The sequence below is a fragment of the Oncorhynchus masou genome, chromosome 28, assembly GCF_036934945.1.
Source record: "Oncorhynchus masou masou isolate Uvic2021 chromosome 28, UVic_Omas_1.1, whole genome shotgun sequence".
NCBI classification, from domain to species: domain Eukaryota; kingdom Metazoa; phylum Chordata; class Actinopteri; order Salmoniformes; family Salmonidae; genus Oncorhynchus; species Oncorhynchus masou.
This window is the reverse complement of record NC_088239.1, coordinates 87,110,498-87,181,339: the sequence shown is the minus strand read 5'-3', so window position 1 is coordinate 87,181,339 and position 70,842 is coordinate 87,110,498. Positions and strand designations below refer to the sequence as shown.

Here is a 70,842-nt window from a genome sequence, read left to right as displayed (position 1 = left end):
CCTAACGAGCAATGGAGAGGTACCAGAATCACTGCCCAGCCATCTCGAGGTCATCGGGCCAGTCAATTTGGCATTCCTGCATGATTTTTATAGCATGACAAATTGGTGATGGTGAATGCCCAGTTAACCATATGGCAAATGCACAGTGACTTTGCAAAAGTGAGACAACATTTGCAATATGTTTTAACAGTGAGGTACCATCACCAAAAGCGACATTCTGAAATCAACCCAAACGAGCGATGGAGAGGTACCAGAATCACTGCCAAGCCATCCGAGTTCATCGGTTCAGTCAATTTGGCATTCCTGCATGATTTTTATAGCATGACAAATTGGTAATGGTGACTGCCCAGTTAACCATATGGCAAATGCACAGTGACTTTGCAAAAGTGAGACAACATTTGCAATATGTTTTAACAGTGAGGTACCATCACCAAAAGCGACATTCTGAAATCAACCCAAACGAGCGATGGAGAGGTACCAGAATCACTGCCAAGCCATCCCGAGTTCATCGGTTCAGTCAATTTGGCATTCCTGCATGATTGTTATGGCATGACAAATTGGTGATGGTGAATGCCCAGTTAACCATATGGCAAATGCACAGTGACTTTGAAAGAGTGAGAAAAATCACCAAATGGACATTCTGGAATCAACCCTAACGAGCGATGGAGAGGTACCAGAATCACTGCCAAGCCATCCCGAGTTCATCGGGCCAGTCAATTTGGCATTCCTGCATGATTTTTATAGCATGACAAATTGGTGATGGTGAATGCCCAGTTAACCATATGGCAAATGCACAGTGACTTTGCAAAAGTGAGAAAACATAAACAAATGGACATGATGAAATCAACACCACGAGTGATTGAAAGGAACAACAATCACTGCCCGGCCATCCCGAGTTCATCAGGCCAGTCAATTTTGCATTTCTGAAGGATTTTTGAGCATGTCAAATTTCTTATGACATTTGGCCCCCACAAAACATATGCCTTATGCACAAGTAAAAAAAAAAACAACATTATGATAATAAAATATGACTAAAGTATGTTGATACAGTTCTTATACGTGTGTAACTGACACAAAATTCGAAATTTTTCGAAAAACGGTCCAGAAAGCACTTTTTAGGGGTGTGTGAAGTTTATGAAATTTAATAATTTTTGACTTTTGACTTCTGACTTCCTATGAAATCATATTGCAGATGGACAAAACACATGCAATAATGCGCAAAATAAAAAAAACAAAAAACATTATGATAATAAAATATGACTAAAGTATGTTGATACAGTTCTTATCGTGTGTAACTGACACAAAATTCGAAAAAAAAAATCGAAAAACGGTCCAGAAAGCACTTTTTTAGGGGTGTGTGAAGTTTTTATGAAATTTTGCAATTATTGACTTTTGACTTCTGACTTCCTATGAAATCATATTGCAGATGGACAAAACACATGCAATAATGCGCAAGTAAAAAAAACAAAAAACATTATGATAATAAAATATGACTAAAGTATGTTGATACAGTTCTTATACGTGTGTAACTGACACAAAATTCGAAATTTTTTAAAAACGGTCCAGAAAGCACTTTTTAGGGGTGTGTGAAGTTTATTATGAAATTTTATAATTTTTGACTTTTGACTTCTGACTTCCTATGAAATCATATTGCAGAGGGACAAAACACATGCAATAATGCGCAAGTAAAAAAAATTTTGCTTTTGGATGTTGACTTGGAGTCCAATATCAATATGAAAAACCATGGTGGAGCGCAATCGCCACCTGTTGGATTTTGAAGTGTTACAACTGGCAATAGCCATATGGCAATTGATGTAAACTTTGCATGAATCAACGCCGCTTTGGGTGGTATTGGCCAATGTGTACATGGTTTGTCCTATGCCAATAATTTGCCATTCATTTTTGTCCACTACGGGGGTGAAGTCCCTTACAAACTGCACTGCCCTCTAGTGTTATAGAAGGTAACTACACCTGCACTGCCCTCTAGTGTTATATAAGGTAACTACACCCTGCACGACTCTCTAGTGTTATATAAGGTAACTACACCCTGCACGACCCTCTAGTGTTGAGGAAGGTAACTACACCCTACACTACCCTCTAGTGTTATAGAAGGTATCTATACCCTGCACTGCCCTCTAGTGTTATATAAGGTAACTACACCTGCACGACCCTCTAGTGTTAAGGAAGGTAACTACACCTTTCACTACCCTCTAGTGTTATAGAAGGTAACTACACCCTGCACTGTCCTCCAGTGTTATAGAAGGTAACTACACCCTGCACTGCCCTCCTGTGTTATAGAAGGTAACTATACCCTGCACTGCACTCTAGTGTTATAGAAGGTAACTATACCCTGCACTACCCTCCAGTGTTATAGAAGGTAACTACACCATGCACTGCCCTCTAGTGTTAGAGAAGGTAACTACAGCCTGCACTGCCCTCTAGTGTTAGAGAAGGTAACTACACCCTGCACTGCCCTCTAGTGTTAAGGTAGGTAACTACACCCTGCACTACCCTCCCGTGTTATAGAAGGTAACTACACCTACACTGCCCTCTAGTGTTATAGAAGGCAACTACACCCTGCACTACCCTCTAGTGTTAAGGTTGTTAACTACACCCTGCACTACCCTCTAGTGTTAGAGAAGGTAACTACACCCTGCACTGCCCTCCTGTGTTATAGAAGGTAACTATACCCTGCACTGCCCTCTAGTGTTATAGAAGGTAACTACACCCTGCACTGACCTCAAGTGTTACAGAAGGTAACTACACCCTGCACTGCCCTCCAGTGTTATAGAAGGTAACTACACCCTGCACTGCCCTCCTGTGTTAGAGAAGGTAACTACACTCTGCACTACCCTCTAGTGTTAGAGAAGGTAACTACACCCTGCACGTCCCTCTCGTGTTAAGGAAGGTAACTACACCATGCACTGCCCTCTAGTGTTAGAGAAGGTAACTACACCATGCACTGCCCTCCAGTGTTATAGATGGTAACTACACCCTGCACGACCCTCTCGTGTTAAGGAAGGTAACTACACCCTGCACTGCCCTCTAGTGTAATAGAAGGTAACTACACCATGCACTGCCCTCTAGTGTTAGAGAAGGTAACTACACCCTGCACTGCCCTGTAGTGTTATAGAAGGTAACTACACCCTGCACTGCACTGTAGTGTTATAGAAGGTACCTAAACCCTGCACTGCCCTCTAGTGTTATAGAAGGTAACTACACATTCACTGCCCTCCAGTGTTATAGAAGATAACTACACCCTGCACTGCCCTCTAGTGTTATAGAAGGTAACTACACCCTGCACTGCCCTGTAGTGTTATAGAAGGTACCTAAACCCTGCACTGCCCTCTAGTGTTAGAGAAGGTAACTACAAATGCATTGTCCTCTAGTGTTATAGAAGGTAACTACACCATGCACTGCCCTCCAGTGTTATAGAAGGTAACTACACCCTGCACTGCCCTCCTGTGTTATAGAAGGTAACTACACCCTGCACTGCCCTCTAGTGTTATAGATGGTAACTACACCATGCACTGCCCTCTAGTGTTAGAGAAGGTAACTATAAACTGCACTGCCCTCTAGTGTAATAGAAGGTAACTACACATTCACTGCCCTCCAGTGTTATAGAAGGTAACTACACCTTGCACTGCCCTCTAGTGTTATAGAAGGTAACTACACCCTGCACTGCCCTCTAGTGTTATAGAAGGTAACTACACCCTGCACTGCCCTCTAGTGTTAGGGAAGGTAACTACACCCTGCACTGCCCTCTAGTGTTATAGAACGTAACTACACCCTGCACTGCCCTCTAGTGTTATAGAAGGTAACTACACCCTGCACTGCCCTCTAGTGTTAGAGAAGGTAATTACACCCTGCACTGCCCTCTAGTGTTATAGAAGGTACCTAAACCCTGCACTGCCCTCTAGTGTTATAGAAGGTAACTACACCCTGCATTGCCCTCCTGTGTTATAGAAGGTAACTAAACCCTGCACGACCCTCTCGTGTTGAGGAAGGTAACTACACCCTGCACGACCCTCTCGTGTTAAGGAAGGTAACTACACCATGCACTGTACTCTAGTGTTAGAGAAGGTAACTACACCTGCACTGTCCTCTGGTGTTATAGAAGGTAACTACACCCTGCACTGCCCTCTGGTGTTATAGAAGGTAACTACACCCTGCACTGCCCTCCTGTGTTATAGAAGGTAACTACACCCTGCACTGCCCTCTAGTGTTATAGAAGGTAACAACACCATGCACTGCCCTCTAGTGTTATAGAAGGTAACAACACTATGCACTGCCCTCCTGTGTTATAGAAGGTAACTACACCCTGCACTGCCCTCTAGTGTTATAGAAGGTAACAACACCATGCACTGCCCTCTAGTGTTATAGAAGGTAACAACACTATGCACTGCCCTCTAGTGTTGTAGAAGGTAACTACACCATGCACTGCCCTCTAGTGTTATAGAAGGTAACAACACCATGCACTGCCCTCTAGTGTTAGAGAGGGTAACTACACCCTGCACTGCCCTCTAGTGTTAGAGAAGGTAACTACACCCTGCACTACCCTCTAATGTTATAGAAGGTAACTACACCCTGCACTGCCCTCTAGTGTTAGAGAAGGTAACTACACCCTGCACTACCCTCTAATGTTATAGAAGGTAACTACACCCTGCACTGCCCTATAGTGTTATAGAAGGTAACTACACCCTGCAATGCCCTCCTGTGTTATAGAAGGTAACTACACCTGCACTAACTGTCCTCTAGTGTTATAGAAGGTAACTACACCATGCACTGCCCTCCAGTGTTATAGAAGGTAACTACACCCTGCACTGCCCTCCTGTGTTATAGAAGGTAACGACACCCTGCAATGCCCTCCTGTGTTATAGAATGTAACTACACCCTGCACTGCCCTACTGTGTTATAGAATGTAACTACACCCTGCACTGCCCTACTGTGTTATAGAAGGTAACTACACCCTGCACAACCCTCTCGTGTTTAGGAAGGTAACTACACCCTGCACTGCCCTATAGTTTTAGAGAAGGTAACTACACCCTGCACTACCCTCTAGTGTTATAGAAGGTAACTTCACCATGCACTGCCCTCTAGTGTTAGAGAAGGTAACTACACCCTGCACTGCCCTCTAGTGTTAGAGAAGGTAACTACACCTGCACTGTACTCTAGTGTTATAGATGTAACTACACCTTGCACTGCCCTCTAGTGTTAGAGAAGGTAACTACACCTGCACTGTCCTCTGGTGTTATAGAATGTAACTACATCATGCACTGCCCTCCAGTGTTATAGAAGGTAACTACACCATGCACTGCCCTCTAGTGTTAGAGAAGGTAACTACACCTGCACTGTACTCTGGTGTTATAGAAGGTAACTACAACCTGCACTGCCCTCCAGTGTTATAGAAGGTAACTACACCTACACTGCCCTCTAGTGTTATAGAAGAAAACTACACCCTGCACTACCCTCTAGTGTTAAGGTAGGTAACTACAAACTGCACTACCCTCTAGTGTTATAGAATGTAACTACACCCTGCACTGCCCTCTTCTATCTCAGACTTTAATCACATAATCGGTACTATATATGAGGAAATTAGTCCAGCTGTTAAAGAACATGTTCTTCCTTCTCTCCCATGTTGTTATTCCCAGTACTGGACACCAGGCAACCATATTGGTACATGATTGGTAGTGTCTGAAGTCTTTATGAGAAGAATGTTACTGAGAGGACTGTTACTGAGAGGACTGTTACTGAGAGGACTGTTACTGAGGGGACTGTTACTGAGGGGACTGTTACTGAGGGGACTGTTACTGAGGGGACTGTTACTGAGGGGACTGTTACTGAGGGGACTGTTACTGAGGGGACTGTTACTGAGAGGACTGTTACTGAGGGGACTGTTACTGAGGGGACTGTTACTGAGAGGACTGTTACTGAGAGGACTGTTACTGAGAGGACTGTTACTGAGGGGACTGTTACTGAGGGGACTGTTACTGAGGGGACTGTTACTGACAGGAATGTTACTGAGAGGACTGTTACTGAGAGGACTGTTACTGAGGGGTATGTTACTGAGAGGACTGTTACTGAGGGGACTGTTACTGAGGGGACTGTTACTGACGGGACTGTTACTGAGAGGACTGTTACTGAGAGGACTGTTACTGAGAGGACTGTTACTGAGGGGACTGTTACTGAGAGGACTGTTACTGAGAGGACTGTTACTGAGGGGACTGTTACTGAGGGGACTGTTACTGAGGGGACTGTTACTGAGGGGACTGTTACTGAGGGGACTGTTACTGAGCGGACTGTTACTGAGAGGACTGTTACTGAGGGGACTGTTACTGAGAGGACTGTTACTGAGGGGACTGTTACTGAGGGGACTGTTACTGAGGGGACTGTTACTGAGGGGACTGTTACTGAGGGGACTGTTACTGGGAGGACTGTTACTGAGAGGACTGTTACTGAGGGGACTGTTACTGAGGGGACTGTTACTGACCGGACTGTTACTGAGAGGACTGTTACTGAGAGGACTGTTACTGAGAGGACTGTTACTGAGAGGACTGTTACTGAGAGGACTGTTACTGAGGGGACTGTTACTGAGAGGACTGTTACTGAGAGGACTGTTACTGACGGGACTGTTACTGAGAGGACTGTTACTGAGGGGACTGTTACTGAGAGGACTGTTACTGAGAGGACTGTTACTGAGAGGACTGTTACTGAGGGGACTGTTACTGAGAGGACTGTTACTGAGAGGACTGTTACTGAGAGGACTGTTACTGAGGGGACTGTTACTGACGGGACTGTTACTGAGAGGACTGTTACTGAGGGGACTGTTACTGAGAGGACTGTTACTGAGAGGACTGTTACTGAGAGGACTGTTACTGAGGGGACTGTTACTGAGAGGACTGTTACTGAGAGGACTGTTACTGAGGGGACTGTTACTGAGGGGACTGTTACTGAGGGGACTGTTACTGAGGGGACTGTTACTGAGGGGACTGTTACTGAGAGGACTGTTACTGAGGGGACTGTTACTGAGAGGACTGTTACTGAGAGGACTGTTACTGAGAGGACTGTTACTGAGAGGACTGTTACTGAGGGGACTGTTACTGAGAGGACTGTTACTGAGAGGACTGTTACTGAGAGGACTGTTACTGAGGGGACTGTTACTGAGAGGACTGTTACTGAGAGGACTGTTACTGAGAGGACTGTTACTGAGGGGACTGTTACTGAGGGGACTGTTACTGAGGGGACTGTTACTGAGAGGACTGTTACTGAGAGGACTGTTACTGAGAGGACTGTTACTGAGAGGACTGGTACTGAGGGGACTGTTACTGAGAGGACTGTTACTGAGGGGACTGTTACTGAGGGGACTGTTACTGATGGGACTGTTACTGAGAGGACTGTTACTGAGAGGACTGGTACTGAGAGGACTGTTACTGAGGGGACTGTTACTGAGAGGACTGTTACTGAGAGGACTGTTACTGAGAGGACTGTTACTGAGGGGACTGTTACTGAGAGGACTGTTACTGAGAGGACTGTTACTGAGGGGACTGTTACTGAGAGGACTGTTACTGAGAGGACTGTTACTGAGGGGACTGTTACTGAGGGGACTGTTACTGAGGGGACTGTTACTGAGAGGACTGTTACTGAGGGGACTGTTACTGAGAGGACTGTTACTGAGAGGACTGTTACTGAGAGGACTGTTACTGAGGGGACTGTTACTGAGAGGACTGGTACTGAGGGGACTGTTACTGAGAGGACTGTTACTGAGAGGACTGTTACTGAGAGGACTGTTACTGAGAGGACTGGTACTGTGAGGACTCTTACTGTCGATGGGGACTGTTACTGCCAGCGGGGACTGTTACTGCCAGCGGGGACTGTTACTGAGAGGACTGTTTACCCAGAGGGCCAGACACCACTCAACCACCTCAGATCACCTGTTTACCCAGAGGGCCAGACACCACTCAACCACCTCAGATCACCTGTTTACCAAGAGGGCCAGACACCACTCAACCACCTCAGATCACCTGTTTACCCAGAGGGCCAGACACCACTCAACCACCTCAGATCACCTGTTTACCAAGAGGGCCAGACACCACTCAACCACCTCAGATCACCTGTTTACCAAGAGGGCCAGGTGATCTGAGGTGGTTGAGTGGTTTCTGGACCTCTGGGTAAACAGGTGATCTGAGGTGGTTGAGTGGTGAAGTGTTGTTCCTGGAGGTAGAAGTGTGTTAATTCATACACACTCTACCTTGTGGTGTGCCACACACCACACACACACACACACACACATACAGCCACCTCCCTCTCTCACTGTCTGCCTCTACATGTTCTGTAATGATTAACTCCTTTGCTGCCTTCACGCTCTTCTCTTTCACTTCACAACGTCAACGTGCTTCTCATTTTGGACACGCAGGAACACACACAGGAACACACACAGGAAGAGACACAGGAAGAGATTCAGGAAGAGACACAGGGAGAGACACAGGGAGAGACACAGGGAGAGACACAGGGAGAGATTCAGGGAGAGACACAGGGAGAGACACAGGGAGAGACTCAGGAAGAGATTCAGGAAGAGACACAGGAAGAGACACAGGAAGAGACACAGGAAGAGATTCAGGGAGAGACACAGGAACACACAGGAAGACACACAGGAACACACACAGGAAGAGACACAGGAAGAGACACAGGAAGAGACACAGGAACACACACAGGAAGAGACACAGGAAGGCACACAGGAAGAGACACAGGAAGACACAGGAAGAGACACAGGAAGAGACACAGGAAGAGACACAGGAACACACGCCTGACGGGACACGGGGAATTATAACACCAGTATGGAGGGATGATGACCTGGCTAGCAGCTCAACCACACAGAATTCAGGCTGTAAGAAGGTGAGTTATTATTGTACTGTATATGTGTGCTTCGTAAACAAATAATGAATCGGCCAGAGTTCGTATTCCTGCCGTAATCAAATGCTTCTCATTTGCATGTGTTTGAGTAGGAAAAAGTCTGTAAAAGTGTAGACAAAGACTTGAATTCATAACTTGTCTCATTAATGATGTGAATACAGTGAGGGCTACTCATGTTGTTTTGAAGAGTCTATCCTCTAAACTGGTGTGGTGTGGAGCAGGCAGGCGGGCGGGCAGGCGGGCGGGCGGGCGGGCAGGCAGGCGGGCAGGCAGGCAGGCGAGCGGGCGGGCGGGCGGGCGGGCAGGCAGGCAGGCAGGCAGGCAGGCAGGCAGACCAGTATAACGCCCCTCTGGCTACATGTTATTAAGAGCTCACAGGATTGGATGTTACAAACAGGGACAATTCATTTCTGTTGAAAGTACTGCTGCTGTTGACTCTGGAATGTTTCCGTTGGGTCCCTGGTTCCAAGGTCTTTTCTCTCTGCTGAGAGGACGCACTGTGACTCTGAAAACACACAGTCCAAAGTTACAACACACAGGTTCAGGCAGAGCCAGGCCACTCCCTCTGAAGTAGTCTACCGACTGAGGCACGTATTAAATCTCTCAGCAGAGACAATATTTAGAGAAAGAGAGAGAGATAAAGAGAGGGAATGAGTGAGAGCGAGAGTTAAGAGGCTTCATCTGGGTTAGTGTTTAGTGGGTTGCTCTATTCACTATGTTTAAGCATGGTCTGACTGATTGACTGTCTGACTGACTGTCTGATTGACTGACTGTCTGACTGACTGTCTGACTGACTGACTGTCTGACTGACTGACTGACTGACTGACTGTATCGCTGGCAGCTGTTGGTTTTAAATACTTTGGATTCCTTTCCAACAACCAGCACAGGTTTAGACAGAGAGGGGAGGCATTAGGACACTGTTTTAGCATCCCACATGGCACCCTGTTCCCTATAAAGTGTGTAGGTCTAGGTCAAAAGTAGTGCACTATGGAGGGAATAACATGCCATTTGGGAGAGTCTCAACTATCAGAACGCTGTCTGACACAACAACATTACTCTGACCAACTAGAATACAGATGATTTCTGAAGTGGAATACACTGCAGCCATTTGTTCCAGACGTAGAAGGATTGTTAACGTGTTTACTGGGCTAATAACACGGTTCATATTTGTCCTTGCAGGTGACTATCGGGTTTGAATCCATGACTCCATGATGAATGCACATGTCGTTATGAGAGACGGGCGAGTGCTATCAAGGTATGTCATTACTGTGTTTTACTGACTCTGTTGATTGTTGCATGATGATAGAATACGTGAAGTACAGAAGGCTTGAGAAGGAAGGAGAAGAGAGTTCAAAAGTCCAAGCAAGATAATGTATATACATAACAGCTAAGTGCGCTATAACAAAGGAGAGTTGTGCTTTCAGTTTTCACACTGTATATCTTAGCTATGTATTATCTTGTGCTTTATATTCAAACTAATATCTTGGATGTTATTCCAGAATGTTTTTGCATTCTTACAATTCACTATTAAACATATACAGTAAAATTGCAAGAGTTAATTCAACTCCTATGGAGTTAAATTAAACAGTATTTTGGGGTTTATATGGTCCAACCCTTAAATTGTGTTAAAACTACTCTGGTCATGGTATTAATATTTTTGGAGTTAAACGATAGTAAATGGAGCAAATATCAAACTCTCAGAGAGTTGATTAAATTTAACTCCAACTGCCATTTTACTATTTTCAGTGTTGTTGTTGTTGTTTTAAATGTAACCATTATTTAACTAAGCAAGTCAGTTAAGAACAAATTCTTACTAACAATGACTGCCTACCCCGGCCAACGCTGGGCCAATTGTTCGCCACCCTATGGTGACAAGCTGACAAGGTACAAATCTGTCGTTCTGCCCCTGAACAGGCAGTTAACCCACTGTTCCTAGGCTGTCATTGAAAATAAGATTTTTTTCTTAACTGCTTGCCTAGTAAAGTAAAGGAAAATAAAGAACTCCAGGCAGTGTACCACTCTCTTGAGGGATTAGATAACTCCCAATAGAGTCAATTTAACAATATTTTTTTTATAGTCTGATTTCAACTATCCTTGATTTACTGTGTACCTTGTGTTTCTGACAGGGCTGAGTTCTTGTCATTGCTGAACACGTACAACTGTTTTCTGAAAGACAAGACCCAGCAGCATCTTGTCTTCTATGAGGTAGGTTGACCCTCGCTGCTCCATTGAATTATTTACATGTTTTATTTGCACCAAAGAAAACAAGTTATAAAAACAAATCAAATATTTACTAATTAAATCAAACTTCGAAATCAAACATTTTAGTTAAAGTTTAATTTATTTGCACTTATTTGAAAATAAGAACTAATAAATACAAACACCGGTGTGGCTGATATGAAACCAAACCACATAAAACTATATACACAAGTACAACAATTAAACACGTGTGTTACAACAGATAACAAACAACTAATTATAAATGTATAAATCAATAATCACCTTTTTCTTTCTGTGAATGTGAGAGTTAGGCTATATGGAGGAGATTACTGAGTAGTTTGGTCCATCAGGCTGACCCCCAGTCTCCATGGAGGAGATTACTGAGTAGTTTGGTTCATCAGGCTGACCTCCAGTCTCCATGGAGGAGATTACTGAGTAGTTTGGTTCATCAGGCTGACCTCCAGTCTTCATGGAGATTACTGAGTAGTTTGGTTCATCAGGCTGACCCCCAGTCTTCATAGAGGAGATTACTGAGTAGTTTGGTTCAACAGGCTGACCTCCAGTCTTCATGGAGGAGATTACTGAGTAGTTTGGTTCAACAGGCTGACCTCCAGTCTTCATGGAGGAGATTACTGAGTAGTTTGGTTCATCATGCTGATCCCCAGTCTTCATGGAGGAGATTACTGAGTAGTTTGGTTCAACAGGCTGACCTCCAGTCTTCATGGAGGAGATTACTGAGTAGTTTGGTTCAACAGGCTGACCTCCAGTCTTCATGGAGGAGATTACTGAGTAGTTTGGTTCATCATGCTGATCCCCAGTCTTCATGGAGGAGATTACTGAGTAGTTTGGTTCAACAGTCTGACCTCCAGTCTTCATGGAGGAGATTACTGAGTAGTTTGGTTCAACAGGCTGACCTCCAGTCTTCATGGAGATTACTGAGTAGTTTGGTTCATCAGGCTGACCCCCAGTCTTCATGGTTCATCAGGCTGACCCCCAGTCTTCATGGAGGAGATTACTGAGTAGTTTGGTTCATCAGGCTGACCCCCAGTCTTCATGGTTCATCAGGCTAACCTCCAGTCTTCATGGTCCATCAGGCTGACCTCAATTTACATTACATTTACATTTAAGTCATTTGGCAGACACTCTTATCCAGAGCGACTTACAAATTGGTGAATTCACCTTATGACATCCAGTGGAACAGCCACTTTACAATAGTGCATCTAAATCATTTAAGGGGGGGTTCATCAGGCTGACCCCCAGTCTTCATGGTCCATCAGGCTGACCCCAGTCTTCATGGAGGAGATTACTGAGTAGTTTAGTTCATCAGGCTGACCCCCAGTCTTCATAGAGGAGATTACTGAGTAGTTTAGTTCATCAGGCTGACCCCCAGTCTTCATTGAGGAGATTACTGAGTTGTTTGGTTCATCAGGCTGAACTGCAGTCTTCATTGAGGAGATTACTGAGTAGTTTGGTTCATCAGGCTTGGCACACCTGTATTTGGAGAGTTTCTCCCATTCTCCTCTGCAGATCCTCTCAAGCTCTGTCAGGTTGGATGGGGAGCGTCATTGCACAGCTATTTTCAGGTGTCTCCAGAGATGTTAGATCGGGTTCAAGTCTGTGCTCTGGCTGGGCCACTCAAGGACATTCAGAGACTTGTCCTGAAGCCACTACTGCGTTGTCTTGGCTGTGTGTTTAGGGTCGTTGTCCTGTTGGAAGGTGAACCTTCACCCCAGTCTGAGGTCCTGTGCGCTCTGGGGCAGGTTTTCATCAAGTTTCTCTCTGTACATTGCACTGTTCATCTTTCCCTTGATCCTGACTAGTCTCCCAGTCCTTATCACTGAAAAACATGTGCTGCCACCACCGTGCTTCACCATAAGGATGGTGCCAGGTTTCCCTAGATGTGATGCTTGCCATTCAAGCCATTCATCAGACCAGAGAATATTATTTCACATAGTCTGAGAGTCCTTTAGGTACCTTTTTGCAAACTCCAAGCGGGCTGTCATGTGCCTTTTACTGAAGAGTGGCTTACGTCTGGCCACTACCATAAAGGCCTGATTGATGGAGTACTGCAGAGATGGTTGTCCTTCTGGAAGGTTTTCCCATCTCCACAGAGGAACTCTGTGAGAGTGACTATCGGTTTCTTGGTCACCGCCTTGACCAAGGCCCTTCTCCCCCAATTGCTAAGTTTGACCGGGCGGCCAGCTCTAGGAAGAGTCCTGGTGATTCCAAACTTCTGTCGTTTAAGAATGATGGAGGCCACTGTGTTTTTGAGGACCTTCAATGCTGCAGGACATTTTTGGTACCCTTCCCCAGATCTGTGCCTCGACAGAATCCTGTCTCGGAGCTCTATGGACGATTCCTTCGACATTGCATGGTGTTTGCTCTGACATGCGCTATCAACTGTGGAACCTTATAAAGACAACGGTGTGCCTTTACAAATCATATCCTACTAAGTGAATTTACCACAGGTGGACTCCAACAGGATGCACCTGAGCTCAATTTCGAGTCTCATAGCAAAGGGTCTGAATTATTATGTAAATAAGTTTTAATTTTTATAAATGTGAAACAAATTATTTAAACCTGTTTTCGTGTTGCCATTTTCAGGTATTGTGTGTAAATTGACGAGGATTTTCTTTTTTAAATGTAAAAAAATGATTGACTCCATTTTAAGGCTGAAACAAAACGTGGGAAAGGGGTCAGAATACTTTCAGAACGAGCTGTATAATTATATGTATAACCATGAAACTGTAGTAATGCAATTTGGAAAGTAATATTTCATGACCAACCAAACACTTTGGATCAATATCAAAATATGCCAAGAGCGTATTTCTTGTGGTTTTCTTGTGGTGAAGGAGAGGCGGACCAAAACGCAGCGTGGTGGTTATTCATGGTACTTTAATATAGACACTCTCCATGAATAAACTAACAAAACAAGAAATGTGAAAAAAAAACATCCCTATCTGGTGCAAACACAGAGACAGGAACAATCACCCACAAAACCCAACACCAAACAGGCTACCTAAATATGGTTCCCAATCAGAGACAATGACTAACACCTGCCTCTGATTGAGAACAGGCCAAACATAGAAATAGACAAACTAGACATGTAACATAGAATGCCCACTCAGATCACACCCTGACCAAACAAAACATAGAAACATACAAAGCAAACTACGGTCAGGGTGTGCAACGTATTCACTGTTTTAAAGGGCAGTAAAGATTTTATCAACGAGTTGCAAAAGAGCCACATCTGTGGAGTGGTTTTTACCAAAACCATATTGGCTCTCACATAGAATACAGGGTTGATTTAAATGCTTCAACATTCTCAACATTCTCTCTCATTATAATCAATATTCTCTTATACACCATGTTTCTAGGATTTTAGAAAAACATAGTACTGATATGGGGAGGTAATTTGTAAAAAACTATCTGGGATCCCCAGAACTATAGAGGGGGATAACTTTGGCAATGTGTACATCTTTAGGAGCATTACCAGTTTGCAATGATTTGGTGAAAATATACATTCGAGGCTCAGCAATCGTGAGACACTGATTTCACCAAAGAGACACCAATCTCATCATGACCTGCTGCTGATATCTCTAAGTTACCAATTAGCTCCAACCCCTCCATTACAACAGGAGGATCAAATGGAAGCAGAGGAGGGACATGTCTCTTAATGTAAGCCAGGAGATTTACATCAGTGCTCTATTTTCTTTGACAGAGAGAAACCAACATTCACAAAAAAGTTTTTAAATGAACATGAAATACAGTCAAGATCACTATAGGTCTTATTTCCCACAATACATTGAGATGGAATAGTTGTAGATGCCTAACAGTTGATTGATGATTTTCCACGTTGAATTTATTTATTATTTATAATGTATAAATATCGGATATCTGAAGTAGGAGATTAAATTTGCTCATACACTTTTTGTAATTTGCAGAATTCAGGGGAGAGGAACTGCTTTTTTTTTACAGAGAATGTTTTGTAAACCAAGGTTTCATGAACCCTTCTGCTGCTCTTACATGGTTTCATGAACCCTTCTGCTGCTCTCTTACATGGTTTCATGAACCCTTCTGCTGCTCTCTTACATGGTTTCATGAACCCTTCTGCTGCTCGCTTCCATGGTTTCATGAACCCTTCTGCTGCTCTTACATGGTTTCATGAACCCTTCTGCTGCTCTCTTACATGGTTTCATGAACCCTTCTGCTGCTCTCTTACATGGTTTCATGAACCCTTCTGCTGCTCTCTTACATGGTTTCATGAACCCTTCTGCTGCTCGCTTCCATGGTTTCATGAACCCTTCTGCTGCTCTCTTACATGGTTTCATGAACCCTTCTGCTGCTCTTACATGGTTTCATGAACCCTTCTGCTGCTCTCTTACATGGTTTCATGAACCCTTCTGCTGCTCTCTTACATGGTTTCATGAACCCTTCTGCTGCTCTCTTACATGGTTTCCTTCTTATAGATGAGGGGATACAGGTGAACTGGTCAGTCTGTGGTCTTATAGATGAGGGGACAGGTGAACTGGTCAGTCTGTGGTCTTATAGATGAGGGGATACAGGTGAACTGGTCAGTCTGTGGTCTTATAGATGAGAGGATACAGGTGAACTGGTCAGTCTGTGGTCTTATAGATGAGGGGACAGGTGAACTGGTCAGTCTGTGGTCTTATAGATGAGGGGATACAGGTGAACTGGTCAGTCTGTGGTCTTATAGATGAGGGGATACAGGTGAACTGGTCAGTCTGTGGTCTTATAGATGAGGGGACAGGTGAACTGGTCAGTCTGTGGTCTTATAGATGAGGGGATACAGGTGAACTGGTCAGTCTGTGGTCTTATAGATGAGGGGACAGGTGAACTGGTCAGTCTGTGGTCTTATAGATGAGGGGATACAGGTGAACTGGTCAGTCTGTGGTCTTACAGATGAGGGGACAGGTGAACTGGTCAGTCTGTGGTCTTACAGATGAGGGGACAGGTGAACTGGTCAGTCTGTGGTCTTATAGATGAGAGGATACAGGTGAACTGGTCAGTCTGTGGTCTTATAGATGAGGGGACAGGTGAACTGGTCAGTCTGTGGTCTTACAGATGAGGGGACAGGTGAACTGGTCAGTCTGTGGTCTTATAGATGAGGGGACAGGTGAACTGGTCAGTCTGTGGTCTTATAGATGAGGGGATAGGTGAACTGGTCAGTCTGTGGTCTTATAGATGAGGGGATACAGGTGAACTGGTCAGTCTGTGGTCTTACAGATGAGGGGATACAGGTGAACTGGTCAGTCTGTGGTCTTATAGATGAGGGGATACAGGTGAACTGGTCAGTCTATGGTCTTATAGATGAGGGGATAGGTGAACTGGTCAGTCTGTGGTCTTATAGATGAGGGGACAGGTGAACTGGTCAGTCTGTGGTCTTATAGATGAGGGGACAGGTGAACTGGTCAGTCTGTGGTCTTATAGATGAGGGGACAGGTGAACTGGTCAGTCTGTGGTCTTATAGATGAGGGGATACAGGTGAACTGGTCAGTCTGTGGTCTTATAGATGAGGGGATACAGGTGAACTGGTCAGTCTGTGGTCTTATAGATGAGGGGATACAGGTGAACTGGTCAGTCTGTGGTCTTATAGATGAGGGGACAGGTGAACTGGTCAGTCTGTGGTCTTATAGATGAGGGGATACAGGTGAACTGGTCAGTCTGTGGTCTTATAGATGAGGGGATACAGGTGAACTGGTCAGTCTGTGGTCTTATAGACGAGGGAATACAGGTGAACTGGTCAGTCTGTGGTCTTACAGATGAGGGGACAGAGATGGATGGAGTATCAAGTATTCAACATGTCAGGTGTCAGTGAGTGGTTCTCATTTTTAATTTAACGTATGTTGAAAACACCCAATAGAAATTAATCACCCAATCAAATCCAAGGTTGATGCAAGGATATCAGTGAAACGACCAATGTCAGAATCGGGTGGACGATAGATGCACTTAGATACCACTTTTTAACCACCCAAAAATGAGGGGATCAACGTGTTTACGGCTCTGTACTGCTGTACCATTAAAACCTAACCAACGTGATTACAGCTCTGTACTGCTGTACCATTAAAACCTAACCAACGTGTTTACAGCTCTGGACCCCTGTACCGTTAAAACCTAACCAACGTGTTTACAGCTCTGTACCCCTGTACCGTTAAAACCTAACCAACGTGTTTACAGCTCTGGACCCCTGTACCGTTAAAACCTAACCAACGTGTTTACAGCTCTGGACCCCTGTACCGTTAAAACCTAACCAACGTGATTACAGCTCTGGACCCCTGTACCGTTAAAACCTAACCAACGTGTTTACAGCTCTGGACCCCTGTACCGTTAAACCTAACCAACGTGTCTACAGCTCTGGACCCCTGTACCGTTAAAACCTAACCAACGTGTTTACAGCTCTGGACCCCTGTACCGTTAAAACCTAACCAACGTGTTTACAGCTCTGGACCCCTGTACCGTTAAAACCTAACCAACGTGTTTACAGCTCTGGACCCCTGTAGCATTAAAACCTAACCAACGTGTTTACAGCTCTGTACCGCTGTACCATTAAAACCTAACCAACGTGTTTACAGCTCTGGACCCCTGTACCAATAAACCTAACCAACGTGTTTACAGCTCTGTACCCCTGTACCGTTAAAACCTAACAAACGTGATTACAGCTCTGGACCCCTGTACCGTTAAAACCTAACCAACGTGTTTACAGCTCTGGACCCCTGTACCATTAAAACCTAACCAACGTGTTTACAGCTCTGGACCCTGTACCGTTAAAACCTAACCAACGTGTTTACAGCTCTGTACCCCTGTACCATTAAAACCTAACCAACGTGTTTACAGCTCTGTACTGCTGTACCATTAAAACCTAACCAACGTGTTTACATTTCTGGACCCCTGTACCATTAAAACCTAACCAACGTGTTTACAGCTCTGGACCCCTGTACCATTAAAACCTAACCAACGTGTTTACAGCTCTGTACCGCTGTACCATTAAAACCTAACCAACGTGTTTACAGCTCTGTACCCCTGTACCATTAAAACCTAACCAACGTGTTTACAGCTCTGTACCCCTGTACCATTAAAACCTAACCAACGTGTTTACAGCTCTATACCCCTGTACCGTTAAAACCTAACCAACGTGTTTACAGCTCTGTACTGCTGTACCATTAAAACCTAACCAACGTGTTTACAGCTCTGGACCCCTGTACCGTTAAAACCTAACCAACGTGATTACAGCTCTGGACCCCTGTACCGTTAAAACCTAACCAACGTGATTACAGCTCTGGACCCCTGTACCGTTAAAACCTAACCAACGTGTTTACAGCTCTGGACCCCTGTACCATTAAAACCTAACCAACGTGTTTACAGCTCTGTACTGCTGTACCGTTAAAACCTAACCAACGTGTTTACGGCTCTGTACTGCTGTACCGTTAAAACCTAACCAACGTGTTTACAGCTCTGGACCCCTGTACCATTAAAACCTAACCAACGTGTTTACAGCTCTGGACCCCTGTACCGTTAAAACCTAACCAACGTGTTTACAGCTCTGGACCCCTGTACCATTGAAACCTAACCAACGTGTTTACAGCTCTGTACTGCTGTACCATTAAAACCTAACCAACGTGTTTACAGCTCTGGACCCCTGTACCATTAAAACCTAACCAACGTGTTTACAGCTCTGGACCCCTGCACCGTTAAAACCTAACCAACGTGTTTACGGCTCTGTACCCCTGTACCATTAAAACCTAACCAACTTGTTTACAGCTCTGGACCGCTGTACCATTAAAACTGAATCAACATTCAGTATATGTTATATCTGAAATGTTAAGAAAAACCTAACCAACTGTGTCTATCTCCACTAGAGAGATGGAGAGGTGGTGTTCGAGGGATTCCTGTACCGTAAAAACCTAACCAACTGTGTCTATCTCCACTAGAGAGATGGAGAGGTGGTGTTCGAGGGATTCCTGTACCGTTAAAACCTAACCAACTGTGTCTATCTCCACTAGAGAGATGGAGAGGTGGTGTTCGAGGGATTCCTGTACCGTTAAAACCTAACCATCTGTGTCTATCTCCACTAGAGAGATGGAGAGGTGGTGTTCGAGGGATTCCTGAATATCTCCTGGGGAGTACGGCAGCCCATCAGGCTCAAAATACAGGATGACAAACAACAACCCTTCACCAGCCTCCTGTCACCTGACCCAGTCAGTCCAGTCAGTCCTCATGGACGCAAGAGGTTACATTTGACCTTTATCATGCATTATGTCAATACCACAGTTAAAATGGAGTAATACAAGCATCACTCAGGCTAAACCCTCTCTGTCTGTCAGGGGGATGACACGATGGGGGAGTTTGAAGACCTCCATCAGATCAATGAGACAGAGGAGACCAACAAGCAGCATCCTGCAGAGGAGACCAGCAACCACACGACAGGTAACCTCACCTTAACTATAGCAACCACACTACAGGTAACCTCACCTTAATCACATTACAGGTAACCTCACCTTAACTATAGCAACCACATTACAGGTAACCTCACCTTAACTATAGCAACCACATTACAGGTAACCTCACCTTAATCACATTACAGGTCACCTCACCTTAACTATAGCAACCACACTACAGGTAACCTCAACAACTGTAACAACCACACTACAGGTAACCTCACCTTAACTGTAACAACCACACTACAGGTAACCTCACCTTAACTATAGCAACCACACTACAGGTAACCTCACCTTAACTGTAACAACCACACTACAGGTAACCTCACCTTAACTGTAACAACCACACTACAGGTAACCTCACCTTAACTGTAACAACCACATTACAGGTCACCTCACCTTAACTGTAACAACCACACTACAGGTAACCTCACCTTAACTGTAACAACCACACTACAGGTAACCTCACCTTAACTGTAACAACCACACTACAGGTAACCTCACCTTAACTGTAACAACCACACTACAGGTAACCTCACCTTAACTGTAACAACCACACTACAGGTAACCTCACCTTAATCACATTAAAGGTCACCTCACCTTAACTATAGCAGCCACACTACAGGTAACCTCACCTCAACAACCACACTTCAGGTAACCTCACCTTAACTATAACAACCACACGACAGGTAACCTCACCTCAACAACCACACTACAGGTAACCTCACCTTAACTATAGCAACCACATTACAGGTAACCTCACCTTAACTATGGCAACCACACCACAGGTAACCTCACCTTAACTATAGCAACCACACCACAGGTAACCTCACCTTAACTATAGCAACCACATTACAGGTAACCTCACCCTAACCACACTACAGGTGACCTCACCTTAACAACTACACTAAAGGTAACCTCCCCTTAACAACCACACTGCAGGTAACCTCACCCTAACCACACTGCAGGTTATCTCCCCTTAACAACCACACTGCAGTTAACCTTACCCTAACCACACTGCAGGTAAACTCACCTTAACAACCACACTGCAGGTAACCTCCCCTTAACAACCACACTGCAGTTAACCTTACCCTAACCACACTACAGGTAACCTCACCCTAACCACACTACAGGTAACCTCACCCTAACCACACTGCAGGTAAACTCACCTTAACAACCACACTACAGGTAACCTCACCTTAACAACCACACTACAGGTAACCTCACCCTAACCACACTGCAGGTAAACTCACCCTAACCACACTGCAGGTAAACTCACCTTAACAACCACACTGCAGGTAAACTCACCTTAACAACCACACTGCAGTTAACCTTACCCTAACCACATTACAGGTAACCTCACCCTAACCACATTACAGGTAACCTCACCTAACCACACTGCAGGTAAACTCACCTTAACAACCACACTGCAGGTAAACTCACCTTAACAACCACACTGCTGGTAAACTCACCTTAACAACCACACTGCAGGTAACCTCACCCTAACCACATTACAGGTAAACTCACCTTAACAACCACACTGCAGGTAAACTCACCTTAACAACTACACTGCAGGTAACCTCCCCTTAACAACCACACTGCAGGTAACCTCACCCTAACCACACTGCAGGTAACCTCACCCTAACCACACCGCAGGTAAACCTCACCCTAACCACACCGCAGGTAACCTCACCCTAACAACCACACTGCAGGTAAACTCACCTTAACAACTACACTGCAGGTAACCTCACCTTAACAACCACACTGCAGGTAACTTCACCCTAACCACACTACAGGTAACCTCACCTTAACAACCACACTGCAGGTAACCTCACCTTAACAACCACCTTACAGGTAACCTCACCCTAACCACACTACAGGTAACCTCACCTTAACAACCCCACTACAGGTAACCTCACCCTAACCACACTACAGGTAAACTCACCTTAACAACCACACTGCAGGTAACCTCACCTTAACCACACTGCAGGTAAACTCACCTTAACAACTACACTGCAGGAAACCTCCCTTAACAAACACACTGCAGGTAACCTCACCCTAACCATACTGCAGGTAAACCTCACCCTAACCACACTGCAGGTAACCTCACCTTAACAACCACACTGCAGGTAAACTCACCTTAACAACCACACTGCAGGTAACCTCACCTTAACCACATTACAGGTAACCTCACCCTAACCACATTACAGGTAACCTCACCTAACCACATTACAGGTAACCTCACCCTAACCACATTACAGATAACCTCACCTTAACAATCACACTGCAGGTAAACTCACCTTAACAACCACACTGCAGGTAACCTCACCTTAACAACCACACTGCAGGTAAGCTCACCCTAACAACCACACTGCAGGTAAACTAACCTTAACAACCACATTACAGGTAACCTCACCTTAACAACCACACTGCAGGTAAGCTCACCCTAACAACCACACTGCAGGTAAACTCACCTTAACAACCACATTACAGGTAACCTCACCTTAACAATCACACTGCAGGTAAACTCACCTTAACAACCACACTGCAGGTAACCTCACCTTAACAACCACACTGCAGGTAACCTCACCCTAACAACCACACCGCAGGTAACCTCACCCTAACCACATTACAGGTAAATTCACCTTAACAACCACACTGCAGGTAAACTCACCTTAACAACCACACTGCAGGTAACCACACCTTAACAACCACACTGCAGGTAACCTCACCCTAACCACACCGCAGGTAACCTCACCCTAACCACACTGCAGGTAACCTCACCTTAACAACCACACTGCAGGTAAACTCACCTTAACAACCACACTGCAGGTAACCTCACCTTAACCACATTACAGGTAACCTCACCTAACCACATTACAGGTAACCTCACCCTAACCACATTACAGGTAGCCTCACCCTAACCACATTACAGGTAACCTCACCTTAACCACATTACAGGTAACCTCACCCTAACCACATTACAGGTAACCTCACCCTAACCACATTACAGGTAACCTCACCTAACCACATTACAGGTAACCTCACCCTAACCACACTGCAGGTAACCTCACCCTAACCACATTACAGGTAACCTCACCCTAACCACATTACAGATAACCTCACCCTAACCACATTACAGGTAAACTCACCTTAACAACCACACTGCAGGTAACCTCACCTTAACCACATTACAGGTAACCTCACCCTAACCACATTACAGATAACCTCACCCTAACCACATTACAGATAACCTCACCCTAACCACATTACAGGTAAACTCACCTTAACAACCACACTGCAGGTAAACTCACCTTAACAACCACACTGCAGGTAACCTCACCCTAACAACCACACTGCAGTTAAACTCACCTTAACAACCGCACTGCAGGTAAACTCACCTTAACAACCGCACTGCAGGTAACCTCACCTTAACAACCACACTGCAGGTAAACTCACCTTAACAACCACACTGCAGGTAAACTCACCTTAACAACCACACTGCAGGTAAACTCACCTTAACAACCACACTGCAGGTAACCTCACCCTAACCACATTACAGGTAACCTCACCCTAACCATATTACAGGTAGCCTCACCCTAACCACATTGCAGGTAACCTCACCCTAACCACATTACAGATAACCTCACCCTAACCACATTACAGATAACCTCACCTTAACAATCACACTGCAGGTAAACTCACCTTAACAACCACACTGCAGGTAAGCTCACCCTAACAACCACACTGCAGGTAAACTCACCTTAACAACCACATTACAGGTAACCTCACCTTAACAATCACACTGCAGGTAAACTCACCTTAACAACCACACTGCAGGTAACCTCACCTTAACAACCACACTGCAGGTAAACTCACCTTAACAACCACCCTGCAGGTAACCTCACCCTAACCACATTGCAGGTAACCTCACCCTAACCACATTACAGATAACCTCACCCTAACCACATTACAGATAACCTCACCTTAACAATCACACTGCAGGTAAACTCACCTTAACAACCACACTGCAGGTAACCTCACCTTAACAACCACACTGCAGGTAAGCTCACCCTAACAACCACACTGCAGGTAAACTCACCTTAACAACCACATTACAGGTAACCTCACCTTAACAATCACACTGCAGGTAAACTCACCTTAACAACCACACTGCAGGTAACCTCACCTTAACAACCACACTGCAGGTAACCTCACCCTAACAACCACACCGCAGGTAACCTCACCCTAACCACATTACAGGTAAACTCACCTTAACAACTACACTGCAGGTAACCTCACCTTAACAACCACACTGCAGGTAACCTCACCTTAATAACCACACTGCAGGTAACCTCACCCTAACCACACTACAGGTAAACTCACCTTAACAACCACATTACAGGTAACCTCACCTTAACAATCACACTGCAGGTAAACTCACCTTAACAACCACACTGCAGGTAACCTCACCTTAACAACCACACTGCAGGTAACCTCACCCTAACAACCACACCGCAGGTAACCTCACCTAACCACATTACAGGTAAATTCACCTTAACAACCACACTGCAGGTAAACTCACCTTAACAACCACACTGCAGGTAACCACACCTTAACAACCACACTGCAGGTAACCTCACCCTAACCACACCGCAGGTAACCTCACCCTAACCACACTGCAGGTAACCTCACCTTAACAACCACACTGCAGGTAAACTCACCTTAACAACCACACTGCAGGTAACCTCACCTTAACCACATTACAGGTAACCTCACCTAACCACATTACAGGTAACCTCACCCTAACCACATTACAGGTAGCCTCACCCTAACCACATTACAGGTAACCTCACCTTAACCACATTACAGGTAACCTCACCCTAACCACATTACAGGTAACCTCACCTAACCACATTACAGGTAACCTCACCCTAACCACATTACAGGTAACCTCACCCTAACCACACTGCAGGTAACCTCACCCTAACCACATTACAGGTAACCTCACCCTAACCACATTACAGATAACCTCACCCTAACCACATTACAGGTAAACTCACCTTAACAACCACACTGCAGGTAACCTCACCTTAACCACATTACAGGTAACCTCACCCTAACCACATTACAGATAACCTCACCCTAACCACATTACAGATAACCTCACCCTAACCACATTACAGGTAAACTCACCTTAACAACCACACTGCAGGTAAACTCACCTTAACAACCACACTGCAGGTAACCTCACCCTAACAACCACACTGCAGTTAAACTCACCTTAACAACCGCACTGCAGGTAAACTCACCTTAACAACCGCACTGCAGGTAACCTCACCTTAACAACCACACTGCAGGTAAACTCACCTTAACAACCACACTGCAGGTAAACTCACCTTAACAACCACACTGCAGGTAAACTCACCTTAACAACCACACTGCAGGTAACCTCACCCTAACCACATTACAGGTAACCTCACCCTAACCATATTACAGGTAGCCTCACCCTAACCACATTGCAGGTAACCTCACCCTAACCACATTACAGATAACCTCACCCTAACCACATTACAGATAACCTCACCCTAACCACATTACAGATAACCTCACCCTAACCACATTACAGGTAAACTCACCTTAACAACCACACTGCAGGTAAACTCACCTTAACAACCACACTGCAGGTAAGCTCACCCTAACAACCACACTGCAGGTAAACTCACCTTAACAACCACATTACAGGTAACCTCACCTTAACAATCACACTGCAGGTAAACTCACCTTAACAACCACACTGCAGGTAACCTCACCTTAACAACCACACTGCAGGTAAACTCACCTTAACAACCACCCTGCAGGTAACCTCACCCTAACCACATTGCAGGTAACCTCACCCTAACCACATTACAGATAACCTCACCCTAACCACATTACAGATAACCTCACCTTAACAATCACACTGCAGGTAAACTCACCTTAACAACCACACTGCAGGTAACCTCACCTTAACAACCACACTGCAGGTAAGCTCACCCTAACAACCACACTGCAGGTAAACTCACCTTAACAACCACATTACAGGTAACCTCACCTTAACAATCACACTGCAGGTAAACTCACCTTAACAACCACACTGCAGGTAACCTCACCTTAACAACCACACTGCAGGTAACCTCACCCTAACAACCACACCGCAGGTAACCTCACCCTAACCACATTACAGGTAAACTCACCTTAACAACTACACTGCAGGTAACCTCACCTTAACAACCACACTGCAGGTAACCTCACCTTAATAACCACACTGCAGGTAACCTCACCCTAACCACACTACAGGTAACCTCACCTTAACAACCCCACTACAGGTAACCTCACCCTAACCACACTACAGGTAAACTCACCTTAATAACCACACTGCAGGTAAACTCACCCTAACCACACTGCAGGTAAACTCACCTTAACAACCACACTGCAGGTAACCTCACCCTAACCACACTGCATTTAAACTCACCTTAACAACTACACTGCAGGTAACCTCCCTTAACAACCACACTGCAGGTAACCTCACCCTAACCATACTGCAGGTAAACCTCACCTTAACCACCACACTGCAGGTAAACTCACCTTAACAACCACACTGCAGTTAACCTTACCTAACCACATTACAGGTAACCTCACCCTAACCACACTGCAGGTAACCTCACCCTAACCACACCGCAGGTAAACCTCACCTAACCACACCGCAGGTAACCTCACCCTAACAACCACACCGCAGGTAAACTCACCTTAACAACTACACTGCAGGTAACCTCACCTTAACAACCACACTGCAGGTAACCTCACCTTAACAACCACACTGCAGGTAACCTCACCCTAACCACACTACAGGTAACCTCACCCTAACCACACTACAGGTAACCTCACTTTAACAACCCCACTACAGGTAACCTCACCCTAACCACACTACAGGTAAACTCACCTTAACAACCACACTGCAGGTAAACTCACCCTAACCACACTACAGGTAAACTCACCTTAACAACCACACTGCAGGTAAACTCACCTTAACAACCACACTGCAGGTAACCTCACCTTAACCACACTGCAGGTAAACTCTCCTTAACAACTACACTGCAGGTAACCTCCCTTAACAACCACACTGCAGGTAACCTCACCCTAACCATACTGCAGGTAAACCTCACCCTAACCACACTGCAGGTAACCTCACCTTAACAACCACACTGCAGGTAAACTCACCTTAACAACCACACTGCAGGTAAACTCACCTTAACAACCACACTGCAGGTAAACTCACCTTAACCACATTACAGGAAACCTCACCCTAACCACATTACAGGTAACCTCACCCTAACCACATTACAGGTAACCTCACCCTAACCACATGACTGGTAAACTCACCTTAACAACCACACTGCAGGTAACCTCACCCTAACCACATTACAGGTAACCTCACCCTAACCACATTACAGGTAACCTCACCCTAACCACATTACAGGTAACCTCACCCTAACCACATTACAGGTAACCTCACCCTAACCACATTACAGGTAAACTCACCCTAACCACATTACAGATAACCTCACCCTAACCACATTACAGGTAAACTCACCTTAACAACCACACTGCAGGTAAACTCACCTTAACAACCACACTGCAGGTAAACTCACCTTAACAACCACACTGCAGGTAACCTCACCCTAACAACCACACTGCAGTTAAACTCACCTTAACAACCACACTGCAGGTAAACTCACCTTAACAACCGCACTGCAGGTAACCTCACCTTAACAACCACACTGCAGGTAAACTCACCTTAACAACCACACTGCAGGTAAACTCACCTTAACAACCACACTGCAGGTAACCTCACCTTAACCACATTACAGGTAGCCTCACCCTAACCACATTACAGGTAACCTCACCCTAACCACATTACAGATAACCTCACCTAACCACATTACAGGTAAACTCACCCTAACAACCACATTGCAGGTAAACTCACCTTAACAACCACACTGCAGGTAACCTCACCTTAACAACCACACTGCAGGTAACCTCACCTTAACAACCACACTGCAGGTAACCTCACCTAACCACATTACAGGTAATCTCACCTAACCACATTACAGGTAACCTCACCTAACCACATTACAGGTAACCTCACCTAACCACATTACAGGTAGCCTCACCCTAACCACATTACAGGTAACCTCACCCTAACCACATTACAGATAACCTCACCCTAACCACATTACAGGTAAACTCACCTAACAACCACACTGCAGGTAAACTCACCTTAACAACCACACTGCAGGTAAACTCACCTTAACAACCACACTGCAGGTAACCTCACCTTAACCACATTACAGGTAACCTCACCTAACCACATTACAGGTAACCTCACCCTAACCACATTACAGGTAACCTCACCTAACCACATTACAGATAACCTCACCTAACCACATTACAGGTAAACTCACCCTAACAACCACACTGCAGGTAAACTCACCTTAACAACCACACTGCAGGTAAACTCACCTTAACAACCACACTGCAGGTAACCTCACCTTAACCACATTACAGGTAACCTCACCCTAACCACATTACAGGTAACCTCACCTAACCACATTACAGGTAACCTCACCCTAACCACATTACAGATAACCTCACCCTAACCACATTACAGGTAAACTCACCCTAACAACCACACTGCAGGTAAACTCACCTTAACAACCACACTGCAGGTAAACTCACCTTAACAACCACACTGCAGGTAACCTCACCTTAACCACATTACAGGTAACCTCACCCTAACCACATTACAGGTAACCTCACACTAACCACATTACAGGTAACCTCACCTAACCACATTACAGGTAACCTCACCCTAACCACATTACAGGTAACCTCACCCTATCCACATTACAGGTAAACTCACCTTAACAACCACATTACAGGTAACCTCACCTAACCACATTACAGGTAACCTCACCCTAACCACATTACAGGTAACCTCACCCTAACCACATTACAGGTAACCTCACCTAACCACATTACAGGTAACCTCACCCTAACCACATTACAGGTAACCTCACCCTAACCACATTACAGGTAACCTCACCCTAACCACATTACAGGTAACCTCACCCTAACCACATTACAGGTAAACTCACCCTAACCACATTACAGATAACCTCACCCTAACCACATTACAGGTAAACTCACCTTAACAACCACACTGCAGGTAAACTCACCTTAACAACCACACTGCAGGTAAACTCACCTTAACAACCACACTGCAGGTAACCTCACCCTAACAACCACACTGCAGTTAAACTCACCTAACAACCACACTGCAGGTAAACTCACCTTAACAACCGCACTGCAGGTAACCTCACCTTAACAACCACACTGCAGGTAAACTCACCTTAACAACCACACTGCAGGTAAACTCACCTTAACAACCACACTGCAGGTAACCTCACCTTAACCACATTACAGGTAGCCTCACCTAACCACATTACAGGTAACCTCACCCTAACCACATTACAGATAACCTCACCCTAACCACATTACAGGTAAACTCACCTTAACAACCACACTGCAGGTAACCTCACCTTAACAACCACACTGCAGGTAACCTCACCTTAACCACATTACAGGTAACCTCACCCTAACCACATTACAGGTAACCTCACCCTAACCACATTACAGGTAACCTCACCTAACCACATTACAGGTAGCCTCACCCTAACAACCACACTGCAGGTAACCTCACCCTAACCACATTACAGGTAACCTCACCTAACCACATTACAGGTAACCTCACCCTAACCACATTACAGATAACCTCACCCTAACCACATTACAGGTAAACTCGCCCTAACAACCACACTGCAGGTAAACTCACCTTAACAACCACTCTGCAGGTAAACTCACCTTAACCACATTACAGGTAACCTCACCCTATCCACATTACAGGTAAACTCACCTTAACAACCACATTACAGGTAACCTCACCCTAACCACATTACAGGTAACCTCACCCTAACCACATTACAGGTAACCTCACCCCAACCACATTACAGGTAACCTCACCCTAACCACATTACAGGTAGCCTCACCCTAACCACACTGCAGGTAGCCTCACCCTAACCACACTGCAGGTAAACTCACCTTAACCACATGACTGGTAAACTCACCTTAACAACCACACTGCAGGTAAACTCACCTTAACAACCACACTGCAGGTAACCTCACCCTAACAACCACACTGCAGTTAAACTCACCTTAAAAACCACACTACAGGTAAACTCACATTAACAACCACACTGCAGGTATCCTCACCCTAACCACATTACAGGTAACCTCACCCTAACCACATTACAGGTAACCTCACCCTAACCACACTGCAGGTAACCTCACCCTAACCACACTGCAGGTAAACTCACCTTAACAACCACACTGCAGGTAACCTCACCTTAACAACCACACTGCAGGTAACCTCACCCTAACAACCACACTGCAGTTAAACTCACCTTAACAACCACACTGCAGGTAACCTCACCTTAACAACCACACTGCAGGTAACCTCACCCTAACAACCACACTGCAGGTAACCTCACCTTAACAACCACACTGCAGGTAGCCTCACCCTAACCACATTACAGGTAACCTCACCCTAACCACACTACAGGTAACCTCACCCTAACCACATTACAGGTAGCCTCACCCTAACCACATTGCAGGTAACCTCACCCTAACCACATTGCAGGTAACCTCACCCTAACCACATTACAGGTAAACTCACCCTAACAACCACACTGCAGGTAACCTCACCTTAACAACCACACTGCAGGTAGCCTCACCCTAACCACATTACAGGTAACCTCACCCTAACCACATTACAGGTAGCCTCACCCTAACCACATTACAGGTAGCCTCACCCTAACCACATTACAGGTAGCCTCACCCTAACCACATGACTGTCAAACTCACCTTAACAACCACACTGCAGGTAAACTCACCTTAACAACCACACTGCAGGTATTCCCCTTCAGTTCATTGCCACTAAAGCCATCAGTTGAATGAATAGTTGATTGAAGGTCTAAATTCATCTCCAATTAATGTCTCCATAGAGAAATGAACTAAATTTGCTGTACTGTGTCGATATTAGGACAACGTCATTTTAACGAATGAGACATGAGACAGTTGCAACTCCTGCTGAGACTGTCCTAATATGGATACCGTACACCTACTCTGTCTCAGGATACAGGGGTTATTGAAAGCTTTGTATTATATGAGATGTCAACCCTTGTCCGATCGTGATTATTTGCCCATAAAACATTGTGATGTGTAATATATATATATATATATGTATATTTCGTACCAGTCAAAAGTTTACTATTTTCATCAAAACTATGAAATAACACATATGGAGTTATGTAGTAACCAAAAAAGTGTTAAAACAAAACCAAATATATTTTACATTCTTCAATGTAGCCACCCTTTGCCTTGGTGACAGCTTTGCACACTGTTGCATTCACATTCTCTCAACCAGCTTCACCTGGAATGCTTTTCAAACAGTCTTGAAGGAGTTCCCACATATGCTTAGCACTTGTTGGCTGCTTTTCCTTCACTCTGCAGTCCAACTCATCCCAAACCATCTCAATTGGGTTGAGGTTGGGTGATTGTGAAGGCCAGGTCATCTGATAGAGAGCTCAATCACTCTCCTTCTTGGTCAAATTGCCCTTTCAAAGACTGTAGGTGTGTTTGGGGTCATTGTCCTGTTGAAAAACAAATGGTAGTCCCACTAAGCGCAAACGACAAATGACAGGTTTCCACAGGTCACAGGTCTAGGTTTTTTTGAACCAAGATGGCATAGCAGTTCAGACGTCTTTTGTCCTCGTCTTGTCGTGTCCCGTATATATATATATATATTTACAACTTTTTTCATACATTTTTTTTTAAATTTTCCATAAACTCATCCTCAAAACACTCTCCTGCAACCCACCTCACCATTTTAGATTTATAAAAAAGTATAAAAAGTATTATTTACCTCAAATCTGTAATCCTCCAAGAAGCTAGCCAGAAACTCCAAGAAACTCCAAACTCCAAGAAGCTAGCCAGAAACTAGCCAGAAGCTAGCCAGGAGCTAGCCAGGAGCTAGCCAGGAGCTAGCCAGGAGCTAATCCAGAAGCTAATCACAAGCTAGGTCAGAAGCTAGCCAGAAGCTAGCCAGGATCTAGCCAGAAGCTAATCCAGAAGCTAATCAGAAGCTAGTTAAAGCTATCGTCAATTCCGGAGCAAACATCAGTTGTTCCGGAGCTAGCCAGCTGAGGAGTTCCATCAATCACTCCTGGGCTGCGGTCACCTATCCGGACCCGTTTTGCTGCCTACGCGGAGCCCCACCGGGCCTTCACGGCTGGACTGCCGACGTTATCTACCCGAAGAAGTTATTCGGCTGGTTCCTCTGTCGCGACGTTGCCTGGGCGCCCATCTGCGGCCTGCTAGCCATTAGCTGTCTTATCGACTGCTATCTGAATAGATAATCGGACAATTTATTTATTTATTTTTATTGTTATTGTTATTTTTTTCTTCTTCTTGGGCCTCTAGCTATATCTATTGTTTTTATTTTTGCTGTTGTTGTGTGATTTGGATTAATCCCCTCTACCGCACGGAACCCCACTAATCTACTGACGGAACGCAAGAGGTGGCTAATAATAGACGTCCATCCTATGCTAGCTTGCTACCGATGGCCTGGCTAGCTGTCTAAATCGCCGTGACCCCCAACCAACCTCTCCACTCTCCGGACCCTTTTGATCACTCGACTAAGCATGCCTCTCCTTAATGTCAATATGCCTTGTCCATTGCTGTTCTGGTTAGTGTTTATTGGCTTATTTCACTGTAGAGCCTCTAGTCCTGCTCACCATACCTTATCCAACCTATTAGTTCCACCACCCACATATGCAATGACATCTCCTCGTTTCAATGATGTTTCTAGAGACAATATCTCTCTCTTCATCACTCAATACCTAGGTTTACCTCCACTGTATTCACATTCTACCATGCCTTTGTCTGTACATTATACCTTGATGCTATATTATCGCCCCCAGAAACCTCCTATTACTCTCTGTTCCAGACGTTCTAGACGACCAACTCTTATTGCTGTCAGCCGCACCCTTATTCTACTCCTCCTCTGTTCCTCTGGCAATGTAGAGGTGAATCCAGGCCCTGCAGTGCCTAGCTCCACTCCTATTCCCCAGGCGCTCTCTTTTGACGACTTCTGTAACCGTAATAGCCTTGGTTTCATGCATGTTAACATTAGAAGCCTCCTCCCTAAGTTTGTTCTATTCACTGCTTTAGCACACTCTGCCAACCCGGATGTTCTAGCTGTGTCTGAATCCTGGCTTAGGAAGACTACCAAAAATTCTGAAATTTTAATTCCAAACTACAACCTTTTCAGGCAAGATAGAACTGCCAAAGGGGGCGGTGTTGCAATCTACTGCAAAGATAGCCTGCAGAGTTCTGTCCTACTATCCAGGTCTGTACCCAAACAATTTGAACTTCTACTTTTAAAAATCCACCTCTCTAAAAACAAGTCTCTCACCGTTGCCGCCTGCTATAGACCACCCTCTGCCCCCAGCTGTGCTCTGGACACCATATGTGAACTGATTGCCCCCCATCTATCTTCAGAGCTCGTGCTGCTAGGCGACCTAAACTGGAACATGCTTAACACCCCAGCCATCCTACAATCTAAACTTGATGCCCTCAATCTCACACAAATTATCAATGAACCTACCAGGTACCTCCCCAAAGCCTTTTAAACACGGGCACCCTCATAGATATCATCCTAACCAACTTGCCCTCGAAATACACCTCTGCTGTCTTCAACCAAGATCTCAGCGATCACTGCCTCATTGCCTGCATCCGTAATGGGTCAGCGGTCAAACGACCTCCACTCATCACTCTAAAACGCTCCCTGAAACACTTCAGCGAGCAGGCCTTTCTAATCGACCTGGCCGGGGTATCCTGGAAGGATATTGATCTCATCCCGTCAGTAGAGGATACCTGGATATTTTTTAAAAATGCCTTCCTAACCATCTTAAATAAACATGCCCCATTCAAGAAATTTAGAACCAGGAATAGATATAGCCCTTGGTTCTCCCCAGACCTGACTGCCCTTAACCAACACAAAAACATCCTATGGCGTTCTGCATTAGCATCGAACAGCCCCCGTGATATGCAGCTGTTCAGGGAAGCCAGAAACCATTATACACAGGCAGATAGAAAAGCCAAGGCTAGCTTTTTCAAGCAGAAATTTGCTTCCTGCAACACTAACTCAAAAAAGTTCTGGGACACTGTAAAGTCCATGGAGAATAAGAACACCTCCTCCCAGCTGCCCACTGCAATGAAGATAGTGTAACGGTTTTGACTTGAGGTTATTATTTATAGGGGTGCCAGGTAGGTTGTGCCTACCAGAGAAAACATTGGTTTCTCCTTTTAGTTTGGGAGGGAATGAGTCCCATCTGGTCCGTCAAGTCTACACCAATACAAAGGACTAAAAGTAAAAGTCAGGATGGAAATAAACTTTTCATAAACCCTTAAAACATTGGAAATAACTTCCAAAACAACTATTCTTTTGCGTGGGTTGTATTGGCAACATCAATGATTACACACACATATAATAATATAACAATGAGTTCTGGTTCTTCTAGAAATGTCCTGTACCTCGGGCCTAAAAAGAGTCCAGCCCGGTAAAGGAGTTCAGGGAACTCCCGTGACCTTAGTCACGCAATGTTTGTCCGTTCATTCAGTGTAGCGTAAACCCAGTATTAATCATACAATCCATGTAACAATTATTTTACCACAGAACTTTAAAGCGTATCCACTCTTACTAAGTCCTCAACTACAACTAACTACATAAATCATCACCGTATACATGACATCAGAACAAATGAAATACCGTATACAAAAAGGTGGTAGTCAGTCGGTCAGTCAGACAATCCAATCCGCCAATAGATCTCCAGCGGAGAAAGGCCACGAAGAACAGAGGTGTAGTCCATGGACGCAAAGAGTGGATCCGATCCTGGGTAAACTCAATTAGGCTACAAAACAAACGTTTAACGGCAACAAAACAACGGAATAGAGAAGCGTCGGGCACTAAGGGTTGAACACATCCTCATTCACGTCTCCAACACAAACCCACTTTTGCGCAGCTGATGCTGGCTATTTAATTGGGAATTAAAGGAAAGCGCCCTATTGAAAGGAGCTGCACTGAGACGTTAAGAAAAATTCAGGGCCTAGGAAACACTGTCACCACTGATAAATCCACCATAATTGAGCATTTCAATAAGCATTTTTCTACGGCTGGCCATGCTTTCCACCTGGCTACCTCTACCCCGGTCAACAGCACTGCACCCCCCACAGCAACTCGCCCAAGCCTTCCCCATTTCTCCTTCTCCCAAATCCGTTCAGCTGAAGTTCTGAAAGAGCTGCAAAATCCGGACCCCTACAAATCAGCCGGGCTAGACAATCTGGACCCTTTCTTTCTAAAATTATCTGCCGAAATTGTTGCCACCCCTATTACTAGCCTATTCAACCTCTCTTTCGTGTCGTCTGAGATCCCCAATGATTGGAAAGCAGCTGCGGTCATCCCCCTCTTCAAAGGGTGGGACACTCTTGACCCAAACTGCTACAGACCTATATCTATCCTACCATGCCTTTCTAAGGTCTTCGAAAGCCAAGTCAACAAACAGATTACCGACCATTTCGAATCTCACCATACCTTCTGCTATGCAATCTGGTTTCAGAGCTGGTCATGGGTGCACCTCAGCCACGCTCAAGGTCCTAAACGATATCTTAACCGCCATCGATAAGAAACATTACTGTGCAGCCGTGTTCATTGATCTGGCCAAGGCTTTTCACTCTGTCAATCACCACATCCTCATCGGCAGACTCGACAGCCTTGGTTTCTCAAATGATTGCCTCGCCTGGTTCACCAACTACTTCTCTGATAGAGTTCAGTGTGTCAAATCAGAGGGTCTGCTGTCCGGACCTCTGGCAGTCTCTATGGGGGTGCCACAGGGTTCAATTCTTGGACCGACTCTCTTCTCTGTATACATCAATGAGGTCGCTCTTGCTGCTGGTGAGTCTCTGATCCACCTCTACGCATACGACACCATTCTGTATACTTCTGTCCCTTCTTTGGACACTGTGTTAACAACCCTCCAGGCAAGCTTCAATGCCATACAACTCTCCTTCCGTGGCCTCCAATTGCTCTTAAATACAAGTAAAACTAAATGCATGCTCTTCAACCAATCCCTACCCGCACCTGCCCGCCTGTCCAACATCACTACTCTGGACAGCTCTGATTTAGAATACGTGGACAACTACAAATACTTAGGTGTCTGGTTAGACTGTAAACTCTCCTTCCAGACCCATATCAAATATCTCCAATCCAAAGTTAAATCTAGAATTGGCTTCCTGTTTCGCAACAAAGCATCCTTCACTCATGCTGCCAAACAAACCCTTATAAAACTGACCATCGTACCAATCCTCGACTTTGGCGATGTCATTTACAAAATAGCCTCCAATACCCTACTCAACAAATTGGATGCAGTCTATCACAGTGCTATCCGTTTTGTCACCAAAGCTCCATATACTACCACCATTGCGACCTGTACGCTCTCGTTGGCTGGCCTCGCTTCATACTCGTCGCCAAACCCACTGGCTCCATGTCATCTACAAGACCCTGCTAGGTAAAGTCCCCCCTTATCTCAGCTCGCTGGTCACCATAGCATCTCCCACCTGTAGCACACGCTCCAGCAGGTATATCTCTCTAGTCACCCCCAAAACCAATTCTTTCTTTGGCCGCCTCTCCTTCCAGTTCTCTGCTGCCAATGACTGGAACGAACTACAAAAAGCACTGAAACTGGAAACACTTATCTCCCTCACTAGTTTTAAGCACCTACTGTCAGAGCAGCTCACAGATTACTGCACCTGTACATAGCCCACCTATATTTTAGCCCAAGCAACTACCTCTTTCCCTACTGTATTTAATTAATTTATTTATTTTGCTCCTTTGCACCCCATTATTTTTATTTCTACTTTGCACATTCTTGCATTGCAAATCTACCATTCCAGTGTTTTACTTGCTATATTGTATTTACTTTGCCACCATGGCCTTTTTTTGCCTTTACCTCCTTATCTCACCTCATTTGCTCACATCGTATATAGACTTGTTTATACTGTATTATTGACTGTATGTTTATTTTACTCCATGTGTAACTCTGTGTCATTGTATGTGTCGAACTGCTTTGCTTTATCTTGGCCAGGTCGCAATTGTAAATGAGAACTTGTTCTCAACTTTCCTACCTGGTTAAATAAAGGTGAAATAAATAAATAAATAAATAATGTCCATTGTTCGTATTTCTTGGCACATGCAAGTCTCTTCTTATTACTGGTGTCCTTTAGTAGTGGTTTATTTGCAGCAATTCAACCATGAAGGCCTGATTCACACAGTCTCCTCCGAACAGTTGATGTTGAGATGCGTCTATTACTTGAGCTCTGTGAAGAATTTATTTGGGCTGCAATTTCTAATGCTGGTAACTCTAATGAATGTATCCTCTGCAGCAAAGGTTACTCTGGGTCTTCCATGTGGTGGTCCTAATGAGAGCCAGTTTCATCATAGCACTTGATGGTTTTTGAGACTGCACCTGAAGAAACTTTCAAAGTTCTTGACATTTTCCGTATTGACTGACCTTCATGTCTGAAATTAATGATGGACTGTCGTTTCTCTTTGTATATTTGAGCTGTTCTTGCCATAATATGGACTTGGTCTTTTACCAAATAGGGCTATCTTCTGTATACCACCCCTACCTTGTCACAAGTCAACTGATTGTCTCAAACGCATTAAGGAGGAAAGAAATTCCACAAAATAACTTTACGGCACACATCTTAATTAAAGTGCATTCCAGGTGACTCCCTCGTGAAGCTGGTTGAGAGAATGCCCAGAGTGTGCAAATCTGTCATCAAGGCAAAGGTTGGCTATTTGTTTTCACAATTTTGTGGTTACTACATGATTCCATGTGTTATTTCATAGTTTTGATATCTACACTATTGTTCTACAATGTAGAAAATAAAGAAACCCCTGAATGAATAGGTGCATTTTGACTGGTACTGTATATTTACACCACTAGTCAAAAGTGTAAGAACAACTAAAAGGGAGGGGAGCAACTGTCCATTTTAAAGTCAGAGGGGACGCAACCACTGGTCAGGGATGAGTTTGCTGAGGGAAGTAAGGAATCGGAGAAGGTCTCCAGAGATGGCCTGGAGAAGAGAGGAGGGGATGATCTGTGTGAGTGAAACCAGTGGATTCAATAGGCTGTGAATGAGTAGCAGATATCATCTATCTTTTTTTTCAAAGTCACCTGCAGAGAGGGAGGGGGGGGATTAAGGATGAAGGAGAAGGTAGAAAAAAGTTTCAGGGTAGAACCAGACATTTAATGGTAGAAAGTGGCTTTAGCAGCAGATACAGAAGAACAGAAGGTAGACAGGAGCGAGTGAAAGGATGATAGGTCCTCGTGAAGTTTAGTATTTTCAAAAATATTTGCTCAGCTGCCCGCAGCCCTGTTCTGTAAACTCGCAATGAGTCACTCAGCGACGTAGCAGGAGCAGAAGGCCGAGCCAGCCGGGAGGAAAGGGGTGGAGGGGGTTACAGTGAGATTAGTAGGAGAACAGAGACCTGGAGGGGCGGGTTACAGTGAAATTAGTAGGAGAACAGAGACCTGGAGGTGTTGCAGTGAGATTAGTAAGAGAACAGAGACCTGGAGGGGGTTACAGTGAGATTAGTAGGAGAACAGAGACCTGGAGGGGGTTACAGTGAGATTAGTAGGAGAACAGAGACCTGGAGGAGGGTTATAGTGAGATTAGTAGGTTAACAGAGACCTGGAGGGGGTTACAGTGTGATTAGTAGGAGAACAGAGATCTGGAGGGGTTACATTGAGATTAGTAGGAGAACAGAGATGGCGGGGTTACAGTGAGATTAGTAGGAGAACAGAGACCTGGAAGGGGTTGCAGTGAGATTATTAGGAGAACAGAGACCTGGAGGGGTTGCAGTGAGATTATTAGGAGAACAGAGACTTGGAAGGGGGGTCACAGTCAGATTAGTAGGAGAACAGAGACCTGGAGTGGTTTTCAGTGAGATTAGTAGGAGAACAGAGACCTGGAATGGGGGTCACAGTGAGATTAGTACGAGAACAGAGACCTGGAGGGGGTTTCAGTGAGATTAGTAGAAGAACAGAGCCCTGGAAGGTGGGGTGCAGTGAGATTAGTAGGAGAACAGAGACCTGGAGGGGGGTTATAGTGAGATTAGTAGGAGAACAGAGACCTGGAAGGGGGGTGCAGTGAGATTAGTAGGAGAACAGAGACGTGGAGGGGGTTACAGTGAGATTAGTAGGAGAACAGAGACCTGGAAGGGGGGGGGTGCAGTGAGATTAGTAGGAGAACAGAGACCTGGAAGGGGGGGTGCAGTGAGATTATTAGGTGAACAGAGAAAAATGAGGTTCTTGAGACTAGCAATCCCGGATCAGGAGAATCATAGCTCCAAACGAATTAGCATAGTAAAAATACCCTGAGAAACCTTTCCTATTCATGAAAATCGCAAATGAAATATATTCAAACACAAGCTTAGCCTTTTGTTAATCACACTGTCATCTCAGATTTTCAAAATATGCGATAGCCAATAGACAAGCATTTGTGTAAGTTTATCATGGAATAATGTTATGCTAGGCTCTGCTAGCAGCAGTCAACATTTTCACGAAAATAAGAAAAGTAACCAAATTAAATAATTTACCTTTGAAGAACTTCAGATGTTTTCACTCAGGAGACTCCCAGTTAGATAGCAAATGTTCCTTTTTTCCAAAAATATGATTTTTGTAGGCGAAACAGCTCCCGTCTGTTCATCATGCTTGGCTGAGAAATCGACCGGAAAATGCTACCACTACAACTCCAAACTTTTTTTCAAAATTAGCTCCATAATATCGACAGAAACACGGCAAACGTTGTTTAGGATCAATCCTCAAAGTGTTTATATATTCGATAATATATCCGTCGGGGCAATTGGTTTCTCATAAGAAGCGATTGGAAAAATGGCTACCTCAGTATTTTACGCAAGATTTTCTGCGGGAGACATCATGTGACCACTTGCTAAATATGGTCTCTTACGGCTATTCTTCCACACACCTTGGGGAATATGTAGAAAACGTAAACTCATTCGTAGCTCATTCACAGCCATATAAGGAATCATTGGCATGAGGCGTGTTTCAAAAAATGCGGCACTTCCTGGTTGGATTTTTATCTGGGTATCGCCCGTAACATCAGTTCTGTTGCACTCACAGACAATATCTTTGCAGTTTTGGAAATGTCAGAGTGTTTTCTATCCAAAGCTGTCAATTATATGCATAGTCGAGCATCTTTTCCTGACAAAATATCTTGCTTAAAACGGGAACGTTTTTCATCCAAAAATTAGAATAGCGCACACTAACTCTTAACTGGTTTGCCTGTCTTGGGAGTTGGAGGGGATTGGGAAAGGGTGAGGTAATATCGTCCAACTCTACTGTCCAGGGAGCTACAGGAGTTATGAAAGCTGTACGCTGCGTCCCACCCCCACAAAGCAGAAGACAGAGGTGGAGGAGGAGCAGTCCAACCTGATCCGCTGTATGAGTGATGCTTCCTTGGTGAAGAGGAGGGTGAAGAGGAGTCCCTCACAGAGAGAGAGGAACAGGCAACACTGCTTCTCCATCAATGGACACTTCTATAACTACAAGGTAACGTTAATGCGAGAACTGACCTGATCATTACCTACCTAGGACATGATTTGATCCATCAAATGTCTTTATTTTTCTTTCTTTCTGACTTTGTTTAGTGCATGCTGGGAATTTTATGAGCGGTGTCTGGCATTAGATCGCCTGTGTTATCTTTCTTGTTTTCTTTTCTATGAATGATGATGGTTTTTTTCGTGGTAGAGGCTTTGGGAGGTGCACAGGGGTCCTCGTAACGCCTGACCCACTAATGTGAGAGAAGGGCCTCATAACACCTGGGCCCACTGATGTAGAGAGAGGTGGCCCTCGTAATGCCTGACCCACTGATGTAGAGAGGGTGTTCCTCGTAACGCCTGGAACCACTGATGTAGGGCTAGGTGGTCCTCGTAATGCCTGACCCACTGAAGTAGAGAGGTGTTCCTCGTAACGCCTGGAACCACTGATGTAGGGCGAGGTGGTCCTCGTAACGCCTGGGCCCACTGATGTAGAGAGGTGGGCATCGTAATGCCTTGGCCCACTGATGTAGGGAGAGGTGGGCATCGAAAACACCTGGGCCCACTGATGTAGAGAGAGGTGGGCATCGTAATACCTGGGCCCACTGATGTAGGGAGAGGTGGTCCTCGTAACGCCTGGGCCCACTGATGTAGGGAGAGGTGGTCCTCGTAACGCCTGGGCCCACTGATGTAGGGAGAGGTGGTCCTCGTAATGCCTGGGCCTGCTGATGTAGGGAGAGGTGGGGCCGACAGTGGTAGAGCAGCCACAAGCACCTGTTGCTGAGGAACAAGTTGTCCATGTTTAGGGTACTGAGTTGCTGCTTGTACCAGAGTGGAACATAGTGTCTGATGTTCAGCAGAAACATTTTGTTGGAGGAAGTAAGGAAGGATCTTGGGAGCCATTTCCACAGACTGGTGAGGAGATGCCCAGTGCGAGTGATGGGGTACAGAAGAGGGTTCAGGTGGAGCTAGTCTCCCAGGTAGTGGAGGAGATGCCCAGTACGAGTGATGGGGTACAGTAGAGGGTTCAGGTGGAGCTAGTCTCCCAGGTAGTGGAGGAGATGCCCAGTACGAGTGATGGGGTGCAAGTGGGGAGTGTTGAGAGGGGATGTGACAGAGGGAGTCAAAATGTGTCTCAGTTGAGGAGGATCAGGAGAAGGATATGGACATCTCTATTGTTAAGATCGCAGCTGGTGACGACTCAATTTACAATGTAGATGAGGCAAATGGATTCCTGGATCAGACTTTGGGGAAATCTGTCAAATTGGCAGATTATTTTGATGTTGATCAGTTTGTGAGGTCAGCTGTGGTGTTACAGAAGACGGTGGAGTTTGACCAGTTGAGTGTGAAGAGAAGAGTTTCCTCTTGAGGAAATGTGTGACTGCTGTTACGGCAGTAAAAGGTCGTGGGAAACGTGGTCAGGTTCAGAGAAATGAAAACAATGGTGATGATCCTTTTAGGGTGGGTCTTTTCTACTGGCTTCTGGTTGTCTCTTTTCTATATTGACAATCAATTGCAAGGATCCTTAATCAACGTGGACAAACCGAGTGTGATATATGATAATCGTATTGTACATAGCAAACTCACTTGGAGTATAGTGGCTTTGAGACGAGCCTTGCTTTTCGTTTTCAAACTGGGTGACCGAATTTTTACCTAGATATAAAAATATATATCAAAACGGCTATCTTTTACCTAGATGTGCTCGGCATGAAGATTTTGCGTCACAAAGAGTTTGAAGAAGGATGTAAGGCAACTTGTAAGGGCCCTTATGATGGAGAATAGAGCAAGACAATGGTCGGCTTTGGGCCAGAGGATGATGTCTTTGTGGATGAACTGATCTACAATTATGTGGGAGAATATCGCCTGGGCAATGACTTCCTGGGTTTGACTCCGCAGTCTAGCCAGGCTGTCAGCAATGCTAAGCAGCTTGGTTGGCCCCTCACTGAGAGGATCTGCTTGGTTGTTTGAGTGGTTATTGTGTTGTGGGTTCCCAGACCCAATAAATCTCTCTCTCTGTGTCTCTCTCTCTGTCTCTCTCTCTCTGTCTCTCTCTCTCTGTCTCTCTCTGTGTATGTCTCTCTCTGTGTCTGTCTCTCTCTGTCTCTGTCTCTCTCTGTGTCTGTCTCTCTCGTCTCTGTCTCTCTCTGTGTATGTCTCTCTCGTCTCTGTCTCTCTCTGTGTCTGTCTCTGTTTCTCTTTCTTTCTCCGTCTCTGTCTCTCTTGTCTCTGTCTTTCTCTGTGTCTGTCTCTGTTTCTCTTTCTTTCTCCATCTTTGTCTCTGTCTCTCTCGTCTCTGTCTCTCTCTGTCTGTCTCTGTCTCTCTCTCTTTCTCTGTCTCTGTTTCTCTCTCTTTCTCTGTCTCTCTCTTTGTGTGTCTTGTGTCTGTCTCTGTTTCTCTCTCTCTCTCTAGACGGCTATATTCACTCCAACCTATGGAACATCCACTAACGTCCGTATCAACAGCAAAATGACAACACATCAGGTCATATCACAGCTCCTTCAGAAATTCAAGGTGAATTATGTCAAATGACCAGGTTGTATTGTTGTTAGATCACTTGGGGGAAGTCTTCTGGTTTGGTTCTAATAGTATGTGTGTCTGGTTCACCGATGTGTTTCCGTGTTGTGTTGCAGATAGAAAATGATCCTAATGAGTTTGCCCTCTACTGTGTCCATCAAAGTGGAGGTACGTTGTGTCATTCTCTTCCAGAACACAAATGATGCTGCTATCCTTCTGACATCATTAACACGTTGGACGGGGCATAATTGGTGTAAACTGGGACTCTCCATGGTTCTCCATTGTTAGGGTTCTCCAAGGTTATGGTTCTCCAGGGTTAGGGTTCTCCAGGGTTAGAATTAATAGTGTCTGTTTCCTCCTATAGAGAAGAAGAAGCTGTCTGACTCAGATCTGCCGCTGTGGGAGAGGCTTGTTCAGGGCCCAGCAGAGAACATCATGAAGATGTTCCTCATGGACAGAGATGAAGAGGAAGTCAGCAACGATGTGCGTGTCTGCCCTTCAGCAGGGTTTTGTGGCCAGAATGAGTTTTGGACACAAGCCACACACAGTGCACTAACCCCCTGCCTATGACAAGCTCTGCTCTCTCCCCAGGTGGCCCAGTACCTCAACCTGGAGCTGCCCATCCTGGAGGGGGTTCTAGTGAAGCTGGAGGAAGAGGAGAACAGAGCGGTTCAAAGAATCACCACCAAGTGAGTTATGAAGGAGTTCAACTATCCTAACTGTTACCTAAAGTAGAGGGGGACCGAAACATTCAGACTAGGTTCTGGGTTAACATGCACTGAATCAACAATGTCAGGTCAACTGGGTCAATCTGGAATCTAAACCGTACTGTGTTTACTCTGTGTCTCCTGTAGTTAACAGTGATGTGTCACCTGTAGCTTAACAGTGATGTGTCACCTGTAGTTAAAGGTGATGTGCCACCTGTAGCTAAACGGTGATGTGTCACCTGTAGCTAAACGGTGATGTGTCACCTGTAGCTAAACGGTGATGTGTCACCTGTAGCTAAACAGTAATGTGTCACCTGTCATAAAAGTAATGTGTCACCTGTAGCTAAACAGTGATGTGTCACCTGTAGCTAAACGGTGATGTGTCACCTGTAGCTAAACAGTGATGTGTCACCTGTAGCTAAACTGTGATGTGTCACCTGTAGCTAAACGGTGATGTGTCACCTGTAGCTAAACAGTAATGTGTCACCTGTAGCTAAACAGTAATGTGTCACCTGTAGCTAAACAGTGATGTGTCACCTGTAGCTAAACGGTGATGTGTCACCTGTAGCTAAACAGTGATGTGTCACCTGTAGCTAAACAGTAATGTGTCACCTGTAGTTAAACAGTGATGTGTCACCTGTAGCTAAACAGTGATGTGTCACTGTCATAGAAATAATGGTCCAAAATATTTCTCAGATCCCGGAACTTGTAAATTCAAATAAACTTCATTAGAAAGTAACAAACCGAGTAGTCCATGGTTGAACTGTTTTCTCAGCCGCAGCACACTGCTTTTATACAGTTTCATCCTTACATCACATACATCGGTCACTACTCTCTATGTAAATGATCAACTCTTTAGCTACAGGTGACACATTACTGTTAAGCTACAGGTGACACATTACTGTTAAGCTACAGGTGACACATCACCGTTTAGCTACAGGTGACACATCACCATTTAGCTACAGGTGACACATCACTGTTTAGCTACAGGTGACACATTACTGTTTAGCTACAGGTGACACATCACCGTTTAGCTACAGGTGACACATCACCATTTAGCTTACAGGTGACACATCACAGTTTGCTTAGGTGACACATCATGTTATACAGGTGACACATTACTGTTTAGCTTTAGGTGACACATCACTTTTAGCTTCAGTTGACACATCACCGTTTATTGACACATCACTGTTTAGCTACAGGTGACACATCACCGTTTAGCTGTGACACCTGTAGCTATAGATTCTGACATGTCTAATCCAGTATTGCTGGATTACAAGGTGATTTATTTTGTTATTGTCTATTCTTATGTTATACAGGTGTGGTTACAGGTTCCTTTAAACCTTTTAATGATTCAGTTTCATTACGTTATTACTTCACGATATGCTACTGAAAAATCACCATGTCACCTGTAGCTAAACAGTGATGTGTCATCTGTAGTTAAACAGTGATGTGTCACCTGTAGCTAAACGGTGATGTGTCACCTGTAGCTAAACAGTAATGTGTCACCTGTAGCTAAACAGTGATGTGTCACCTGTAGTTAAACAGTAATGTGCCATCTGTAGCTAAACAGTGATGTGTCACCTGTAGCTAAACAGTGATGTGTCACCTGTAGCTAAACGGTGATGTGTCACCTGTAGCTAAACGGTGATGTGTCACCTGTAGCTAAACAGTGATGTGTCACCTGTAGTTAAACAGTGATGTGTCACCTGTAGTTAAACAGTGATGTGTCACCTGTAGCTAAACAGTGATGTGTCACCTGTAGCTAAACGGTGATGTGTCACCTGTAGCTAAACGGTGATGTGTCACCTGTAGCTAAACAGTGATGTGTCACCTGTAGCTAAACAGTGATGGACTGTTTTTGTGTCCTATAGGTACAACCAGCAGCAAATAGTCTTGTCTCAGCTTCTAAGCTCCAAGATCACCAAGACCGAGACAGAGGTGTGAGAAGTGGACTTCACACAGACTGGACTTCACACAACACATACCAGAACAACAGTACACAGAATACATGAAGGGACATACTGTCCAGGGAAGAGGATGTTAAAGATTAAACTAATAATGTGTACCAAATGGCACCCTATTCCCTATTTAGTGCACTACTTTAGACCAGAGCCCTATTCCCTATTTAGTGCACTACTTTAGACCAGAGCCCTATTCCCTATATAGTGCACTACTTTAGACCAGAGCCCTATTCCCTATATAGTGCACTACTTTAGACCAGAGCCCTATTCCCTATATAGTGCACTACCTTAGACCAGGACATTGAGCTGTATCGGGAATAGGGTGCCATTTGGGACTCAGCCATACTACACCATAACTAAACCTGAAAGACTGCAGGAGGAAACGGTATTGTTCAATGTCAACATGAAAGATGATGATCAGTGATGAACTGAAAGCAACAAGTCTAAAAAAGTTAAATATGGAAATATTTTTCAATGAACCTGACGCATCTAATAGAAAGCCCTTTTGGTACCAGAAGGACTAGTCATCCCTCCACCTACACAGCTGAACTAGTAGTCATCCCTCCACCTACACAGCTGAACTAGTAGTCATCCCTTCACTAAGACAGCTGAACTAGTAGTCATCCCTCCACTAAGACAGCTGAACTAGTAGTCATCCCTCCACCTACACAGCTGAACTAGTAGTCATCCCTCCACTAAGACAGCTGAACTAGTAGTCATCCCTCCACTAAGACAGCTGAACAATAGTCATCCCTCCACCTACACAGCTGAACTAGTAGTCATCCCTCCACTAAGACAGCTGAACTAGTAGTCATCCCTCCACCTACACAGCTGAACTAGTAGTCATCCCTCCACCTACACAGCTGAACTAGTAGTCATCCCTCCACTAAGACAGCTGAACTAGTAGTCATCCCTCCACTAAGACAGCTGAACTAGTAGTCATCCCTCCAACTACACAGCTGAACTAGTAGTCATCCCTCCAACTACACAGCTGAACTAGTAGTCATCCCTCCAACTACACAGCTGAACTAGTAGTCATCCCTCCACCTACACAGCTGAACTAGTAGTCATCCCTCCAACTACACAGCTGAACTAGTAGTCATCCCTCCCACTACACAGCTGAACTAGTAGTCATCCCTCCAACTACAGAGCTGAACTAGTAGTCATCCCTCCACCTACACAGCTGAACTAGTAGTCATCCCTCCAACTACACAGCTGAACTAGTAGTCATCCCTCCAACTACACAGCTGAACTAGTAGTCATCCCTCCACCTACACAGCTGAACTAGTAGTCATCCCTCCAACTACACAGCTGAACTAGTAGTCATCCCTCCACTAAGACAGCTGAACTAGTAGTCATCCCTCCACTAAGACAGCTGAACTAGTAGTCATCCCTCCACCTACACAGCTGAACTAGTAGTCATCCCTCCACTAAGACAGCTGAACTAGTAGTCATCCCTCCACCTACACAGCTGAACTAGTAGTCATCCCTCCACCTAAATAGTACAGCTGAACTAGTAGTCATCCCTCCACTAAGACAGCTGAACTAGTAGTCATCCCTCCACTAAGACAGCTGAACTAGTAGTCATCCCTCCAACTACACAGCTGAACTAGTAGTCATCCCTCCAACTACACAGCTGAACTAGTAGTCATCCCTCCAACTACACAGCTGAACTAGTAGTCATCCCTCCACTGAACTACACAGCTGAACTAGTAGTCATCCCTCCAACTACACAGCTGAACTAGTAGTCATCCCTCCAACTACACAGCTGAACTAGTAGTCATCCCTCCACCTACAGAGCTGAACTAGTAGTCATCCCTCCACCTACACAGCTGAACTAGTAGTCATCCCTCCAACTACACAGCTGAACTAGTAGTCATCCCTCCAACTACACAGCTGAACTAGTAGTCATCCCTCCACCTACACAGCTGAACTAGTAGTCATCCCTCCAACTACACAGCTGAACTAGTAGTCATCCCTCCACTAAGACAGCTGAACTAGTAGTCATCCCTCCACTAAGACAGCTGAACTAGTAGTCATCCCTCCACCTACACAGCTGAACTAGTAGTCATCCCTCCACTAAGACAGCTGAACTAGTAGTCATCCCTCCACCTACACAGCTGAACTAGTAGTCATCCCTCTACCTACACAGCTGAACTAGTAGTCATCCCTCCACCTACACAGCTGAACTAGTAGTCATCCCTCCAACTACACAGCTGAACTAGTAGTCATCCCTCCACTAAGACAGCTGAACTAGTAGTCATCCCTCCACCTACACAGCTGAACTAGTAGTCATCCCTCCACCTACACAGCTGAACTAGTAGTCATCCCTCCACCTACACAGCTGAACTAGTAGTCATCCCTCCACCTAGACAGCTGAACTAATAGTCATCCCTCCACTAAGACAGCTGAACCAGTAGTCATCCCTCCACCTACACAGCTGAACTAGTCGTCATCCCTTCATCTACACAGCTGAACTAGTAGTCATCCCTCCACCTACACAGCTAACATCTAGCTCCTGAATGAGTTGTCATCCCTCCACCTAGACAGCTAACTCCTGTTTCTGTAATAGAGGCTTGACAACACAGCAAATAAATGCTAGCTAGCTGCCAGTTTGTACACTGGTTCGTTACTGTTGAATCATGAAGTGATTCAGTAATTTTTCAATAACACGCGGCAAGCTAACTAACTGGCTAGTGGAGGTGTTATGATCACTAACATCATGGCTGGAATGTACTTTTGACCAATCAGATTACTTGTCCCGGACTAACTGTTTAATAAGCCCTATAAAGTGATTGTCTGATCATAGCAAATATTATAATTACCCAAGATTGGCCAGCGGCGTCATAGACATTGGGAGGTTCCTCCAGATGCTTCATGTTTTTCTGGAGGCCGTACATATATTTTCAGCTTCCCGTGATTACAGGACGTGACTTAACTGGGGGTCATAGGGGTGGTTTTGAAGAGTTTAAAATATTTGTGACCAGGGGACAGTTTTGACTCGGCATATGAAGTCTGAATTCAATCTGCCCAAAAGGATTGTTGACCTCCATTGGTCCTAATTGTCTTACAGTACCAGAGGCATCTATACTGTATGTCCCCACCACCTTCTTCAAAATAGTTTCCATTCTTAACCAAAATCCTGGAGAAATTGGTTTTCAAACAGCTGAATGATATTTAAAGTGCCAACTGTATTTTTGACAAATACCAATCTGGTTTTGCAGCCCACCACAGCACAGAGACAGTGTTAGTTCAAGTGGTAAATGATCCTAGAGCCAACAGAGAGACAGCCTTAGTTAGAGGCAAATGATCCTAGAGCCATCAGAGAGACAGCCTTAGTTAGAGGCAAATGATCCTAGAGCCAATACACATGCCAAACAGCTCGAAGTCCTTGTGCTCTTGTATTTAAATGGTGCATTCCTCACTGTTGACCATGATGTCCATCTGGACAGACCGGAGAGGTAGGTTGGACTCTCCAGTACAGAGTGAAAAGGCCTTGCGGTCCCAGAGAGGATGGGTTTAGCACCTTGTGTACCGGTTAATCATTGTCGTCAACCTTGGTGAACATAACTCAGAGAATATACAAACTGTGTTAGTGATTTAAATACTTGGATGGCACAACTTCCTACAGCTAAATCAAGACAGGTAATTGTTGTTGTAGACAAAGCACAGAGAGAATCTCAACGCACATTTTAATTCACAGGCAATAAAGACAAAACACCAGTTAAAAAAACTAGCTGTTATTTTAGATTCTGAACTCCGTTTTGAATCACACTTTAGGAATGTGACCAAAATAGATTTTTACCACCTGAGGACCATTGCCACGGTGCAGCTGTTTCTCTCAGGCTGATACAGAGAGACTCATCCATGCTTTTATTACAAGCAGGCTTGACTACTGTAATGCTCTCCTGTCTGGTCTACTCAAGAAAGCCATTGGTCAACTGCAAAACATACAGAATGCTGCAGCGCGGGTACTGACCAAGACTAGACGGAGAGAACACATTACACCAGTTCAAAGGTCTCTGCACTGGCTGCCTGTGAGTTTTAGAATTAATTTAAAGATTATTCTAACCCCAATACACGCATGCACTTACGTTATGTACCCAGTATGTCCCTCTGGTCCTCTGGCACTGGCCTTATAACTATCCCAAAGCCTCAGACCAAGAGGCATGGAGAGGCAGCCTTTAGTTATTATGCCCCCAGCCTCTGGAATAGAATGTCAGAGAACCTGAGGGGGACCAAGAGACATGGAGAGGCAGCCTTTAGTTATTATGCCCCCAGCCTCTGGAATAGAATGCCAGAGAACCTGAGGGGGACCAAGAGGCATGGAGAGGCAGCCTTTAGTTATATGCCCCCAGCCTCTGGAATAGAATGCCAGAGAACCTGAGGGGACCAAGAGGCAAGGACAGCAATTAGATGCCCTCAGCCTCTGGAATAGAATGCCAGAGAACCTGAGGGGGACCAAGAGGCATGGAGAGGCAGCCTTTAGTTATTATGCCCTCAGCCTCTGGAATAGAATGCCAGAGAACCTGAGGGGGACCAAGAGGCAAGGAGAGGCAGCCTTTAGTTATTATGCCCTCAGCCTCTGGAATAGAATGCCAGAGAACCTGAGGGGGACCAAGAGGCAAGGAGAGGCAGCCTTTAATTACTATGCCCCCAGCCTCTGGAATAGAATGCCACTGTGGACATTTTTAAAAGAGATCAAAACACAGCTTTGATTTTCCTTAGGGTGATTTTTGAGTCGTTCAGGTTATATTGTTATTCTTTAGTTGTTTTAAATAGCACATTGTGTTGCATTCCATGTCTGAAATGTGCTGTATAAATAAAGTTTGATTAGATTTGACCTGTCTGTCTCTGTGTTCGTCTGTCTGACTGAGACCAATTTCAGCTTTATCGACATTATTTTGTTGCCTTGAATGCAATGTATTGACGAGAGAAAAACGTGTCGTGGGAATATAGAGGATAGTTTGAGGAAATATTGACAGACAAGAAGTTTGAAGTTTAATTAGTACCACGTGACACACATGGTATACATCTTCCAACAAAATGCAGGTTCCTTCTGGACAGTCAGAAATAATAAAAGATGAGAATAGGAACATAAAGCTGGTTCCATTCATCCCGGATTAAAAGAGTCCTATTCAGACTCAGGAGGTGTGGCGTCACTTGAGGAGGCGTCACTTGAGTGGGTTAAGTCTGACGTGCTCTTCCTGTCCGGGTTAGGCCTGGATGGATGGGAGCACGGTCCCAGTGATGTACTGGGCCGTCTTCACAACCCTCTGGAAGGCCTTGTGGTCCCAGTGATGTACTGGGCCGTCTTCACCACCCGCTGGAAGGCCTTGCGGTCCCAGTGATGTACTGGGCCGTCTTCACCACCCTCTGGAAGGCCTTGCAGTCCCAGTGATGTACTGGGCCGTCTTCACAACCCTCTGGAAGGCCTTGTGGTCCCAGTGATGTACTGGGCCGTCTTCACCACCCTCTGGAAGGCCTTGCGGCCCCAGTGATGTACTGGGCTGTCTTCACCACCCGCTGGAAGGCGGTCCCAGTGATGTACTGGGCCGTCTTCACCACCCTCTGGAAGGCCTTGGGTCCCAGTGATGTACTGGGCCGTCTTCACAACCCTCTGGAAGGCCTTGCGGTCCCAGTGATGTACTGGGCCGTCTTCACCACCCACTGGAAGGCCTTGTGGTCCCAGTGATGTACTGGGCCGTCTTCACCACCCTCTGGAAGGCCTTGCGGTCCCAGTGATGTACTGGGCCGTCTTCACCACCCGCTGGAAGGCCTTGTGGTCCCAGTGATGTACTGGGCCGTCTTCACAACCCTCTGGAAGGCCTTGCGGTCCCAGTGATGTACTGGGCCGTCTTCACAACCCTCTGGAAGGCCTTGCGGTCCCAGTGATGTACTGGGCCGTCTTCACCACCCGCTGGAAGGCCTTGCGGTCCCAGTGATGTACTGGGCCGTCTTCACCACCCTCTGGAAGGCCTTGTGGTCCCAGTGATGTACTGGGCCGTCTTCACCTCCCTCTGGAAGGCCTTGCGGTCCCAGTGATGTACTGGGCTGTCTTCACCACCCTCTGGAAGGCCTTGCGGTCCCCAGTGATGTACTGGGCCGTCTTCACCACCCGCTGGAAGGCCTTGTGGTCCCAGTGATGTACTGGGCCTCTTCACCACCCGCTGGAAGGCCTTGCGTCCCCAGTGATGTACTGGGCCGTCTTCACCACCCGCTGGAAGGCCTTGCGGTCCCAGTGATGTACTGGGCCGTCTTCTCCACCCGCTGGAAGGCCTTGCGGTCCCAGTGATGTACTGGGCCGTCTTCACCACCCGCTGGAAGGCCTTGCGGTCCCAGTGATGTACTGGGCCGTCTTCACCACCCTCTGGAAGGCCTTGCGGTCATGGACGGAGCAATTCCTGTACCAGGTCGTGATGCAACTGGTCAGGACTCTCTCGATGGTGCAGGGATAGTATTTGGAGATGAACCTGGGGTGGCATGCTGAATTTCTTCAGCTGCCTTCGGAAGTGGAGACACTGTTGCGCCATCTTGACCAGAGTGGTGGTGTTGTTGGTCCATGTAAAGTCCTCTGTGATGTGGACGACCAGGAACTTCAAACTGCTGACTCTCTACTGCAGAGAGTGGATCGGGGGATGTTCCCTCCTCTGCTTCCTGAAGTCAACAATCAACTCCTTTGTTTTGTTGACATTGAGGGAGAGGTTGTCCACAATGCCAGTTTACTTACCTCCTTCCTGTAGGCTGACTCTTCGTTGTTGGTTATCAGGCCTACAACTGTGGTGTTGTCAGCAAACTTAAACTGGCATTGTGGTGCCATGACAACCTCTCCCTCAATGTCAACAAAACAAAGGAGTTGATTGAATCACACTTTAGGAATGTGACCAAAATAGCTTTTTACCACCTGAGCCTCTCTCTTAAAGGCCCTTAGGATCCATGAGTACAGGGATGGTCAGCCAGTCACTGGGAGGACAACTCAATTTGGGGAGATTATAACACGGTTTTAAATACCTCAATGGACCTTACAGGGAATCACACTACAAACTATCACCCTCGGCACTTAAGGAAATTACAAAAGTCATGGATATATTGGAATTAGTGGATATATGGAGACTTAAATATCCTGACCTAGTGAGAGATACATTGCCGAGGCTTTAATGGAGCTAGTCGTCTTGCCTGCTTTCTCATGTTATTCTCTCTGGCACCAAAAGTTTCAAATGTGTTGACAGAAGACAGAATGCGGTCAGACCATCAAATAATTGGTATACACATTACTCTTACAGAATTTCCGCAAGGATATTGGAAATGTAATCAAAGCCTGTTATGAACTAACATATATGAAATCATGTAGTAACCAAAAAAGTGTTAAACAGATATAGATTTAGCTAAATATATTTAAAATAGCCTCCCTTTGCCTTGACGACAGCTTTGCACACTCTTGGCATTCTCTCAACCAGCAACACCTGGAATGCTTTTCCAACAGTCTTGAAGGAGTTCCCACATATGATGAGCACTTGTTGGCTGCTTTTCCCTCACTCTGCAGTCCGACTCATCCCAAACCATCTCAATTTGGTTGAGGTCGGGTGATTGTGGATGCCAGGTCATCTGAAGCAGCACTCCATCACTCTCCTTGGTCAAATAGCCCTTATACAGCCTGGAGATGTGTTGGGTCATTGTCCTGTTGAAAAACAAATGATAGTCCCACTGAGCCCAAACCAGATGGATTGGTGTATCGCTGCAGAATGCTGTGGCAGCCATGCTGGTTAAGTGTGTCTTGAATTCTAAATAAATCACAGACGGTGTCAGCAGCAAATCACCCCCAAACCATAACACCTCCTCACTGCTTTATGGTGGGAAATATACATGCGGAGATCATCCGTTCACCTTCGTCTCACAAAGACACAGTGGTTGGAACCAAAAATGTCCAATTTGGATTTCAGACCAAAGGACACATTTCCATCGTTATAATGTCCATTGCTCGTGTTTCTTGGCACAAGCAAGTCTCTTCTTCTTATTGGAGTCCTTTAGTAGTGGTTTCTTTGCAGCAATTCAACCATGAAGGTCTGATTCATGCAGTCTCCTCTGAACAGTTGATGTTGAGATGCGTCTGTTACTTGAACTCTGTGAAGCATTTATTTGGGCTGCAATATCTAATGCTGGTAACTCTAATGAATGTATCCTCTGCAGCAAAGGTAACTCTGGGTCTTCCATGTGGTGGTCCTAATGAGAGCCAGTTTCATTATAGCACTTAATGGTTTTTGAGACTGCACTTGAAGAAACTTTAAAAGTTCTTGACATTTTCCGTATTGACTGACCTTCATGTCTTAAATTAATGATGGACTGTCGTTTCTCTTTGTATATTTGAGCTGTTCTTGCCATAATATGGACTTGGTCTTTTACTAAATAGGGCTATCTTCTGTATACCACCCCTACATGTCACAAGTCAACTGATTGTCTCAAACGCATTTAGAAGGAAATAAATTCCACAAATTAACTTTTATGAAGGCACGCCTCTTAATTAAAATGCTTTCCAGGTGACTACCTCATGAAGCTGGTTGAGAGAATGCCAAGCATGTGCAAAGCTTTCATCAAGGCAAAGGGTGGCTATTTGAAAAATCTCAAATCTCAAATATATTTTGATTTGTTTTACACTGTGTTGAATATAACATGATTCCATGTGTGTTGTTTGATTGTTTTGATGTCTTCACTATTATTCGACAATGTAGAAAATAATAAAAATTGTGGCTCAGTCGAAAAACCCTGGAATGAGAAGGTGTAGTGGCCACACTTTTGACTGGTACTGTTTATTTTGACTGGTACTGTTTATTTTGACTTTTTATTTTTATTATTATTTTTTTTACTTCAGTTTATTTGAGAAAATACTTTAACACGTATTTTTCTTAACTGCATTGTTGGTTAATACGGGCTTGTAAATAAGAATTTCACTGTAAGGTCAAACTAGTGCTGGTTTTTGTTGGTCACCCAATAGTGCTCTTGGCTGAACATATCAGCCTCTGAAGTGCCTTGCAGTCTGCAGGGGAGTTGCCGTACCATGATGTGATGCATCCCAACAGTATGCTCTCGCTGGTGCTCCTGTAGATCAATGTGAGGCCCTCGGGACAAAGGTTGAAGAGTCGCTGTCGTGCCTTCTTCACCACAGTGTCCGTGTGGTTTGACCATTTCAGCTTCTCTAAGATGGGTACACCGAAGAATTTGAAGTTATTGACGGTCTCCACGGTGATGAGGATGAGGTTGAGTCCAGCCTGGTTCCTCCTGAAGTCCACAATCAGCTTCTTTGTTTTGCTAACGTTGAGGGAGAGGTTATTTAATTGGCACGACGCCATCAGAATGCCATCTCGTCATCTCGTCGCTGTTGGTAATCAGGCCTACTACTGTTGTGTTGACAGCGAACTTGGTGATGGAGCTGTCTGAGGCCAAGCAGTTCTACAGAGTGGGCATCTCTGTCCCAGTAGGGAACTATGTCATCTCTGTCCCAGTATGGAACTATGTCATCTCTGTTCCAGTAGGGAACTATATCATCTCTGTCCCAGTAGAGAACTATGTCGTCTCTTTCCCAGTAGGGAACTCTGTCATCTCTGTCCCAGTAGGGAACTATGTCATCTCTGTCCCAGTAGGGAACTATGTCATCTCTGTCCAAGTAGGGAACTATGTCATCTCTGTCGCAGTAGGGAACTATGTCATCTCTGTCCCAGTAGGGAACTATGTAATCTCTATCCCAGTAGGGAACTATGTCATCTCTGTCCCAGTAGGGAACTATGTCATCTCTGTCCCAGTAGGGAACTCTGTCATCTCTGTCCCAGTAGGGATCTATGTCATCTCTGTCCCAGTAGGGAACTATGTCATCTCTGGTCTTGTCCCAGTAGAGAACTATGTCATCTCTGTCCCAGTAGGGAACTATGTCCTCTATGTCCCAGTAGGGAACTATGTCCTCTGTCCCAGTAGGGAACTCTGTCATCTCTGTCCCAGTAGAGAACTATGTCATGTCTGTCCCAGTAGGGAACTATGTCCTCTCTGTCCCAGTAGGGAACTCTGTCATCTCTGTCCCAGTAGGGAACTATGTCCTCTCTGTCCCAGTAGGGAACTATGTCATGTCTGTCCCAGTAGGGAACTATGTCATCTCTGTCCCAGTAGGGAACTATGTCATGTCTGTCCCAGTAGGGAACTATGTCATCTCTGTCCCAGTAGGGAACTATGTCATCTCTGTCCCAGTAGGGAACTATGTCATAGAGAACTATGTCTTTCCCAGTAGGGAACTCTGTCATCTCTGTCCCAGTAGGGAACTATGTCATCTCTGTCCCAGTAGGGAACTATGTCATCTCTGTCCCAGTAGGGAACTATGTCATCTCTGTCCCAGTAGGGAACTCTGTCATCTCTGTCCCAGTAGGGAACTATGTCATCTGTCATCTCTGTCCCAGTAGGGAACTATGTCATCTCTGTCCCAGTAGGGAACTATGTCATCTCTGTCCCAGTAGGGAACTATGTCATCTCTGTCCCAGTAGGGAACTATGTCATCTCTGTCCAAGTAGGGAACTATGTCATCTCTATCCCAGTAGGGAACTATGTCATCTCTGTCCCAGTAGGGAACTATCTCTGTCCCAGTCTATGTCTCTGTCCCAGTAGGGAACTATGTCATCTCTGTCCCAGTAGGGAACTATGTCATGTCTGTCCCAGTAGGGAACTATGTCATCTCTGTCCCAGTAGGGAACTATGTCATCTCTGTCCCAGTAGGGAACTCTGTCATCTCTGTCCCAGTAGGGAACTATGTCATCTCTGTCCCAGTAGGGAACTATGTCATCTCTGTCCCAGTAGGGAACTCTGTCATCTCTGTCCCAGTAGAGAACTATGTCATCTCTGTCCCAGTAGGGAACTATGTCATGTCTGTCCCAGTAGGGAACTATGTAATCTCTGTCCCAGTAGGGAACTATGTCATGTCTGTCCCAGTAGGGAACTATGTCATGTCTGTCCCAGTAGGGAACTATGTCATGTCTGTCCCAGTAGGGAACTATGTCATGTCTGTCCCAGTAGAGAACTATGTCCTCTCTGTCCCAGTAGGGAACTATGTCATCTCTGTCCCAGTAGAGAACTATGTCATCTCTGTCCCAGTAGGGAACTATGTAATCTCTATCCCAGTAGGGAACTATGTCATGTCTGTCCCAGTAGGGAACTATGTCATGTCTGTCCCAGTAGGGAACTATGTCATGTCTGTCCCAGTAGGGAACTATGTCATGTCTGTCCCAGTAGAGAACTATGTCATCTCTGTCCCAGTAGGGAACTATGTCATCTCTGTCATCTCTGTCCCAGTAGGAACTATGTCATCTCTGTCCCAGTCCATCTCTGTCCCAGTAGGGAACTATGTCATCTCTGTCCCAGTAGGGAACTATGTAATCTCTGTCCCAGTAGGGAACTATGTCATGTCTGTCCCAGTAGAACTATGTCATCTATGTCTATCTCTGTCCCAGTAGGGAACTATGTCATCTCTGTCCCAGTAGGGAACTATGTCATCTCTGTCCCAGTAGGGAACTATGTCATGTCTGTCCCAGTAGGGAACTATGTCATCTCTGTCCCAGTAGGGAACTATGTCATCTCTGTCCCAGTAGGGAACTATGTCATGTCTGTCCCAGTAGGGAACTATGTCATGTCTGTCCCAGTAGGGAACTATGTCATCTCTGTCCCAGTAGGGAACTATGTAATCTCTGTCCCAGTAGGGAACTCTGTCATCTCTGTCCCAGTAGGGAACTATCTCTGTCCCAGTCTATGTCCTCTGTCCCAGTAGGGAACTATGTCATCTCTATCCCAGTAGGGAACTATGTCATGTCTGTCCCAGTAGAGAACTATGTCCTCGCTGTCCCAGTAGGGAACTATGTCATGTCTGTCCCAGTAGGGAACTATGTCATGTCTGTCCCAGTAGAGAACTATGTCCTCTCTGTCCCAGTAGGGAACTATGTCATCTCTGTCCCAGTAGGGAACTATGTCATGTCTGTCCCAGTAGGGAACTATGTCATGTCTGTCCCAGTAGGGAACTATGTCATCTCTGTCCCAGTAGGGAACTATGTAATCTCTATCCCAGTAGGGAACTCTGTCATCTCTGTCCCAGTAGGGAACTATGTCATGTCTGTCCCAGTAGGGAACTATGTCTCTCTGTCCCAGTAGGGAACTATGTCATCTCTGTCCCAGTAGGGAACTATGTCATGTCTGTCCCAGTAGGGAACTATGTCCTCTCTGTCCCAGTAGGGAACTCTGTCATCTCTGTCCCAGTAGTGAACTATGTCCTCTCTGTCCCAGTAGGGAACTATGTCATCTCTGTCCCAGTAGGGAACTATGTCATGTCTGTCCCAGTAGGGAACTATGTCATCTCTGTCCCAGTAGGGAACTATGTCATCTCTGTCCCAGTAGGGAACTATGTCATCTCTGTCCCAGTAGGGAACTCTGTCATCTCTGTCCCAGTAGGGAACTATGTCATGTCTGTCCCAGTAGGGAACTATGTCATCTCTATCCCAGTAGGGAACTCTGTCATCTCTGTCCCAGTAGGGAACTATGTCATGTCTGTCCCAGTAGGGAACTATGTCATCTCTGTCCAAGTAGGGAACTATGTCATCTCTGTCCCAGTAGGGAACTATGTCATCTCTGTCCCAGTAGGGAACTATGTCATCTCTGTCCCAGTAGGGAACTATGTCATGTCTGTCCCAGTAGGGAACTATGTCATCTCTGTCCAAGTAGGGAACTATGTCATCTCTGTCCCAGTAGGGAACTATGTCATCTCTGTCCCAGTAGGGAACTATGTCCTCTCTGTCCCAGTAGGAAACTATGTCATCTCTGTCCCAGTAGGGAACTATGTCATCTCTGTCCCAGTAGGGAACTATGTCATGTCTGGTCTTGTTGGGAACTCTGTCATCTCTGTCCCAGTAGGGAACTATGTCATGTCTGTCCGAGTAGGGAACTATGTCATGTCTGTCCCAGTAGGGAACTATGTCATCTCTGTCCAAGTAGTGAACTATGTCATGTCTGTCCCAGTAGAGAACTATGTCCTCTCTGTCCCAGTAGGGAACTATGTCATGTCTGTCCCAGTAGGGAACTATGTAATCTCTGTCCCAGTAGGGAACTCTGTCATCTCTGTCCCAGTAGGGAACTATGTCATCTCTGTCCCAGTAGAGAACTATGTCCTCTCTGTCCCAGTAGGGAACTATGTCATCTCTGTCCAAGTAGGGAACTGTGTCATGTCTGTCCCAGTAGAGAACTATGTCCTCTCTGTCCCAGTAGGGAACTATGTCATCTCTGTCCCAGTAGGGAACTATGTCATGTCTGTCCCAGTAGGGAACTATGTCATGTCTGTCCCAGTAGGGAACTATGTCATCTCTGTCCCAGTAGGGAACTCTGTCATCTCTGTCCCAGTAGGGAACTATGTCATCTCTGTCCCAGTAGGGAACTATGTCATCTCTGTCCCAGTAGGGAACTCTGTCATCTCTGTCCCAGTAGGGAACTCTGTCATCTCTGTCCCAGTAGGGAACTATGTCATCTCTGTCCCAGTAGGGAACTATGTCCTCTCTGTCCCAGTAGGGAACTATGTCATGTCTGTCCCAGTAGGGAACTCTGTCATCTCTGTCCCAGTAGGGAACTATGTCATCTCTGTCCCAGTAGGGAACTATGTCATCTCTGTCCCAGTAGGGAACTATGTCATGTCTGTCCCAGTAGGGAACTCTGTCATCACTGTCCCAGTAGGGAACTATGTCATGTCTGTCCCAGTAGGGAACTCTGTCATCTCTGTCCCAGTAGGGAACTATGTCCTCTCTGTCCCAGTAGGGAACTATGTAATCTCTGTCCCAGTAGGGAACTATGTCATGTCTGTCCCAGTAGGGAACTATGTCATCTCTGTCCAAGTAGGGAACTATGTCATCTCTGTCCCATTAGGGAACTCTGTCATCTCTGTCCCAGTAGGGAACTCTGTCATCTCTGTCCCAGTAGGGAACTATGTCAGGTCCCAGTAGGGAACTATGTCATCTCTGTCCCAGTAGGGAACTATGTCATCTCTGTCCCAGTAGGGAACTATGTCATCTCTGTCCCAGTAGGGAACTCTGTCATCTCTGTCCCAGTAGGGAACTATGTCCTCTCTGTCCCAGTAGGGAACTATGTCCTCTCTGTCCCAGTAGGGAACTATGTCATCTCTGTCCCAGTAGGGAACTCTGTCATCTCTGTCCCAGTAGTGAACTATGTAATCTCTGTCCCAGTAGGGAACTATGTCATGTCTGTCCCAGTAGGGAACTATGTCATCTCTGTCCCAGTAGGGAACTATGTCATCTCTGTCCCAGTAGGGAACTATGTCATGTCTGTCCCAGTAGGGAACTATGTCATGTCTGTCCCAGTAGGGAACTATGTCATCTCTGTCCCAGTAGGGAACTATGTCATCTCTGTCCCAGTAGGGAACTATGTCATCTCTGTCCCAGTAGGGAACTATGTCATCTCTGTCCCAGTAGGGAACTCTGTCATCTCTGTCCCAGTAGGGAACTATGTCATCTCTGTCCCAGTAGGGAACTATGTCATCTCTGTCCCAGTAGGGAACTCTGCCATCTCTGGTCTTGTAGTGAACTCTGTCATCTCTGTCCAAGAGTAAAATGAATCTGGTCATCCACTGATAACATTTCCCCCAAAATCATATGATTAAAAACCACAAAAAATAGGTCCATAAATAATGTTAGTTGAAAACAATTTTATTAGAAACAAAATCACATCAAATCCTAAAAGAAATCTAAGCAGTTTTGAAAAGTCAAGTCATTCAATGATGAAGCATTCCGTTGTAGCGTAACTCTGTAGATAGTCATTGTCATGTTCAGGTAGTCAGTAGATGACTGGTCTAGAGTCAGTGTTACTTAGTACAGGAGGAAGAGGACAGATCATGTAGTTGTTGGTTGAAACTGATCTGGAGTCAGATTTGCTTCTGGCAAGAGGAGTTGGAGATCTCATACTTTTCATTGCGAGGGTTAAACCACACCTCAAACGTACATGTCAGGCGCTGTAAAACAAACGATTACGTCACATTAATGTCAATAAACTGTATAGACACTCTGATCTATGAGGTCAATATTACATGGTGTACTGTATGTATAGCCTGAGTACCAGACCTGTCTGTGCTATTGTTACAAACGTGTCTGGGACATGACATGGAGTGGAATGATAACACAAACCGTTCTGGTACCACCAGGTCACTATATGTAGTGCATACTATATAATGGTCATTTTGTTTTACGTAATTATAAGGCTCTAATGCCCAGCTCAGTATCTGCATTAAGTGCTTAAATCTCTCCATTAAAGGAAAGAACTGCTACATCTGGAGCTTCCCAATGCAGAAGCACTTATTTCATATTTACACTTATGTAACACCACATGGCACCCTATTCCCTAAGTAGTGCACTACTCTGGTCAATAGTAGTGCACTGTATAGGGAATAGGGTGCCATGTGGGACATACAACCAGTTTCTAAGTCCCGTACAGTATATCCTATAATCTTTGCTGTGTATATCCATGAGCATCAGAAAAAGGTACCTTTTTCCCAAGAACACAGGACTCCACATCTGAGTTGTGCTCTGTCTTGAGGCACTTGGTCTTCCCGATGATCACCTCGATCCTATAGTTGATCATGTTAGTCACCTGTTTGGGTCATATAAAGGAGAGCCTTAGTAAGAAACAACCATACCACCTGTTGACCTCAGCTTTTCACTTGAATTAATTAACTCATAATAAGAGATGTTTGTACAATTATATACAATTAATGTTATACATGAATTGCAGAAGTTGTGTAAATGACTTTACCACTTAAAGGGAGGTAGTTAGAAGTATAGGACAGTGTCCCAAATGAAAAAGGTAGTGCACTCTAGGGTTAATAGGAGGGCATTTAGGGTGTAGCCTAGAGGAAATAGGGGACCATTTAGGATGTAGCCTAGAGGAAATAGGGGACCATTTAGGATGTAGCCTAGAGGAAATAGGGGACCATTTAGGATGTAGCCTAGAGGAAATAGGGGACCATTTAGGATGTAGTAGCCTAGAGGAAATAGGGGACCATTTAGGGTGTAGCCTAGAGGAAATAGGGGACCATAGGATGTAGCCTAGAGGAAATAGGGGACCATTTAGGATGTAGCCTAGAGGAAATAGGGGACCATTTAGGATGTAGCCTAGAGGAAATAGGGGACCATTTAGGGTGTAGCCTAGAGGAAATAGGGGACCATTTAGGATGTAGCCTAGAGGAAATAGGGGACCATTTAGGGTGTAGCCTAGAGGAAATAGGGGACCATTTAGGATGTAGAAATAGGGGACCATTTAGGAGAGGAAATAGGGGACCATTTAGGGTGTAGCCTAGAGGAAATAGGGGACCATTTAGGATGTAGCCTAGAGGAAATAGGGGACCATTTAGGGTGTAGCCTAGAGGAAATAGGGGACCATTTAGGGTGTAGCCTAGAGGAAATAGGGGACCATTTAGGATGTAGCCTAGAGGAAATAGGGGACCATTTAGGGTGTAGACTAGAGGAAATAGGGGACCATTTAGGATGTAGCCTAGAGGAAATAGGGGACCATTTAGGGTGTAGCCTAGAGGAAATAGGGGACCATTTAGGATGTAGCCTAGAGGAAATAGGGGACCATTTAGGATGTAGACCATTTAGAGGAAATAGGGGACCATTTAGGATGTAGCCTAGAGGAAATAGGGGACCATTTAGGATGTAGCCTAGAGGAAATAGGGGACCATTTAGGATGTAACCTGGATAACACTGTCACCTGAGTCTCAGCAGAGATGACATTGATCAGTCTGAAGAATTTCCTGGCATTAGACTGGGTGTTAAAGTGGTCCACAGCAGCTTTAGCAGTGGTCTGCACCTCCAGGCTCTCTGGGTCTCTGCTGAACCAGCCACCCAGAAGCTGGATGTTCTCTACAACCACAACACTCAGTTACATGGAGCTGAACATGTCTAGCAGCAAGTGAAACAGCGTCACTGCGCTCACTTAGCAGTATTGCTCATTCCGGAAGATGTTTGTTGGTGGGGTGGACCGATAGCGGACCGTTATACAGAGGCTATAATCACTACAGGACTAGTAAAGGGTTAGTACTACTCTAATACAGGACGGGTAAAGGGTTAGGGTTAGTACTACTCTAATACAGGACTAGTAAAGGGTTAGTACTACTCTAATACAGGACTAGTTAAGGGTTAGTACTACTCTAATACAGGACAGGTAAAGGGTTAGGTTTAGTACTACTCTAATACAGGACTAGTAAAGGGTTAGTGCTACTCTAATACAGGACTAGTAAAGGGTTAGTACTACTCTAATACAGGACTAGTAAAGGGTTAGTGCTACTCTAATACAGGACTAGTAAAGGGTTAGTACTACTCTAATACAGAACTAGTAAAGGGTTAGTACTACTCTAATACAGAACTAGTAAAGGGTTAGTACTACTCTAATACAGGACTAGTACAGGGTAAGTACTACTCTAATACAGGACTAGTAAAGCCTTAGTACTACTCTAATACAGGACTAGTAAAGGGTTAGTGCTACTCTAATACAGGACTAGTAAAGGGTTAGTACTACTCTAATACAGGACTAGTAAAGGGTTACTACTACTCTAATACAGGACTAGTTAAGGGTTAGTACTACTCTAATACAGGACTAGTTAAGGGTTAGTACTACTCTAATAGAGGACTAGTTAAGGGTTAGTACTACTCTAATACAGGACTAGTAAAGGGTTAGTACTACTCTAATACAGGACTAGTAAAGGGTTAGTACTACTCTAATACAGGACTAGTTAAGGGTTAGTACTACTCTAAACAGGACTAGTTAAGGGTTAGTACTACTCTAATACAGGACTAGTTAAGAGTTAGTACTACTCTAATACAGGACTAGTTAAGGGTTAGTACTACTCTAATACAGGACTAGTAACGGCCCCAGTGCATTAGTTGTTTTTTAAATGTTGATATGTTGTTGAATTCTGCACCCTCAGCACCCCTTCTTCCCAAGGCTGTGGTATTGTTTCCCTCTTTTTCCCTGACCCTTACTGGGCTCGAACCAAGGATCTTCTGTCTCACATGTGACTGCCCGTTTGACATCAATGTCAATTACACTAAAGAAAACGTTACGCTTGGAAAACATGATTGGAGACATTGCAAGCAGTGAGGTTAGGAAGCTACCTCCTGCACTAAAGTAGGAGCAGTCAGTAAAAACAGAACAGCAACACAGTCCAACTCCTCTGACTCATAGGAACCAGAGAGCTGAGTGGGCAGGATGGCGTCAATATTGTGGTAAAAAAGGAAAATAACCAGCCGCAAATTGAGTCACTTCTGCCTTCTGCCCAACTCAACATATGACATCAACTGCTCTGATATTTCTGAGACCCATTAATGTCTGGACAACAGACCGTTTTTTTTAACACCTTAGAATGGCATTTCGGGATTCGAAAAAATGTTGAGGCCAAAAATGTATGTACCAATTGTTTGGATTGTTTATATTTTTCTAAGTCCAAATTGGCACCAATTCCGGATTGCCACATTAAATGGTTCATGTCCACCAGAGCAAGCAGACTTTTAACACACTATGTCTTGTTAGTTCTGTTGACATCAACATTTTTAATGAATCATCAAATGAACTGGGTTTGGATTAAGGAATTGAACCATTTCATGCTTTCCCTGTTTGGGTTTCATTTGTAAAGTACACAATCATTACAATGTCAAGTTTGTAGTTACATTTCCTATAGTATCATTCATAACACACATTGTTACAACTTCAAACAGACACGATCACAACACACTAAAAGACACACGCAGTTGAGTTTATCATAAACAAAAAGCAACAACTTTGGATTGGATGCAGAATTATCTTAAAATGGAATCTAATCCACGGTAGGACCAGTTAGTGGACAGGCATTAACCGAGGTAAATAACAGTAAGATAAGCCACAGTACTTACTCGCTGTGATAGGTTCCTCCTCGATGGGTTGAGGCTGCTCCTGTCCCTGGGCCACCAGGTAGAGAGTTGAGACCAGAGACAACAACGGCAACAACTGGGGAGCCATGGTGTTATGTTATCCTGGGGAGTTACAAGAGGATCCTGGGCAGTTAGATGAAGCTGTTAGCTTGAAACACAGAGAGAGAGAGAGAGAGAGAGAGAGAGAGAGAGAGAGAGAGAGAGAGAGAGAGAGAGAGAGAGAGAGAGAGACAGAGAGAGAGATACAGAGACAGAGAGAGACACAGAGACAGCTGTATTACCAGTAGCTATCCTCTGTGGTCTGAGTTTGCTGTTGAATGAGAGAAAGGAAGGGTTCTGTATTTAGGCAGTGGAATGTTTAACCAGCCAGTTAAGTCCACACCCTCTTCCTGGCAGTAACAGCAGTAAGAGCTGAGCATTGAGCAGGGCTTTAATATAGATGACTGAGTACTGGGCATTGGGTGGGTGGGTATTATGCCACTCAGCAGGGCTTTAATATAGATGACTGGGCATTGGGTGGATGGGTATTGTGTGGGTGTGTGTATTGTGTGTGTGTAGGGGTTTTCAAAGGTGTGGATGTTTCTATGTGAACCTAAATCACATTGTATTTGTCACATGCACCGAATACAACAGACTTGACTACCAACACGGACTGACTGACGAGCCTTTCCCAACGATGCAGAGTCTATAAATAAATATTGACACACCCTACATTCACCAATGCTGTTCTTCATGTTCTACTGTAGGTGACAGGGCAACATGTGTGGCCTAAAACAACAGAAAACTGGCTGTATCACAAAGCATGATCAAATTCATTAGCCAGCGACAGTAATTGAGAAACTTTGAGAAATAGCTTGAGCGATTTTTTTGGGTGTCAAATTAACCAGTTATCTACCTTTCATAAGCAGCTAGCTAGTAATAGCTAGCTGGTAGCATGCTAGCTAGTTAGCTCCCAAATCTTTCTAAACTAATATCTGACTAACTCAGAAATATGAAGTAATTTCTGAATGAAAGTTAACTATAAATAATAATAAATAATGATAATAATAAATAAATAAATTCAAATATACAGTTGAAGTCGGAAGTTAGGTGTTACGGTTTTCTATGTGCGAAGGACTTCCATCCGTATCGCCGTGCTGCCTCCTCATACCAGTGCCTCTCCTCTTTCTCCGCCTCCAGTTCTTCCTTGGGGCGGCGATATTCTCCAGGCTGTGCCCAGGGTCCTTCTCCGTCTAGGATTTCCTCCCAAGTCCAGAAATCCTTATTTCGTATCTCCTGCTGCTGCTGCCTGTTGACATGCCACTTGGTCCTGCTGTGGTGGGTGATTCTGTTACGGTTTTCTATGTGCGAAGGAGAGTCGGACCAAAATGCGGTGTGTAGATTGCGATCCATGTTTAATAAACAAAAGTAAACACCAATCAAAATACAAAAAACAACAAACGTAACAAGACAACTTGAACCTGAAGGTATCATGTTCATCTGTACAAACAATAGCACGCAAGCATAAACACGCAGCTGTCATACCGCTCAGGAAGGAGACGCGTTCTGTCTCCTAGAGATGAACGTACTTTGGTGCGAAAAGTGCAAATCAATCCCAGAACAACAGCAAAGGACCTTGTGAAGATGCTGGAGGAAACCAGTACTAAAGTATATATATCCACAGTAAAACAAGTCCTATATCGACATACCCTGATAGGCCGCTCAGCAAGGAAGAAGCCCTGCTCCAAAACCACCATAAAAAGCCAGACTACGGTTTGCAACTGCACATGGGGACAACGATTGTACTTTTTGGATAAATGTCCTCTGGTCTGATGATACAAAAATAGAACTGTTTGGCCATAATGACCATCGTTATGTTTGGTGGAAAAAGGGGGAGGCTTGCAAGCCGAAGAACACCATCCCAACCGTGAAGCAAGGAGGTGGCAGCATCATGTTGTGGTGGTGTTTTTCTGCAGGAGGGTCTGGTGCACTTCACAAAATAGATGGCATCATGAGGATGGAAAATTATGTGGACATATTGAAGCAACATCTCACGACATAAGTCGGGAAGTTAAAGCTTGGTCGCAAATGGGTCTTCCAAATGGACAATGACACCAAGCATACTTCCAAAGTTGTGACAAAATTTAAGGACAACAAAGTCAAGGTATGGGAGTGGCCATCACAAAGCCCTAACTTCAATCCTATAGAAAATGTGTGGGCAGAACTGAAAAAGCATGTGCGAGCAAGGAGGCCTACAAACCTGACTCAGTTACACCAGCTCTGTCAGGAGGAATGGGACAAAATTCACCCAACTTATTGTGGGAAGCTTGTGGAAGGCTAACCAAAATGTTTGACCCAAGTTAAACAATTTAAAGGCAATGCTACCAAATACTAATTGAGTGTATGTAAACTTCTGACCCACTGGGAATGTGATGAAAGAAATTAAAGCTGATATCACTCTGACATTTCACAATCTTAAAATAAAGTGGTGATCCTAACTGACCTAAGAAAGGGAATTTTTACTAGGATCAAATGTCAGGAACTGTGAAAAACTGAGTTTAAATGTATTTGGCTAAGGTGTATGTAAACTTAAGACTTCAACTGTATAAGTCAACATGAGTGCAGAGGACAAGGGGCAAACTAGATGATGACATAAGCATTGATCACCTGATGTCTCATGTAGAGGACACTCCTCGGATCCCTCATAAAATAAAATCTGCATCCTCCACCTCCACAACCACCACACCAACAGTTGCAGCCTCCACAACCACCACACCAACAGCCTCCACAACCACCACACCAACAGCCTCCACACCAGCAGGTGTAACCTCCACACCACCACACCAGCAGGTGCAGCCTCCACAACCACCACACCAACAGGTACAGCCTCCACAACCACCACACCAACAGCCGCCACAACCACCACACCAACAGGTGCAGCCTCCACAACCACCACACAAGCAGGTGCAGCCTCCACAACCACCACACCAACAGGTACAGCCTCCACAACCACCACACCAACAGCCTCCACAACCACCACACCAGCAGGTGCAGCCTTCACAACCACCACACCAACAGGTGCAGTCTCCACAACCACCACACCAACAGGTGCAGCCTCCACAACCACCACACCAACAGGTGCAGCCTCCACAACCACCACACCAGCAGGTGCAGTCTCCACAACCACCACACCAACAGCCTCCACAACCACCACACCAACAGGTGCAGTCTCCACAACCACCACACCAACAGCCTCCACAACCACCACACCAACAGGTACAGCCTCCACAACCACCACACCAGCAGGTGCAGCCTCCACAACCACCACACCAACAGGTGCAGCCTCCACAACCACCACACCAGCAGGTGCAGCCTCCACAACCACCACACCAGCAGGTGCAGCCTCCACAACCACCACACCAACAGGTACAGCCTCCCCAAACACCACACCAACAGCCTCCACAACCACCACATCAACAGGTGCAGCCTCCACAACCACCACACAAGCAGGTGCAGCCTCCACAACCACCACACCAACAGGTGCAGCCTCCACAACCACCACACCAGCAGGCGCAGCCTCCACAACCACCACACCAACAGCCTCCACAACCACCACACCAGCAGGTGCAGCCTCCACAACCACCACACCAACAGCCTCCACAACCACCACACCAGCAGGTACAGCCTCCACAACCAACACACCAACAGCCTCCACAACCACCACACCTACAGGTGCAGCCTCCACAACCACCACACCAGCAGGTGCAGCCTCCACAACCACCACACCAACAGCCTCCACAACCACCACACCAGCAGGTGCAGCCTCCACAACCACCACACCAGCAGGTGCAGCCTCCACAACCAACACACCAACAGCCTCCACAACCACCACACCAACAGGTGCAGCCTCCACAACCACCACACCAACAGCCTCCACAACCACCACACCAACAGCCTCCACAACCACCACACCAACAGCCTCCACAACCACCACACCAACAGCCTCCACAACCACCACACCAGCAGGTGCAGCCTCCACAACCACCACACCAGCAGGTGCAGCCTCCACAACCACCACACCAACAGGTGCAGCCTCCACAACCACCACACCAGCAGGTACAGCCTCCCCAACCACCACACCAACAGCCTCCACAACCACCACACCAACAGGTGCAGCCTCCACAACCACCACACCAACAGCCTCCACAATCACCACACCAGCAGGGGCAGCCTCCACAACCACCACACCAACAGGTACAGCCTCCACAACAACAACACCAACAGCCTCCACAACCACCACACCAACAGGTGCAGCCTCCACAACCACCACACCAGCAGGTGCAGCCTCCACAACCACCACACCAACAGCCTCCACAACCACCACACCAGCAAGTGCAGCCTCCACAACCACCACACCAACAGCCTCCACAACCACCACACCAACAGGTACAGCCTCCACAACCACCACACCAACAGGTGCAGCCTCCACAACCACCACACCAACAGGTGCAGCCTCCACACCAGCAGGTGCAGCCTCCACAACCACCACACCAGCAGGTGCAGCCTCCCCAACCACCACACAAGCAGGGGCAGCAGCTACTGATATAAACAAATGTATGTTTGTAATCTTGTCAGGTTGGAGGAGAACTGATGTCATGCTGGTTGTATCTGAAGTGGTAGAGACCTCTCATAATGGGTGATGGTGACAGTTACTACAGCAGGTCCTTTTTCCCAGGTGGGGCCACATCACTTCTGGTGGGGGTCGGGAGAGAGGATAACTGTTCCCAGACCAATGAAACCTCAAGCTACCCACATACATACATTAAGTTATGACATCGTCCTGACACTGTCTGTGGGTGGTCAGCAGCTCCTCTTTCTCAACCACTGACCAATAGCAGTAGCCTTGCAGTGTTCCTTCTCTTTTTCCGCTGAAGTTAAGAGAATGCCAACCTGTCTATAACCTCTTTATAACCTGTTTATAACCTGTTTATAATCTGTATATTGCCAACCGGTCTATATATCGGTAATGCCTTTTGCTTTAGCAAATTGGAAAACTCTGTTTCTTCTTCTCCTCTTTCAGCATTCCATTAATCACGAGTAATAAAGGACCATCATCAGGAATACAATGTGAACCTTGTTCAGTCAGTCAGTCAGGGGAGGAGACAGACAGATACTAATCCCTCCATCCTTTGACTTCATGTTTACTGGTGCTGTACTGTCACTGAGGCCCACAGCCAATCAGAAGAGGTTGAACTCCAGTGGGAGGAGTCAGTCAGTCGGTCCATCATGTCTGTCTATCGGCAGGCAGCGACCAGGCCAAGCACTCACTCCAGATGGGTTGTTGGCAGCGTGGTGAGTCTCCTGGAAGGTTGTGGGTAGCGTGGTGAGTCTCCTGGTAGGTTGTGGGTAGCGTGGTGAGTCTCCTGGTAGGTTGTGGGTAGCGTGGTAAGTCTCCTGGTAGGTTGTGGGTAGCGTGTTGTGGACGCTGCAGACAGCTGGTAGAGTTATGTCCTGGTGGAGAGGAGGGGCCAACCTAGGCTGAGGAGAGAAGGGAGGAGGAGGAGGAGGGAAGTTAAGTTGCAGAGAACAGGAGAGGAAGGAGGAGGAGAAGGAGGAGAGAAGAGGAGGAGAGAAGAGAGGAGGAGGAAAGAGAAGAGAGAGGAGGAGAGAAGGGGAGGAGGAAAGAAGAGAGGAGAAGAGGAGAGAGGAGGAGAGAAGAGAGGGAGGAGAGAAGAGGAGGAGGAGAGAAGAGAAGAGGAGAGGAGAAGGAAAGAAGAGAGAAGAAGACAGGAGGAGAGAAGAGAAGAGAGGAGGAGAGAAGAGAGAGAGGAGGAGAGAGAAGAGAGGAGGAGAGGAGAGAGAGGGAGGAGGAGAATAAAGGAGGAGAGGAGAAGAGGAGAGGAGGAGAGAAGAGAAGAGGAGGAAAGAAGAGAACCAGAAGAGAGGAGGAGAGGAGAGAAGAAATCCAAAAGGTGGTAGGAGGAGAGGAGAGAAGAGAGGAGGAGAGAATAAAGGAGGAGAAACAAAGAAAGGGGAGGAGGAGGGGAAGAAAAAGAGGAGGAGAGAACAACCCTGGCCAAATCCTGAGAAGAGGAGGAAGCTCTCTCAGGGTGGGAGACCCTGAACTGAGAGGAGGTCAGGGTCCAGATGTCTTTGGCAGGAACCCAGGAGGAGAGGAGAGAACTGCCAGGAGATGAGGAGATCCGGTGGACGGTAGAGAAGAGAAGGGGAGGAGGAGAGAAGACAATGAGAGGAGGAGAGAAGAGAAGAGAAGAGAG

General features: G+C 45.5%; 2 protein-coding genes and 1 pseudogene across 2 annotated transcripts in view; 1 reads left to right on the top strand and 2 right to left on the bottom strand.

Moving 5' to 3' along the window:
- The first annotated feature begins 10,109 nt into the window (after positions 1–10,109).
- LOC135517089 (ras association domain-containing protein 6-like) lies at positions 10,110–47,100 on the top strand (annotated as a pseudogene).
- A 13,213-nt stretch (positions 47,101–60,313) lies between these two features.
- LOC135518450 (cystatin-1-like) lies at positions 60,314–64,996 on the bottom strand. The gene is made up of 5 exons (XM_064943626.1): positions 64,867–64,996; positions 64,568–64,687; positions 62,391–62,542; positions 61,167–61,271; positions 60,314–60,636 (listed from the first exon to the last, which is right to left on the bottom strand). Exons 2-5 carry the CDS (start codon positions 64,671–64,673, stop codon positions 60,550–60,552), a joined length of 450 nt encoding a protein of 149 aa, XP_064799698.1. The 5' UTR covers positions 64,674–64,687; positions 64,867–64,996; the 3' UTR covers positions 60,314–60,549.
- A 2,270-nt stretch (positions 64,997–67,266) lies between these two features.
- LOC135517088 (uncharacterized) overlaps positions 67,267–70,842 on the bottom strand; it is a 7,226-nt gene continuing 3,650 nt past the window's right edge. Inside the window, exons 3-5 of the mRNA XM_064941109.1 lie at positions 68,553–70,102; positions 67,925–68,081; positions 67,267–67,451 (exon numbers count right to left, since the gene is read on the bottom strand). Coding sequence (XP_064797181.1) covers positions 67,267–67,451; positions 67,925–68,081; positions 68,553–69,221 — 1,011 coding nt within the window. The 5' untranslated portion in view covers positions 69,222–70,102. The remainder of the gene's footprint in view (positions 67,452–67,924; positions 68,082–68,552; positions 70,103–70,842) is intronic.

Coding starts and splice junctions, on each gene's coding strand:
- LOC135518450 (XM_064943626.1), bottom strand. CDS start 64,673: ATGGCTCCCCAGTTGTTGCCGTTGTTGTCTCTGGTCTCAACTCTCTAC. Junction 61,272..62,390: donor TCATCTCTGCTGAGACTCAG/GTGACAGTGTTA, acceptor TGACCCAAACAG/GTGACTAACATGATCAACTA. Junction 60,637..61,166: donor CCTGTGTTCTTGGGAAAAAG/GTACCTTTTTCT, acceptor TTTGTTTTACAG/CGCCTGACATGTACGTTTGA.